This window comes from Acanthopagrus latus, chromosome 13 (genome assembly GCF_904848185.1).
Source record: "Acanthopagrus latus isolate v.2019 chromosome 13, fAcaLat1.1, whole genome shotgun sequence".
Taxonomy (NCBI): domain Eukaryota; kingdom Metazoa; phylum Chordata; class Actinopteri; order Spariformes; family Sparidae; genus Acanthopagrus; species Acanthopagrus latus.
The window spans coordinates 4,703,904-4,764,404 of NC_051051.1; the positions used below are offsets into that span (position 1 = coordinate 4,703,904).

Below are 60,501 nucleotides of genomic sequence, written 5' to 3' on the forward strand. Positions count from 1 at the left end.
GCTTTGCTCATCAGCCTCAGCTGCACTCTTTGTTCAAAGCTAAAAAGCAAATGTGCAACACTGAAAATAATACACTTAAGTAGTGAACATAAAAATATTACATGTACTAAACAACTAGCATGTTATTAAGAGCATGTTGCCTCAAAACCACTCCGTGCTTCTGTTTTTTCATCACCTTTCTACTGAGATTCCTCCCACACTAATCCAACACTAAAAGGCTACTAAACATCAGACCAGTGATTAGTCAGTTGGGGAAACAAAAAGTAATTTGTTGTCTGTTCTCCATTTTCATTAACAAAAAAACTTCAACGGACTCTCTGGAGGCGGAAACAAAATCAGACGGAGCAACACAAAATAACCAAAATCTGTCCAGGACTGGACGCTGAAACTACAAGATTGAGGGAACACACATGGAGTGGCTACATGAGAACTAATTATTTATTCAGACACAGTCAGGAAGTGCAAGAGGCAACAAAACTAAAACCTCCAAAATCATGTCAGAACAAGGCTTTAGTCTTAATGTATTCCACTCCCCGCTTTTAAATCCTCCATGTATTAAGTGTGGACACTGCTTTGCTGATTGTATGATATGTAAATGATGCTCAGCTTAAAAATAATTCTTAAAGACAAAAGAGTACAGAGGACTGACACATCATCTTTACACACAGAGGATCCAAAGTGTCACAGAGAGACAATCAGGGGAACTCACTTCCAGGCTTTGGTCTCATCTGATAAGCTGTCATAAATACCCACTCGCTCTGTGCATGTGTGTGTGTGTGTGTGTGTGTGTGTGTGTGTGTGTGTGTGTGCACAAGGGCACATCTGCAGCCCTGTGTGCACTCACCAAAACATCCACTTGTGTCAGTGTGAGAGGGAGAAGCATCTGTGGGGATATTTCTGCATATCTAATGGCGAGAGTAAAAGGTATCATATTAATATTTTAATTGCGGGCCAGCGCCAGGGCTTCTGTTGAGAGACAGGCTTAATGTGGTGACAGATGAGGGCGAGGGGTAAACAAGGATTTGGCTGTCCTCCACGGGAATTGAGAGGACAGAGTTGGTGGATTAAACCACAGTTTTGGCTAAAAGGCACCTAGCCTGTGGCGGCGGGGATAAAAAAAATTAAAAAAAAATCCGAAAGGCTGATTACCGGGCGCATGAGTATTAGACACCGTACACAAGCTTGCTACATGTCATGATCTCAAATATCCAATGTCACATTTAAGCCTTACAAAAACATAAGTGACATGTGCATAATTCAGGATGACTGGAGGAAAAAAAATCCTCACAGTCGTATCCTCACAAAAGCGCGCTGCATGTTCATCCTCAGCAGACCACACAGCACAGGTGTTAATTAAGCTGCATTTTACACAATTTGGAATGTCATGGTGTGTCAGGGATATGCTCCGTTGCCTCACAGCATGAAGGTGTTGTTCCCCCAGAGGTGAGAATGTGACTGTGATCGCGTTAATCCGTTTTAGCCTCGGAGAGGGACTGCCGACCTGACCAGTGAGTTGCTGGGATAAACTCCAGCCCTTCTGTGAGGTAAAAAAAAAAAAAAAAAAAAAAAAGTAAGAGCAGGCCATTCAGGATGCACCAAATGGAAAATTCATGGCTGATTTTAAAATGATAATTTGTCAGGTAGCCAAGAACAATACAGATATTTTAGACACATTTATGATATGTTGGCAGTCAGTCTGACGTAACATAAATTAATGTAATTCAATGTAATAGCAATTAGAAAAGCAATCAAATATAAAGCAAACCATCAAGTCCTCCTACTTGGCCTTTCTAGTCCATTTTTCCCCCAAAATTTCCTCAAATATGTCATGCAGAGTTAGTTGAACGTGAGGTGAAAAGTTGATATTCGAGCTATTATGGCCTTTTCTAATTGTGTTAGTTAATTTTTTCAACGAAAATGGAGGTCAAAAGCAGGCTGAGTCGTCCTGAGCGGATAGTGATGGCACCAAAACATCTGAGAAGCAGTGTTTTTCACCATGTATGCCAAAGTCACAGACAAAGATGAGGTAGTTTATCAACTTTCAACCGTAGACTCAACTGCTAGCTTAGCACCCAACAAGGAGGCGGAGGGACCACAGACGAGTAGAGCAGTGAACTGACTATATATCGGCACGCTTCGCTTCAGCAGGCCGATTGCAAGAAGCTCATATAAAGGTCTTCACAGAAAAAGTAGAGGGTAAGGCGTGTGAGAAACAATAAATTAACAATAAATTAACATAACTAAAACATTTGAATGCTGGACGAATGTGATGTAAGTACTGACGTTGTGTTGTTGCGTCATTTCAAGGTGGACTGCGCCCTCTTGCTCTGTGGCCAGTAAGTTGTGCATCGCTACACGTCAAAGACACATTTTTACACATGCACGGAAAAAAAGCACTAAAATCATTGACTTGTTTCATGAAAGTGATTGTTGCTTCTCTTCCTCAGCCTGAGAGTTTGTTTTTTTTTTTTCCCTCGGCTCCTTTGCAGGCCCACCGCTGATTCATCCATAATGTATTTCCCTTAGTTCAACTTGAATTACATGACAGGAATTGGCCTCCAACCAAACACACACATACAGTCAGGTTCAATCTGCGCAATGCCATGTACCTCAATGTACCTTAAAGCCGGATTTAGAGTTGGCTCACGTGAGATAAACAGCCTACACCGGCCGCTAAATTAAACTCAACCGACACTACTCCTCCGTGCCGTGCAAATCTCTGAGCACAGCGCTCACGGATTCTGAACTATATAAAAACCTGGCACTTACAGTATTTTGTGATCAAAAATACGTCTAACTAATCTCAAACCATGCAGGCTTAAAGATGCACAAAGAAAAAAGCCCTCAGCAACGCAACCAAACACAACTATAATGTTCTCCAGAGATCTGCCACTCACACATTTCAGGCTGAGCTCTCCTGATTACTTGCGGCAATTATTAGGTTTCCTCTTGCATGTCATTTAATTGGGCTTCGCAGGTGGGACGGTGCTCGTTCAGTGACCTGCTAGGTTGGATCTGATGGAGCAAACAGGAAACTATTTTTACCGTTGTCTGGATCTATGTGCATGCGTGACAGTGCGTGTGCGTGTGTTTTCACATCACAGCAGGTAATGGATTATCATATGCCAGCCGACTTGTGTGTTTTTTCGGCCTGTGCCTTGCATGCAGAGTCAGTGTTTGAAGTTCCTAGGAGATAGGTTGGGTCTAAAATAGATCTTCAACGATTATTCATGAATTGATTATTAGATCGGAAGAAAATTGCCAGCTTTTCCAAGCAAAAAATGTTTACATTTGGTGGTTCCAGGTTTTTAAATGTAAGGATTCACTGCTTGTCTTTGTCGAAGAAGAACTGAAGAGTCTTTAGCTTCTGGACTGTCGGTTGGACAGAAGATTTGATTTGGAGATGATCACTTTCATTTCTGGGAAATTGCAATGACCATTTAAAACATTTTTAAAATATATATATATACTTTTTTCACTGTTGAAGCAATTAATAGATTATTCTTGAATGTAACTGGTAGATTAAATTGATAGCAGATCTTAGTTGCAGCCCTGGTCTAGGACGGCAAAAATCTGTTCCTGTCAAGCAAAGGGACAGCTGACAACCTACAACTGCTGTTACAGTCCTTGTTACAAATCCATTGCCCACATGGATTCTGGCAGTACACACTGTCATGGAGCTAGAAACATGGATGAAAACGTCCTGCTGTTTTTCCGTTGCCCTGAGCGTGGCCCTGTCACAACAACAGCTCTTTTACATCTGAAAAACAAACAGAAGAGCCCGTGGCTTTGCCTCCGACTGGGCCGTACGCGGGGCAAAGACTCGCGGTAAGTTGATAATAACGAAGATCTGCACGGTCACAATAGCACGAGCGAGCCCCCAGCAAGAGACTCGACTGCAATATCCATTAATCCACCGCAGTTTCCCACTGGTTCAAAGGCTGTCTTGCAGCGGAGCTCTACAACATCAAAGAGCACTCTCTTATGAAGTGTAGCAGTGAAATGTGGAGCTCTCAGCTCAGCTATCTGCCACGCTGCAGAGGAGTCTCTGGGATCCACCAAGAGATGCAATTAAGACCGGTTTGAGTGGAATGACCTCCGCGTTGACGACCTGCTGAAGGTGAAGAGAGACAGAGAGTTAGCTGCTCCGGCTTCGAGCCCTCACATGACATCGCCGGTCCTTTAAGAGGGGCAGCTGTTTGGCTTCAGATATGATGAACATCTTACAGTCTGTGCTGTTCCCCAACTAAGTCGTGTTTTCTACGTACAAGACAAAAGGACTGAAAATGCGAAGGGAAAACCAGTAACTTTTATTTTAAGTTGTATGAAAGCATTAACGTCACACAGCAGAGACTTCAGACATTAATGGTATCCAAGATGTTACTAGATTAATGGCATTTTTCCCAGATAACAAACCTATAGCTATAGCTGTCTGCCTTGCCCCACTAGTTTGAACCATTCCAGCTTACTTTCTCAGAAATCATGTTTCATCTGTTAAATTTGGCATTATTGGTCTAAGTGCCATATATGATTGTTAGCAGTTGTTGCTATGGAGAAGAAGAAAGTCAAAGTCTGAATCATCAAATCATTCAAAAGGCTTTGTTACTTCAGTTGGGATCAAAATATTGAGCCTTAGCGACGGAATTCACCCAAAACTGACTAAGAAGAGTCAACTTGCACTGACTGAAATTTGTTTTTTTTTCCATTTGGGGGCAATGAAAACAAGCTGTCGAGGTAACAATGGCATATCAGCAGTGGCATTTATGATTTCAGCCAACAGTCGCTTCATTCAACATCTTTTTTAGCGCTTCTTTCTTAGCTCTACCAACTATTACCATGTCCACCAACTAGTCACCGCCTGTGTCTGTCAGCCCTCAGGTGCTGAGCAGGTGGTGTACTGTGGCTTTTTTAGGGCTTTGTTTCTGAAATGCTCAGTCTAATAATCTTGATTATAGCCACTTTAATCTGCATGTTCGACTGTTAGTTTATCCACAAGAATAATCTTTAGCTTCCACCAGCTGTTAGCCACGCATGGATGTTAATATACAGTTGTGCATCATCCAAAACAGCAGTTGTTCCTGATGACTGATCCGAGGGGAGTTTAATGTGTATGTAAGCCGTAGATGTGCTCCAACTGTGAGTCAGAGTGTGTCGTCTATGGAGAAAATGAATGGGACCAAAACAAACATGTACTTTATGATCTCATGTGGGTTTTGACATGATTTTTGACACAGTTTACTGTTGCTGCTGCCACCAGCAAAAAAAAAAAAAATCACACATCAGTGATCCTCCCTAATGAGCCTCACTCATGCACCTCTGGAGAAATGATTCTACAACAGTGTTGACTTCTGGATACTTTACAAGTTATAATGTGGAGCATATGTTGCTGTCTGGGTTCTGATGCTTGGACACCTAATAAACAACAAGTCAGTGTCTATGGACATCGCTCTCCGATGGTCTATGACAGATTTGGGGTATTGAGCACCGCAGAGGGAGACAAGATAAAGACATGCTTCCTTGGACGTGTCTAAATCCTGAGGATGAAAAGAAACATAATTTTGACGCTTAGTTAAGTAAATCTGTATACATCTTGATAATTAAACCAAATAAGAAGTGTATTACGAGGCACCTGAGAATTGGTTGTGCTGTCAGCTTAACTGAATAGATTGCTCATGCCATTCATTCTTCCAGATGATTTTCTAGTCTCCCAAAGGTCAGCTAAACCTGTTTCCCTCTTAGCTTTATCTCCTCTCATTGACTCACGCTCGCAGCTCTCCACATCTGTAAAGGTCATGTTTGTTTCACGGAGGTTCACGAGCTTTAGAGCACTCTGGCCGGCGGTAATCCCGCATGTGCCGTCTCATTGTGAACACATCATGTTGCTGACTTTAATCTGACTAAAAAATGCACATTGCACTAAGCCTCGCAACCGCTAATGCTTTTATATAAAACTCTCAATATATATTTAATTAAAATAAATATTTTTAATGCACACTTTGGGACTGTGGTGGCCATGTTGCCAAAACACAAAAAAGGAAGGCACAGATATCACTCCCATACTTAATATCGATGGTGTAGATTAATCAGTGTTACTGAAATGAAAAAACTGCGCTCGCCTCTCCCACATTAAACCATTAGGGTGCTGCTCCAATAATGCTGCTCAGAGGCCAGTTACTCAGACTGGTTACACTGGGCAGCCTCCAAGTGTGAATGTGTGAGTGTGCGCAGGGTGAAACCACCCCTGTGTACATAAAGGTTAAAAACGAAATAATGACACAACCCGCATTGACCTCCAGCTCAACACCCAGGGTCATTAAAAGTAGCGCTAGAAATAATTACATGAGTATGGAGGGCTTTAAGTGGATTTGTTCAGTGGCTGCTGTGACAGTCTGATACGTGTGACAGATGAGAAAGACAGCTGGAAATGACCATAAACAGAAGCCCATGCCAGCGGTATCAGTGACACAGATGAGCTGTACACCTCCCACAGAGAACAGGGCTGGAAAAGGAGCCCCACAACGAAATAACACTGCAGTGGAATGGTTACAATAATGTGTTTAAAGCAGGTTAGCAGGTGAACTTTCACCAAGTCGTACCAAAAAGGAGCTAAACCGAAGTCTTTTTAGAAAGGGAGGTCACACCCAGACATTTCACCTGCCAAGGTGCTGTTTTCCAATGCATATCTCTCTTGCGATGCATTACTCGGCTACGCATGAATTATACAACAGCCCAACGCTTTGCATTTTGAAGTCAAGTAACGTAAGCATCAAAGCACAGTTATGAGTCTGAAGCCACACTAGCAGCTCCGTGAGACTCTGAGTGCTAAATGCTAACATCAGAATGCTAACGTTCTCACGATATAAATGCCAACATGCAGATAAACAGTATTGTCAGACAATTTTCTACATTTTAAGTTGACAGTGTTTTCATGCTAACATTTGAATCCCAAAGTCACCTTGTCATTCGTTTTTTTAGGTATAACAAAAACAACAAAGAGCTACCACGACCATCAGGACCAAAATTGGGGTTACGTGTCCGTGATTGAAATGCCAATGATGTGTCCAACGGATGACTCACTCTGCCTCCTCCAGTGTTCGAACAAATGTACGATGACAACGTCTTGGATTTTGGATACTGTTATATGGTCATATGGTGTTGGCTTTTCCTGGTTTCAAAAGTTTCATCAGCAGGTCACCATGGGCCAAAGTGCACCAAATATTATGGCAATGCATCCAGTGGCTATTGACATATTTCAGCCTGGACCAGAGTGTTGGAGCAGACCAGAGCCATACTGCTAGCACGGCTGAAAAAAATATTTATTTTGGCTCTAAAGAGCGAAACACCCTTTAAAGTGCTTCCCCTGTCTGATCTTTAATATGAGAAGGTGGAGCTGGTTTGTCATCTTCAAGTCCGCCTGCTTGCTCTTTCACTGACTCACTAAGCCACAGAACCTTGTCATGGATTTGGCATGTACACGTTGTTTATAAACTGTTAATGCCAGGTTAATGGGCTCAAAGCGCGAAGTTGTCGGCACCCGAGAATGCATCTTCGAACGGAATGAAGGACATGGGAAAGGCAAAAATATGAGATTGTCCAACTCAAGATTGGTTGACAAATTGGTAAAAAACAACATTAAAAACACAGAGAACTGCTTGGTGTAGGGAGCAGGTGGGGTTGTTTGAGCCTTCTAGAGGTGTTGTGATCATATTCGGCAGAACATCTGTGAGGGGAGGTGCCAATCTGGTAACCCAAAGGACATGCCAGCTTTTTACCTAACACTTCTCTCCTCCACCGTCCAAATCTGCATTTCCACATCAGACTCTCACCTCAAAATGGAGTCACACCCAACGTGTAAAGAAACTACCAGAAGCACACGAACGATCGTAGTTGTTTACATGTTGGTTCATTTCAACAACGTTAGGCGTCTCAGCTGAAAACCATCGTGATGATATTCATTCATGTGTTCTGAATCCTAAATGAGCTATTCAGAGTGAGTTATTCTTATAATCTGCAGTACGTGTCAAGTAGAGAAACGCCAAAAAAAGACTGATGGAACACTTGAGAGACCTCCAGAAACAGAAAATCAATATTTATATTGAATACAGAGCCAATCTCAAAAACCCACTTTTATGTGACCTCATTTTGTTGGCATGGAGCTATCTGGTTTCTGCAATTCTGCTTAGCTTTGATTCTCTGCGGATCCTTTTCATATATGCATGAATACATCACAATAAGAAGGAAACATTTGCATCACCATACATTTGTGCACACTCGAGACACACACACTTTGATTTTCTACAGTTGTGTACATTGTTTGTGTTTACCAAGACCACTTCTGCAGAGGGATGATGAGATTCGGGCTCTATAGCTAGATTAGTTCATGAATCAGGAGTCATTTCTGAAGCCAAAACATTTCAATTTCATCCCTAATCCATGCCATTAAAGGTCATCCTAATCTGACATGGGCCTAGTTCTGTTTTCATTCATTTTATAGAATATGAGGGATGAAGATCGTGGAGCTGGGGGGAAAAAGAGATTGAGGATTGAACAGCAGTGATCATCCCCATGGCTTGCATTAGTCAGACTGAACATTACTGTTGCGTCTGACTGTATAATTAAACTTGTCTGCTGCATGAATTCAGTGACTTGAAACAAAATGGATGAAACATTCGGAAGTTTCGGGGGCAGTTCTGCATGTGACATAGTTAAACGCTTTGAACGTGGTTATCATTAGACTGAATTAATGCTAAGTGACAGACAATTATTTTTAGAGGATAAATAATTCACCAATTTACTCCATGGTGCTGGGTCCAGGGTGGGGGGCCTGAAACTAGGCACAGCTGAGAGAACGGCTCCATCAAGATGTTCCTTCCCTCAAAGGCACTTTCAACTGAAGTGCAATATTTGTATTGAAAATGATTCTAATATTCCAAGCTTATTTTAAAGGGACAATGTATGAGACATGGCAATTTGTTATATTAAAATATAAGATACAGATATTAAATCTTTTTAGCCCACCTGTAAATCACCACCTGTAAATCGCCTCTGTACCTTACCCCTTGTCTTCAAACTGCCATCTCTTAGTCTCAGAGGCCAAGTTCAGTCCCAGTTTGTTGTCCATGCATGTTCACTGGAGGGCCAGTTGACTGTAAATTGCAGTGGGGGCAGTCTCTCATCAACTAATAAAGCTAATTAGCTCTACAGCTAACGTAGCTATATTCATTGCAGCTAGTCTCTACAGCCATAGATAGTATAGTGAATGAGCAGTTTTACCATTTCTTACAAATTACACCTTTAAACCATAAGCTGTTTGCAATGATACTGTATGTGTACCATGAATTGTGTTTTAACTTGTGATAATGACAGTACAGCTTTTGCATGTGACGGTCAGAAAAAAGTTAAAGGATATTTAGAACACTTGTAAAAACACAAGCAAAATACAATGTATTAAGAAACCCTCCCTTGTCCTGCACCACATGAGCAGGTCCATCAGTAGGCAGTAGAAGAGGATCACACTGAAGGGAGTGGAGCAGGTTAGGGTGGTGACGGTTGAACCAGCTGGGGTGACAGCCGGCTTTAACACAGAAGCCTTCGAGAAATTTGAATTCATCAAGCAACCTTTACTCAACTCTGAGGATGGCAGGTTTAATCTTACAGATTTACCTCAGGCAGTGGTGAAGATGAGAACAGATAACGCCCTGCTTACAAAAAGAACCAGGAAGAGCAGAGCTCATTTTCCTGTTGATACTGAATAACTTCAGGAAAGGTGGTTCAAAGGTGCAGAGTAAAAGTATCTCTTTTGTTTAAAATATTGAAGAAGTATTATTTTGTGTATGATTGTGTGAGAATTCTGACAGTTGGTTCCAGCTTCTGACAAGGTCTGTGAGCAGATAGTTTGATGACGTACTGTACTGCCCTAACTTTAGCTAGCAAGCGTTTCCAACATTAGCGCTACCTAGCGTTAGTAACGTTAATGTTGCATGTGCAACAAACATGGCAACCTCTTGAGGGGGCAGATGTTTCGCACAACAGTGGTGTAGTGACATGAGTGCAATGGAAAGGGTTGATGGAAAAACGGTAAAATACTCATTAACTGATTGCAGGTGCTGTGCTCAAGAATGGAAATTGGGAATTAGAATATTCATCTAAAGACATGATAGTGAAGCCAAAACTTTGAGATCGCCTCACGAACGGATGTAGCCTAGAGATCATGGTGCCTTCTGTGTCATTAAAAAAAAAGGACCTACAGCAAAATCTGGAATGAAAAAAATAGCAGAAATGTGCACGTCTTCCTGTGTTTAACATTGTGAAAGGATATATTCCTAAACCTAACCAAGAATTTCAGTGCCCTAAACCAAACAGCGACAAAAAACTGTAATAACATTAAAGAAAAAAAATAAAAAGATCATAACAGTACAGCATAATAACATTTTCCGGGCAGGATTCTATCTCTGGTCTCCTGACAGCGTTCTATATGTGGCCAACTCAACCACAACGGATTACTCCAGATGTGGCTTCCAGCAGCACAGATGCTGCCTAATGATGAATGAAATATTACCGAAATATTTTAGGCAACAACGTGTCACTATGATCCTCTCTCTCCTCGCGATTATAAATTTGTCTGCTACCTCAGCACCATGGACAGTGCTGTGTATTTATTAAACTACAGCACAGTTAGGGTGATATTTCAGAGCCATGATAGGTGGCCGCAGATTCCAACGTGCACAAACCTCCGTCAGTTAGAGGAGCGATCATCAGGCAGACTAGACTAACATGTCAACCAAACAAGCCCTGCAGTCTCTCTGCTTCTCGGGGGATGGAGAGGGAGGATGGCAAGCTAACAAGAGAGATGCATTTATGGTCATTTTTGCATTGCATCGCATTGCGTAGGCATCTCCCCTCAAATCTCCCACTGTATGGAAACATAAAAACACAAAGACGACTTGTTTTCCGGCTGACAAAAAAGATGACAAGCATTGTTGTGCTTATGTGATGCATGTAAGTGGGGGAAAAAATGTACAAAAATAGTATAAAATAAAGAACTTACTGGTTCAGATTTACTGTCTCGACACAGCTGGACAATGCAAAATGTAAAACCAATGACAACTGAGGAACCGCATTCATTAGGAAAATCAGCACAACTGGCATGACTTAAAAGCACAGTGTTTCAGACATGCATTGTGGGGGAGCCCGACTCGAGGCGAGTTGGAGCAGTTGTATACAAGAGGGGCGAAAAAAAAGGAATCTGCATCTCTCTCACACACTGAGTAATTCTCACGATTAAAGCCTAATTACCAGGGACTGATCTGAATAGGGCTAAATAAAGAATGAAACCGAGAATGATACGTGCTGCTCAAAGTTAATGAGCAGCTCACCCCATGGGTCATGGACATTGGAAATATTATTTCTGTATGCAAGAGGCAGGCCCTCGGATTCCACATGGTCGCATAATGGAGGGGGATTAACGAAGAATACCTCCTGTCATCTGTGGACGGCGCGATGAGCTGAAGGAGAGGCAGAGTGATAAAGGGAGGAGGGAGAACGAGACAGAACTAGGCCAATTGTTTTGATGTGCTTAACTCTTTCTGGCTTTGTGTGTATGTGTGTGTTTGTGAGAATCAGTGTGTTTGCATAAACATCAATTTTGGGGGGAACATTTGTTTTTTGTCTGCGGAGCTGAATACTAATCATTATTTTCAAGAATGATTGATCCATCCATCGTTTTTTCTTTTTTTTTCTTTTTCGGATTAATCAAGCAATTGTGTACTTGATTAATTATGTTCATCCATTGTTTGCTTGATTGTTTAATGGATAAAAAAAAAAAAGAAAACACAGACAGTAGTGAGAAGAGTCCCTCACAGCTTTTGCACATCCCAAGGTGACTTCTTGGAATTGCTTGTTCTTGTATGCACAAAAGTCTAAAAATCCAATAATATTCAATTAGTTGTCACAAAAGCAGTAAATCTTTACATTTTAGAGGGCTTGTGGGATTGTACAGAAGTACTCATTCTGCAGAAAAAGTGACTGATTATCATATAAATGAATTTGCGTGTTCCGCCATGCAGCATCATCGCTGCATCATCATTGCTGTGGTTGCAACTCTTGTCTGCTTGTATCTGATATATAGAATATTAGACATTGGTTACGACAATATCTTCAAATAGATAACAAAGACATATAACTTGACCACCCGCCACATTTTCACTGATGAAATACTGTGTAATACGTACTAATCTTACTGTACTAACTAAAGAGAATTGCGTTGAACCATTACAGACCGTTCCACTTCTTCGGACAGCTAGCGTTTAAATGCTTGCATGTTGTCGGGAGTGATTGCGACTCGTCCACTTGTGGTACTTAAACAGTGTATTTGTGTCAGGTGTTGATACTGGCGTTATTCACTCACTGATATTGGACTAATGTCCCCAATCCACATCTAATGTTTGAATGAGTTATGAACATAATCTAAGGTTAAACCCAGAGCCAAAATGTTGGATAATGAATGAATTACTCAGTGATGGAACCATATTCCCATATTGTTTTTCCCAGAATTCTGGGAGTTGGACATACATTGGACCATGGAACCGCCGTAATGCAACTAACAGCAGTGTGTCAGACAGAACTGGCAAATATCCAAATTCAGGAATCTGAATCCAATTGAACCTGAAGATAAGTGGATCAGTCAGTCTCTGGTTTTATGTTCTTTGTGTATTATTTGGAGTAGAGCTGCCTCCAAAGGGTCAGAAGATAAATTCAGACGGGTCGTGACATGATTAATGGAGAAGAGTTTGCTTCGCAGATCTGTATTCATCTTTTGGATGTTTTTCTAATTCTTGCTCTTTTGTTGAAATGTCAGATTGTTTTTTCCATGTTGGGGCCTGAAACAGTAAATGAAACCACCATGTTTAACGGAGACTCCAAAACATGTGAACCAACGCGAAACTGCTAAAAGGATTTTTGGGAACCACTGGTCTAATCTTTAAAGCACATCTTGGTTTCCAGTCTTTTTTTCCAAAATGTCATATATTCATACTTACATAAACAGCCATTAATGTTTGTTTGAGCATTTTTTATTCAGCATTCGGTCCTCTCAGATAATCTGCTTCATCAGGACTGTGTGGGTGTGTTTTGACCAGAATACATGAGCAAGTTCAAGTTTGTTTTTAAAAAAAATATATTTCTGTCGCTAAATCCGGCATGACAACACCGAAATATAAACCCCCAGAGAAAAGCATTAAAAAACAAACAAGCAACGCATTTTTGTTCACTCACAGTAAGAAGCTGATTAATAGAACATGTACGATATTTTCTTTTCCAATAGTGTCGAAGTGTGGAGAGCAAAAAAAAAAAAAAAAAAAACCCCACATCCTCTAACTCTTACATACAGGCATCTGTCCATCCCGTCTAGTAAACATTACAACTGTTGTTGTTAGGTAACATGGAATTGCAAACCAAAGCCTATGAACCATTATACCGGGAGAAAAAAACAAAAAACAAAAAAAAACAACATAAAGCACTTAATACCCTGGGCTTCCATGCAGATGTATACGCTCACGGGGGGATTGCAGCTTGATTTATTTTTTCTCTTTCTTTCGACAAACATCTGCATTTAATCCCCTTTTGTGCATCATTCGGATGATGAGAAACATGCGACAGATTGTTTATACACTATATATGCATATATATGTATACATTTTTTTTTGTAACTTTCATTTCAATCAATGCAGATTTTCTTTATCTCCGCTTAACAATGATGACAGCAGGCGTGGGGGTGATCCTGGATGTGATTAGATGTGTTTGAGGACCCTCGTTGAAGAGTGTTCTCGGTGTGCACATATTAGATCTGAGCGAGACAAAAGGCTAACACTGATATGATAATGAATCGGAGGCTAACTAATGGCCGTAACACAGAGTCCTGACACGGTGGGTGTTTAGTCGTGAGTCGGGGTGTGTTCTCTCTGGAGAAAGACATGAAAAGTGGTTTCACTCTTAATGAGTCCACTTAGTTTTTTGGCATGAAATTTCATTATAATGATGGAGACACTTCTTAACCTTGAGTCTGTCTAATGTCCCGAGAATCCCCCCCACTTAGCTGTCTTTTGGTGTAACTTGGCATGTACTTGTGATTGGACAAGGCCAAAAAAAAAAAGAAGGAGAACAACCTTTGGCAGTGGCTGTGATGTGACGTCCATTAGGAGATTGATTCAGAACACACAGTAAGACGACGGGCGCGTGGATGAAGAGAGCGCCCGGAGAAAGAAATATATATTTTCTGTTTCCTTGTCGATACAAACTGCATTATCTCATTTGTGTTTTCCCTGTCCTCCGCCCCCGCCATCCACCCCCCCCCCCCTCCCCCATCCCTCCATGGAGACCAAACATTTGCTGTCACCTGTCAATCAAGCCCTGACAGACAGTGACCTTGCTCGGCATTGTTAGGAACGATTTGAATCGACCTTGCGTTTTTCAAGTTGCTTCCGCTGCTGGTTTTCTCCCCGCCGATTGGCTTGTAAAAGAGGTGCCATGCCAAATAAAAAAATTGGACGGACTGGCTTTTTTTCACGATGAGTTCAGTTTATTGGCGCTTGAATCAGAGGGAGCCCCCGACCAGAACTGTGATAGTGTTTTTATATTCAGCTGTGCAGCTGCAGCTTCACACTGCACATTAATGACATTTCTGACAGCGAGTGAGCTTTTTTCCACATTATGGCGGTGATTTATTAGGCTGATGTATGCATCGGTGACCTTTTACACTGAAGGTGAACACATTGCCTGCAAAACATCCAACAATTTAGACAATTATCCCCCTAACTTGCATATTATGTATACGAAGCAGTCAGGGCAGATGAAAAAGTGCCTGATGATGAACATTGTGCTGATCCACAGTCCTCTCTTTCCAGCCAGACTTGATAGAACCAGTGAATGTTTCCATTTCTCCACAATGTTGCTTTAAAGATTGTTCTTTAAGATGCATTGTCACCACGTGAAGTAATCCAGTCGATCATCATCGTCATCTAGTCGGCTGTGTCACATTTTTTTGGTTTCTTCACACAAACGTGCTCGTCAACAAGGTTATGAAGTTTGTAAAGGACATTAAATATCTCCGATTCGCCTAAAAAAGTGCAGATCTATCACCATCTAAAAAGTGTCAGATCCTCCACCCGCCAGCACAACTTTTACAGAAATCAGTGCAAATGTTTGAAAAGAGAATCCCAATACTCCAAAGCGCACCGTTTGTCTTCAATCCCGCTTGTCTTTGTTTTGCAGGATGAAGTCGGTGAGCATAAATCTTTCTTTTTTTCCTTCTTTTTGTTGCAACTCAACAAGATGAGAAACGCTCGACTGCAGGGCCTTGTCATTCACCACAACCCGCTCTTTTGTGTAGAAAGTATGTCAGCGTGATTCGTGTTCTCCACTGATAACTTGTGGAAGTCTTGTTTTGTCCTGAATTGGGGGAGCGGGGTAGATTTCTTACGTCTCATGCCCTCGAATTTGGAACCTAAAAGGGGGAGCAGAGACAAACGAGGGGAGCTGCATGAAAAACCGTCCACGACAAAATGTTTGTTGCTTTTGGATGAGCATTTTTTTGCAGGTGGAGGAGGAGCAGGAGCTGAGGGCATGCAAGGGTGATACGAGCTTGTGTATGTGGCTGTCCGACTCAATCTGTCCGAGCTCAGGTTTCTCTAGCGTAAGCCAGCAGTCAGATATGTCAGACAACTGAATGCCAAAGTGACTTTATGTTTTTTTTTTTTCTTTTTGCATCTATTTCTTTTATTTTCTTCCGTGTGGAGAGCTGGAAAAGGAGAGACCGGTGGAGGGTTCATACCACAGTGTGAGTCAGGTGTCAGGGGAGAGGAAGACACGCAATTATAGAGCGAGCGAGGGGAAGACTCCACTACAAAATATGCTGATGTGTGTGTGGATGTGTGTGTGGATGCATGTGACAGGGAGGTAACACATGGTGATGCTATTCCCCTCCTGAGGAGGACAGAGAGCTGTCAGTGTCTGCACCTCCAGCACTCTCTCCTCCTCGTCCCTCTCCGCCGAGCAGTCAGGATGATTTTTCCCTCTAAAATGAAATAAAATAAAATAAAAATTGTAGCCTCTCTGTGTGCAGTGATTTTTGTCAAGTGGCTGTTGCCCTCTCTCTCTCTCTCTCTCTCTCTCTCTCTCTCCCATCTACATTTTCCCTCCCTTTCTCCCCAGTCGAGCTCATTCTCACACATCTCCATCCCTCCCTCCCTCCTGTCTCTCTGTTTTCCCTCTCCCTCTCTCCTCTCATGAATGTCACCTCTACTGATGGTGGCTGCTGGAATCCACGCACACATACTCTCACAGCCACTCGCTGACTTTGGATGGGAGGAGGAGGAAGAGGAGGAGGAGGGGGAGGAAGAGGAGGAGGTGGTGGTGGTGGAGGAGGAGGAGGAGGAGGGAGGGTGAGGACTGTGGGAAAGGAGCGTGCCATCGGAGGCAGAGAGGAGGAATCTCTGTCTGTCTGTGTCCATGTCTCTGCTCTGCTCCCGGCTCCACACGCGCAAACACCGTCCGCGTCCCGCCCGCTGCTCCACCTCTGGATCTAAGTCGGCTGGATTACCGCTCGGACTCCTCTCGGCTCGTCGTTCCGCGCCGCCGTGTTTATTAAATGGGAGGCAAAGTTGGACCTCCGTGGACCGCAACAATGGTGACGGACAGTTTGGTCTCTCTGGCGCTTTTAAGAGCTTCCTAGCATTCAAGATGATTCCACTTTTCCTCAGTAAAAGAGTTTTTTTTATATGTAAAACAAACTGAGCTCGTTCTCTTTGGTATTGTCTAGGTTATAGTTCTTTTTTTTTCATATATATATATATATATGATCTTTGTGAACTTTGCCCTCGAGGCTGTGACAGATGAGTAGTTGAGGAGGAGGAGGGGTAGAAATATGTCTCCATCTTCACCTCTTTAGAAGTCACCCAGTCTAACCTTGGTCTTTCTGTTGGTTTTCGTTTAAATGAAAATGTGACTGTGGCACTTTTTTCATGTGTGTCAGTGTCAGATCTCTATTTTCTGGTTAGAGTGGAGGCTTTACACTGGACTGCAGGTGAACTTGGATCCCTTCCCTGTTCGTCTCCTCTCCAAAGGGAACCCTCAAACTAAACTCTTCCCTGTTAACCCACTTAGACGCTCCGATCTCCCCTGTGGGGGCTTCTCTGAAGCGTCCGTCCTACTCTAGTTTTTTTTATTTATTAATTATTTATTTTTTGGGGGAGAGGAAAGCGAAAAAAAAAAGAGAGAGAGAGAAAAAGCCGAACCAAGCAAAAAGGGGGGTTACTGGGAAGGAAGACACCCCCCTCCCAAAGGTGAGAGGGGGGGAAGATGGCAGCTCTCGCCAGCTCTCTCATCAGACAGAAACGGGCGGTCAAGGACGACCAAGCCAACCGACCGGTAGCCAACAAGCGCAAGCCCTGTCCAAAGAGCAACAAGTCCCTGTGCCAGAAACAGATCCTGGTCTTGATCTCCAAAGTGCGACTATGCGGGGGTCGAAAAGGTCGAAACGAGAAGAGACCGGGTGAGTGACAGCTATCAGATTCCATCTTCCTCCACCGGCACCTCTTTTTCTCGCTCAGATGTTGAAATGAAAGCTGAACAAATGTGTGCTTTTACTTTTTATGAAAATGGAGTTTTTACATTTCACAATTAATCAAACACACAAAAAACAAACCTTTATTATAAAATCAGTTGAGTCTGTTGTCATGCTGTCAAGATTGCTAATTGTATGTGTTTTATATCAGTATAGATACATTTCTCGACTCAAATCAGGTTTAAGAAGAGTATATTTAGGTTGCCAGGTTGTTTTATTTCACACAGTTCAGGTCTCTTTTATTTCCTGTGCAGCTGAAACTATAGATCAACGTTGTACCTTTCCATCAGGGACAAGGAATCACTGGCATGACATCTAGTTTTTAACGTCTGTTTACCAGAGATTCACAGCTATCAGTGTAACATCTGTTGCCTTCATAGCTCATAAAAGCGTATAGTTTCACATCTGTGTTTTTTAAGGCAGCCAGCTTTTGCAGCTTCAACCAGTGACCAGTGGACGCTGCTGCACTCGGCTCTGCAGAGTAGAAATATTTAAAAAAAAAAAACAAGTTGTTGAATAAATGCATAACTCAGAATGGAACTTTTGCACTCCCAGACATATGATTATGTAGAAACCTGCAGAAACAATACAATTAGCTCAGTGGTTTCATGCACTCGACTCTCTCTTCCTGCAGAATGGGGGGAATTCAGTGCAACACACACAATTGCATACGATTGCACTGGAGACGTCTCCTGCAGCGAGGACAATCGTCAAAATGTAAATTCACAAACCTGCTGACTGCTTTGTGCAGAATATAGATTTCTATTTTGGCATTCACTAATTGAATCTGTGCAGAATCCAGTGAGTTTTGTACAGTTGATGTTTTGAAGAAAATTGAGAAATGAGCAGATAAAAAAATCAATTCTAATGTCACATCTAATTGAACTGATGCGGTTTGGATGAATCGACTGGATGTCATTTAAGATAATAACATTTCTTGCATTTTTTAATCACAAACAAACAAAAAGAGTGTGAGCTGTGGTCCAGCGTCACATCAGCATCACACATTTAAACATTTCACTGTTTGATCACAAAGGAAATGAGGTCTTGACACCCACAAGTGCAACACAGCCAGATCCTGTGTAAAAAAAACGTTCCTGTGCCTGAGAACTCTGTCAGGTTCTCTTCATGTACTTTCCCTTTGAAACTTCCAACACCGAGGCTCTGAATGGATAAATTATGTGATGTGGTGCCAACACCACCTTCTCTCTCAGCAACGTGCAAGAAAAATGTGCTACAACACAAATTAGTACACAACCTCCTTGATGTTGTGCATGTGGGTGAGGTGTGTGTGTGTGTGTGTATGTGTTGTCATATCCTTGTAACACTTTCCTATTCATAAATTATACAGAATCTTTGCTGTGTTCAACATTTAGTGGAATGTAAGCTTTATCGTTTTAATTTTTCTGATATGTAAACCTCTGTATATATTCTCATAATTGCTTTCTCTTTTTTTTTTCTAAATCGCACCATCGCATTAATTCAGGAGGGAGAATAATGTAACATCTTCATTTATCTGTGCGGGATTCTTTCTCTCCTGACTCGTAGAGCCCTGAATTATTTAATTCATGACTTAGAAGCTGTTTTGCCTTATTCATGCACAATTAGAGAGCGTAGTATGCTTAAGTTAAATTATGCATATTACAGAAAAATGTCGCTGAACAAACATCCTTCATAAAAGAGGCCACATGCTTTCATGGCTGATTGGGGAAGAAACCGTGAATTTAGAGTGTCCCCCCGTCCCCTCCCGTCTCTCCCCTCCTCTCCTCCCCCCTCCGGAGCTAAAGACTGCATCTAAGCTAGACTGAACGTGAGAATGATGAGCGATGAGCAGAGCTTTGTGCTTGATGAGGACTTTCATTTTCATTCTGCACCGGTCTGCTCACATGTGTCTGCCGCGCTTCAGACAGCATTGTGATTCAGAAACTTTTGAAGTCCGCCGCATGGCCCCCGAAAAGACCGATGTGCTGAGGATAAGAAACTGTTCGGCGTTTATTGTAAAAGAAAGCCTTAAATTGAAATCGCATGAAGTTTGTCTGGAGATAAAAATGCGTTGTGAGCATTCAGAGAGCTCTGTTGGTTTTATTAGGTGATGAACTTGTAAAGAGCTGCTGGCTCAACACGCTGTTGTCAAAGAGGTCAATACTCGAATCATATGCATTTCTGTAGTACTGAAACCTCCAGAGGCCAAATGTGACATAACAATAATAATAACAGTGTGGTCGCAAAGCTTTAATTCTGGGAATAAAAGTCAACACAACTGTAACTATATTTGCATCTGTTCTGTGTAGCCCGGACGAGCTCCCTTCTTTCATGAAACCGCCTGTAAGTTGTTTACATAACGATACCAGATGTTTGTCTGATGTCGCTGCGCCAAAAGGGATTCATAGTGTACATAAATGAAAGTGCTCCACACTCACATATCATTACAGTTATTGCCATTATGGCTTCGTGAGAAAATGAGTCCTTTGGTTTGTTCTGAGATAATCAGATCCAGGAGATATGTGATGCTTTTGGGTTCGAACACCTGGGTTCTACTGTTTGTGCTTGTTTGTGCACGTATCTGTGTGTACAAGGGTGGAGAAGGAAATAACACTTGAAAGCATTTCCTTGTTGTTCTTTATTAATTGCATTTATAATGGTCTTAAAGTGAAACTCTCGCCAAAATGCAACCTTGGATTTTTCTGAGTTAAACCTTCATGTGAAAGCGTAACTATGACGAAAAAGGCACTTTTAAGATTGACCATATTTTTGTTTTTGGCTCAAACTCATTTTCAGTAGGAGTGCTACGGGCACTTACATGCTAGCATCAAAATCGTCATTTTTAAACCACTAAGAAGGCTCCACACAACATGAAACTTTACTCGTAGTATCACCACGGGGGGCTACACATAGCTCCACTGGACCACATGCACTCTACCCAGACGTGTCGATCCCAGAGTGAGTTGTTCAAAAACGTTCTTTTTAGTAAACCCTGTGTACACAAACAATGTTCTCAATGCTGGTGTTCATGAAGTGGACGGTGTGCAGGACTCTTTATCCTGACAAATTAAAGTATAATCCAAGAGTCTACAGCTGTGCTTGTAGCTTCATTAGGCTTTATCAAATGCCAAATGCTAATGCTAGCAGGACAATGGAAAAATGTTGATGTTTAACCGCTAAGATACATTAATCTCCTATTTAGATCTGGTTACGACATTGGCCATTCAACCTTGCTTTCAGTTTTGCCCAGTGGCATCTCATGGTATTGCATAAAAAAACTCCCCATCAACCACCATTAAAAAAGACACCTTTGTATAAGTGTTAACAGCACATAACATCAATTATGACTCTTTCTATTATGAATTTTGATTAATGGAGGGTTTATATTTAAAGCCCTTGAGCCCAGAGAAGCAATTTGATAAGCTTAGACGCTATCACAATGTACACAATGTAAACTAAGCTGGAATTTACAGGTGGACTTACTGGGAGAAAGTAATCCCTTAAGTCAGAAGCTGAATGATATCTTTACCTTCACTATCTCACTATCTATTATCAAAATCTGTGGTATAATGTGCACGATGTTTATCATCTCAGTTTAGCATAATGCAGAGCCTAGGTTGATTGGAGCGTCATTAGTTTGGCGGGTATCCAGTCAGCAACCAAAGTATAGAACGAATAGTAAATCTGAGCTGATGATGGCACCAGAAAAGTCAGAGGAACATCAGTTTATTTGTCATATTTCCCCTGGCAGAATTAATTTATTTGACGGTGCTAGTGAGGATGTCAGGAGAGAGAGAGAACGTCAGTGGGACTCATTCTCTGTGGAACCAGGAATGTTTGTACATTTCGTGGCAATTCATCCGGTAGTTGTTCAGGTATTTCAGTCGTTGTAGAGACTATGATTAACTAAAGTCTTTGTGACCACTGATAAAGAAAACAATCCATGAAAATGGACTTTGGGAAAGTAGATTTCTTACCCTGAAATATAAATAACCTTGAACCCTGTACAGGCAAAAGAAAAGCAATGCCTGCTAGACTTTAACGTTTAAGTGTAAACCAGCTATGAAGTTACCCACTGTTTTTTTTTTTTTTTGGGGCCTCGAGTTTGGCAAAACAAACCGTCATCATCTTGGAATCTCTGGATGACCACATTTGGACGAGACAGTGGAGCTGGGGAGGAAATCCTGATTAGATCTGACTGAGAACCCTGAAGAAACGCTGCGGTGGTGAGCTGTCAATCACAAGGTAGCCACGTCAGGCAGCATACCCTGCTTTATCGTCTAATTCGCTCTGTTTACAAAACGAACATCAAGGTGCGTTGAAGAAGACTCGAAACTTCACTTCACCTGTAAATATTTTTTTTTTATTTGAGAGAAAGGAAAGAAACATTTCAGATGCTGACCTTTGACCATATATATACTGTATGTATGAACTAGGATTAGAGATGAGAGATTAAGTTTCCACATTAATGCAACACAAGAGCATATCTTCAGTAACAGGTTAATATCTTATTACCAGGAAATACATTTCTACAATTTCCTCACACAGCAGCGCCGTCACAGGGATTCTGTAGATTCTCCAACAGCTCTGTTTTTTTTTTTTTTTGAGAGGAGAGTTTTTGTCAGCTGTCATATTAGCATCACGCCAGCACACATAAGCTATATTTACTACTGCCATAAAGCAAACGGGGCTACTGGAATGATAGTGACGGACATAAACCCTGCTGCTTATACATGCGGTCGGTACAAAAGCTCACACTGGATGATGAGATCCATGACTAACGGCAGAATCTGCCTGTTTTTTTTTCCCCCGTTCTCGTCTCACGTCCTGTACATTCAAGTATGCTGGTCCGCCCGAAGGAAAAGAAGAAAACTCTCCCACCGCTGCCCTCGTTTCCAGATCGATTCGGCTCATTAATGTATAGCCGTTAATCAATAATCGCCCCCTTCGTTTGTTCAAGGTGGAATCTGACTTGGGAAAGGCAGGGATATCGAGCCACTTGCCCATGTGTGTCACTTTTAGTGCCTTTTCTCTAAAGTTAGATCAAATGAGCACAGGGTCCTAACACAAACACATGTGTGAGGGGAATACCAAAACAACCCCAAAAATCCAGAATTAGAAAAAGGAAAAATGTAGCTTTGTAAGATGACAAATGTCTCTCGACCTGCGGCAATAACGCTGTAAAAACACAAATATGCATTAAAAATAGCACCATCGTTAGCTGAGTCATTAGAAACTAATGCATGCAAATATAATTCAGACACCTCGTAGCAGTGAGTGGGCTGTTTGGCATGGAGGTTGCACTGTAGTATGTTGTAGGAGTAAGGCATCCGAGGAGGCGGCGGGGGGGCTACACGACGGTCGGGAACGCAAATGTAGGGCCCCAACGGCTGGCAAGAGGCAGACCAGGTTACAAGGAGACATCCAGCAGAGGATAGCATTAAGCTGACCCCAAGAGATCAGGGCCCCGCAAACTCGCTTACTCAACAACACCTGATCAGACAATGCAGTGTTAGGTAGCTTCTCATCAGAACTTTACTGACTGTGACAGGGGTCAGAGAGAGAGACAAAGAGGAAAGCAGGGGAAGGGAGGGAGAGTCGGCGCAGGTAAACAGAGAGTTTAAAGGGAAAATGAAAGGATATTACCGGTGTCAGAGGGGAAAAAAAACTGTAGCATGGGTGGCGTTTATGAGGGGGGGCGAACACGGATAAAGAAGCAATCAGAATATACAGGAAGGGAAGCAGCAGTGGAGATTAAAGGGAAGGTGGGTGGGTGCTGGAAAGCGCTGTGAATCAGTCTGTCATAGAGGCGGCGTGAGGAGAAGAACATGAGATGGGAAACCATGGGGCTGGATATTAACCGCCACAGCTTCCTCCCAACATGAAGTTCCCTCTCTTGTTTAACAATCTGTCTCAGAAAGTAGGTTGTTTTTAATTGAGAGCCGAGCATTTTTTTGCTCCTGTTTTAATGAATGTTGCAGGTGTTTTTTAGTTAAAGTCGCGTGTGTGTGTGTGGGTCGCGTTGATGACAGTGTGTGCCGGTTTGAAAATAGAAGCCTGTCACCTGGAAATAATGTGTGTATGCTACTTTTTTTAATGAAGCCATATGAGGGGGTTCGACACGTGTCATGGGTTAAAGGGCCTGAAAACACATTTTCTCTTACTGTTAGCAATGGGCTTCTGCCAAAATGTGGACGTTTTGATTATTTCTTCTAAGAGTTTGTGGGGTTTTTTTTTCATTTATTTGAGCACTACTGACTCATTTGAAGTGGGCAGAGCTTAGCTGGAAGATCGTGATGTCACATACATTCCATGCACCAATCACAATCAAAAAACATTCATATTAGATCCGATTACAGTCAGCGGGTCGCTAATGTTGCCAGATCTGACCCAGTGAAGCAGATAAGCTGAGTTTTTAGATATTTAATATTAATTATAAGAAATGTCCAAGCATGTATTATTACTACAGGTGCTCCGATTGATTGGGCACTGATCGTTATCGGCCGATATAGGTAGTCAAAAGTTTAATCAATCGTCTCTATATAACCCGATCAGAACACAGGAGCCACTTCCTCTATATGAATCACACGATTCTGCTGCTCGCCGGCTGCTAACAGCTAACTAGCTTATATCAATATGGATCTCCAGTGCCCTCTTGATTTAACCAGTGCAATATATTAGCAAGATCCCGCCAGCAAGCCGTTTTTTGGGACTGAGGGGATAGATGGACTGGTGAAGCGGAGCAATTCTCGCAATGTCAGATCTCGCACTGAGTCGCCAGTCAGTGATTATAACCGGCGCTGACGCGGCGCTGTGGAGGGAGATAACTACGGTAACAGCAGGGGAAGATGCACTCCACTGGCGTCAGAAGTAATCCGTTCAATTAATCGTTTAGGATTTGTATGTTTGTGATAAGTATCTTTTCTGTCGTCCTGCGTGGGAGGACGAAGTGGCGCTCTTTGTTTTCTGAGCCGTATAGCATGAAAGCTAACAGTAACCAGAGCTAACAGCTAACTGAGCTAACGACAAGCACAACTGTGCTGTTGTGCCCTCAGAAAACAGCAATAATCAGAGTTATGGTGGTATTAGGTAAAACCACTAAACCAGCACATCACTCTTCTGAATATCATTGCTGTTGTTTGAAGGGGAGGCAGGTTTAGGAATAAATTATATAAGCAATTTACTTTCAAACCTCTGGAATGATAGCGTATAACTTAACTTCAACAGTGTTGAGCACAGTGAGGACATTTTAGGACGATGACAAACTGTCTCTCAGCTGCCCTGAGAGTCGTGTGAAAGCCCTCAATAGGCAAGGTTCTTGGAAATATTTGTGAGAACATTTCTAAATGAAAAACAGGGTCTTTGTAGAAACGTCTTTGTATTTCTCACAGGACGGTTTTGAAGAATTATCTATTTGGCATCGTTATTATCGGAAACTAGGTTATCGTAACAGCACCCATCTTTAAAATGTTCAAACGACATCAAACCCCAATTGAAAGTTGAGAAACTTCCAACAGCGACAGCTTCCTGTTTGTCTGCGTCTCGATAAGACAAACAAAAGATTAGCGGTTGATTGCTTTTGAGGTCATGCAATTTCTGGGGATTTTCAGCTTTGAACAACCCTCGTTTCATCAGTTGGGATCTTAAATATCGGGTTACCAATTGGTATCAAACGACGAGGATGGGGGATGCAGATGCAGAGTAAGTAGGTGATCTAGTTTCTCGCTTCGACTTTTGTCCAAGATGTCCACATCCGATTAATCCACTTTGAAGCAAGAAAGTTTTGAGCTCCAATCTTTTTTGTCTTGTATAAAGTAAAAACCCGTTGGAGATTAAGGGGATTTATTTATGTATTTATTTTAATTTTGGAGGTTTATCTAACTTTGTGTCTCTGGGTTTCCCGGCACTCTTTAGACACTCTGCAAATAACGTCAATGGACATGAGGGGATCAGGGCGGATCAGGGACTTTTTTTTCCATGAGTATTACTGCAGTCTGAGTTTAGGGTTGGCTCGTGAAGAGATGTTGAGCTGTAGAGAGGCTGTTGACAATGGCCTTAAGTCTTATTCAAAGTGAGGGGCGGCGGGCGGGATGTGTGCACTCAGAAACCCCCTTTTGGTTTGCCGTCGTCCTGAAGATACCACCTTAGCCTCCCACACGTACCTGCTAAATTAAATCTGTGGGTGCTTTGATTAAAGCCGACTAGGACAGATTGAATTTTTTCCTCTAACAAGGGAAAGACAGCGAGGATGGAGGACACCTATCGAAGTAATGATGGGAAGACGAGGAGTGGGAGAGGGAGAGAAAATGGGGCCTGAACGAGAGACGTACTGCGAGAGAACGAGGAAGTGCTCTGATAAAGATGTGTCTCTGTGTACATGTGTACAGACAGTACGCAGTAAGACGGGACCAAATCAATAAAATCCAACTGTTTCATTTTACTCAAACGCCACTTCACATGGCAGGGCTTAAATCAGATTACATGTCAATACAGGCTTGCTAAAAACCCTGTAAAGGTTTATAGGCTCCTGGTTCTGTGTCACACCGGACACTTGGACATAGTCATTGTTATGCACTGTTTGGTAACTAGGGTGGTTGTCTGACACACAACTAGCGTTGCAGCCGTACACCTTGATATCAAAGTTGATTCTTATTGTACCATTTGCTTATTTAAGATATTGAAATCCAATTCTTTGTGACCGGAGGACTAAACACAGGAGGAAGTTGTCATTCCTTTATTGAACATTTGCAAGCGAGCGCTTCAACCATCAGCATGTAATAGCGTCCCGCTGAAGGCATCCTCTTGTGGGTTTTTTTTTCATATATATGCACACAACCCAACTTACGCCCACATCTGGAGTCTATACATCAACACACTTAACTATTATTGTTACCTTTTGGGACTCAAAGCCAAAGGATGAGCTACATCATAAAAGCCACCGACAGCTGAAGTGTTTACATTGATTATCTCCTTGGGGTCCTGGTATTCATAAGGACGCCACTTCATACACACCACCCACCTAAAATACTGATGTAGACTGCATGAACACACTCCAACAGGCGGCAGCACTCCCCAGTGGCAGATTCACAGCTGAATCAGAACTTAATCGAAGGTGATTTATGTGATGGAGGACAGATTAAGTGTCATGATTGCTGAAAAATTAATTGAAATGGGCCTTCAGTTTCAATTGAACTCCCCCAGTATTCTGTTCTACCCACCCTTGCCTATTGGAAACATCTGGGGCATTGCAGATGGCTCTGAAAATATGGCGGTTATATGACCTGTGTTGTCGTGTAGTCTGAAAGACGTCAGAAAACAAGACTTGATAGTCCAACAATGGTAAAGCCCTCAGTGCAGAGAAATTTGGAGAATCATGGCTAATTCTGCCTTATTATTATTTTGAAAATACAGATGTGAACCAAATATGAGTGGGAAATGGAATCAAACTATCAACGTATTCACAAACCATATGAACACAATCTACATATATTGATTCAGAATATCATCTGCGTATAAAAATAACGTCCTTGCAGCGCTTATCCAAACATCTGGTTTGTGCTTTGCTCACTGCCATGCTTGTTTGCGTGCTCTACATTCATTTCTCCAAGCATAGTACTTCTTTGTATGTCTGCACCTTTCAAAACTGTGTCAGCTGAACTTATTCTCAAACATTTTATTGCTGAAAATCTACAATGGATTCCCCCCTACCATGCCAAGCTGCTCCGAAGAGTCTATATTCATGGTTTTCTTCGTCTGTGTGGGAAAAGCGTAGCACTGAAGTGTTTCAGCACACAAATTGATGCAAGTTCAAATCCAGAGTCCTTCGGTCGTCCATCCCTGTGCTGTTTAGCTCGGTTGTTTGTTTACTTGTGTGATCATCACACGATCTGACAGAGGTCCGGACCCCTGTGGGAGTGCAGAGGAATGTTTGTGTTTGTTCTGCATATATTAAAGCGCCTATTTGTGTCCTTGCTGGAGGGTCCCTGGGGGAAAAAAAAGGGAAAGGTGAGGTGTGTTAGGGAGCTGTTTGAGCTCAGTGGTCTCGCTCTCGGTGTTTTTCTATGGAGCTCATGTAAAAAGCAGAGTCGAGTAATTGGAAAAAAAGAGGGGGTCGGCGATCTGGCAATTAGGGGTTGCATGCTACGGTCAAAAGAATTTCATTTCCTCTGAAAAAAGCTATTAAAATCAGGACGACGTGACATTTGCCGGGGTCTGTGCAAAAGAAAAGCATGTTTTCTTACATCTGGAGAACAAGATCTGAAGTCCAGGGCGTCTCACCAACATGCTGTTTTGACACATTTTACAATTGGATATTGCACTTGTGTGGCATGTTGCAATTCTGATCATGTTTTGATTAACTGTGCTGCCCTAATCACAATCTAATTAACGGCTATCACAATCTAATCTAAATTGAGATCTTGTTTTCTCAAATTTGAAATTCCCTGTAGATGTCAGAAAGACTCGGCCTGCTGAAAAGTCATTAGCGTGTGAACTAACCCAAAAGTTAGCATTGCCCTGGTTCCCTTGACAAGAAGCCTGTAAGGTTTTTTTTTCAATTGGATTATCTCATTTAAATACACTTAAGTTTATTATACTAACACATTTCGTTCAGCCAGCTATTCTTCACCAATGAACACCACTTTGATGACTTTTGGTAATGTGCTTAACCGTAAGCACTTTACCAAACTATACTATACACACTACAGTAAAATGTTCAGTCTGAGTCTTCATGTTTGGCGTTTAATGCAAATATTAATAATCTTATGTAGTCTTTTAAACTGGCTATTAAACAAGTAGAACAAAACTAAACAAATCTTTTAAGCTTGTGTTAAACCACAGAGCTTATTTCATGCATTTAACCAAAGAACATTACTTATTCCAGGCTCATTCCTGTGGCACATTTGTCCAGATCTGTGTAGCTGGAAACAAATGTAACAGGAAGTTTTTGCCTGAGAAGGAGATCGTCGACGCCATCGAGATCACTCATGATCGGGCTGCCCACACCAACTGAAGATTTCACCCTGAAGAAATGAAATTGTGTGCTATAATGCTATTAATGAAGCTGTGAGGCTGCAGGAGGCCGCCGCACCACTCCTGTGCCGGACGTGTTGTTAGCTGTCACTGATATGTTCCTGTCGAAATGCTAATGAAGCACATATGTGGATATTGAACGTGTGTCGGGGAAGCAGTGCGAGTCCTATTTGCCTCTGCTCGTGTTTGACATGCTCTTGTCAGCACCATTAATAAGCAGCAATAACTCCGCCGCACTCATGTGAGCTGCCGCCCTTGTCACGTGGGGGGATGATTTATGAAGCCTTGAATCTTGAATTAAGAGGCCATTGTTGGAGCTGCAGGTGATGTGATACACCTCATTCGTTGCTATTCCATCTTTAACCTCGCCCCCCCCATCCACCCCCCCGCCCTGTTCCGCTGTCCCTCCTCTCCATCCTTTGCAACATCCTTTTTCAACCTGTCTTCCCCTATCTCCTCTCCCTCCCTCTCAGGCTTGTCACACTCTGTATCTTTGTATTGCTCTATCGCTCCATCACTGCCTTTTTCTCCTGCTCTTGCTATCCTTACCTCTTATTATTTCTGGACAAACGTAGAGCGTTCCCTCAGTAGTGCCTCCACGCCGTTAACCAGTTTCCATGACTTGATTCCTCGCTTGCTCCTCTCCTACTCTCCCCCTCTGTATCTTCCCAGAAGGTTGATAATTACTAGCAGCACTGTAGAGCTCATGGCCCAGTTTAGAAAAGAAAAAAAAAAGGAGGAACCATGTTCTCCTTTTATTAGAAGCAGAATCAAACGCCGACACAGGAGACAGACTTTCCCTCTTTCTTGCATATGTGCAGTACACATGCACATAAGTGCACGCATGCATACAGGAAGAGTGAGCGCTAGAGGTATGTAGAGTGCAGGTGAGAGTGAAAGAGAGAGCACGATGAGGAGGGAGGGGAGAGTCAGGGAGTCCTGAAAATATAAGCCGAGGAAAACCCCTGTTGTTTGGTTCAGTCAGAGCGGCACCAGAAGAAGAAATGCCCTTGGCGGCTCAGTCATGCAGGCCCCCAGTAATTACCTCCAACCTTATCAAGAGGAGCTCGGCTGGAGGGAGATCAGCGGGCGACATACTGAGCTCAAATCAAGCCAGATAAATACATTAGTGTAATGATAACCAACACCGAGCCATACACTACACTGATTAGCGATAAACCTCAACCACTGCTTATTTTTCAGGGCAATCACATCGCGGAGACGGGGTTTAAGTGTCCTTGATGGCAGCCGTGATGCATGAAGTGATTACCTCGGGTTCTTATGTGCATTGACCTCATTTATACAGACACACACATAATTGCGGTGTGAATGGCTGTACTATAACATGAGGCTCCGGTCTCCCCCAGGTGATTTTCAGAATCATTATCGGTGCTATATGTAAATTGATGAGGGGCATCCCGGTGTAAAGCGTGCAGAGAGTACTGCTTGCAAACCCGGCGGCGTTCGGAGGCTATGATCTCTGCTGCTTTTTACAAAACTTGCACTAAATCATCTGTTTACCTCTGTCTGAAGATTTGCAACCTAAATATTTCACCACAAAAGAACAGAACCAGACGATACTGGACACCCTTCAAACTTATACATCAACCATGCTGAAAGTCAATTTTAGAAATCCTGCAGCGTTTATTTTTTAAATTGCTCACTTAATCCAGCTGTAGGGATCCTTTCTTTTTAAAGGTTGGCATATTGGACCTCCACAAAGTGGTCCACAGCACCGACAGCATCATCATCATTACTGCCCACCTCATCTTGGGAAAGAGGTAGTAGTCTGAAGGTGCTAAATCAGGTTAATATTGCAGGTGTTTGACAGGTTCGACAAAATCCACATTCCCTGGATGGCAGCCATCGACACTGTCCTTCAGCCCTCCCTGTCCTGGTGGAAGAGCACTCCTCTTCCAGCTCTCTACATCGGATCTTCCTGATTTTTGTCTCAGGAGACTGGCGATCGGCAAAAGTTTTTGTAATAGTGTGACACTTTTCCAGGTAGTCCACCAGCAACTTTGCTTCCCAGAAAACATAAGTCGTTACTTTACATGCAGACCTCACAGATTTGTCTTTCTTGGGAGTGTTTCCATCATTCTGATTGTTCTGTCCTCTCTGGTTGGAAGCGGTGGACCAAGGTCTCACCCATGCTTCTGAATTACTGGAGATAATCTCTCAGGATCTGCCTCAAAAAAAAGCAAGACTGTTCATTAACATGCTGTGATGAATCTGCTTTAGGTCGTAGTTCAGTGTGTATAACTGTGCACACATGTTCCTGAGAGATACCCTGCACTAATCTACCATTAGCTTATATGTTGATCTGTCAAGATCAAGCTGTGAATCTCGTCAATGGTCTCCACTGTTGATTTTCTCAGAAGGTGCTGACTTGCAGTGTTCAGTTACTCTAGACCGAAACCTCAAATGTTATCAAGCTCAAACTTTCTGCATAATCACTCAAAGAGCCGAACTGCACATGCATGAAACAAAAGCTCTATTAACCAGTTACACACAGTGTCTGCAAGAAGAAGTGAAAATGTGACTTACAGTGTATATACTGTATCTGTTAAGAAGCTCCATCCCTTCAGGCACTCTCTCTACACACTCGCTTTTCCCGCTTGTCAACTGCAAGTCATGTTTCCCTTCACGTGTGGGGGAGGTCACTTGGAAGCGGGCCTGCTGATGAGTCAACATGTTGTCGGGTGCGCTGACAACCCCTGAGCGCTGATGTACATAAACAGACAGGGAGCCCTCTCTGACCCACACTCCACTGACCTGGATCGGCGAATGTTTCCTGTCACTCAATCCCACACGTGTCCCGGGAGTGATGAATGCAGTTGCACACCCCTTCTGTCTGCAGGGAAATACCCAGGACAGTCGAGGCTGCAGGTTTTGCGTTTCTGGCATGAGTTAGTGAACGTTTTTCCGCAAAGCAGCTGTGGGTGTGCTCACCCTGAAAGATAACGGGCTCTTTTAACATCAGAGCCCAGATGCACCTCACAGTAGATGCCTCACACCTGATAGGAAAGATGTTGTTGGGTTAATCATGATTACCAGTCCCAATTGGCTCAAGAGAGGAGAAATGGAATATTTTGCTTTAAGCCTGCTCGTTTCCCCCCCTTTTTTTTACTTTAATTGGGAAAAATATATGTCTTGAACTGGAGCTTCATTTTCAATTCTAAAAGCGAACTTTATTCTCATGTCATCGCACGCTAGTCAAATCGCCAGGGCTCTCCTGAACAGTCAGTTCTTCTGTACAGCACTTGGGTAAATAAACTCAGATGATGCTTCGCTTCAAACGTTCGGGCCATAATTCTTTTGGGTTATGGTCTTATAAGACAACAAACGCTTTCAGCTCCCTGCCATATAAAATACGCTCTTACTGTTTGAATACACGCATGCCCTAACATTCCCCAAATCACTAAACATGACCTTTGAGTCAGGAGCTTTTTCCGAGTTATCGTCTCCTCTGTTTACCCCTGTGGAGCCGTAGAGAGACTACATGTGCACACTACGCATCCTCGTGAAACAAACACAGGCTTTTTTTTTTTTGCTCATGCAAACAACTCTGTGTGCTTTGCTAATCCGACCAGAGGTAGACTGCTGTCAGAGTGTGTCACGATCCGTCAGTGTGCTTCTCCGGGGCTTATGAAGGGGGGAGAAAGAAAAGTTGGCTTGGCACAAACTGTTAAGTTTAAAAGGGCCACGTGTGGTCTGTGCATCTGGAGGGAGCATTGTGAGGAGAGAAATAATCCTGATTACGTCGTCAGAGTCGCCGAAAATATTGATTTTCATACATTCTATGCTGCAGTTTGTAGTGTATCATTCACCAGCACTAGCTTTCTCACTCTCTCTCTGCCCAACATGGCCGTGCTGTCTCTCACACACACTTGTGTGGTATTTTCATCAGTCCTGAGTAATCTGATCACAAGGAGACAAGTTCATGTGGATGCCCCCAAGATGCATTGTAAACACTTTTGAGATATGATCACGAAGGCCACAATCAGAGGCGGTGTGGTCCACGCCGACATGTGTTCTCACGTCTTTAACTCAGTTTACACTAACTGTATTTTTAAAAAGACACCATTTAATTGATGGCAAATGTGACATTTTTACAAATACAGTAATAAGTAATCAGTGAAGGTAACATCTTTGTCACCCGCAGAAAGAAATCATGCAATTTTGTGAGTTGTTGTTGTTGTTGTTAATTTTTTGACCGTAAATTATGTGAAATTATACGCTGAGTTTTTTGTCTTTTTGTCCGAGTGATCAACGTGTTTATTTGCGTATAGAACCGATAAGTGAGATCCGATCGCAAGCAGTTACTCGAGATGCAGGTCGCGACTTGTGTCAAAACCCAGGTGTAAAGCTGTCCACTTGTGATCGGATCACTCGGGACGGATGGTAATACCACGTCTGAGCGGCCTCTCTGTGCTGTCACTCGCCTCATTCACTCCTTTTTGTCATGGTGTTATAGGATATTCAAGATGGCGATGCAAAGCCTCCGTGGTCGGGTTTGTTGACAAAGAAAACAGCAGGAGTTCTGCTCAGAAATACTTTAAATTTGAGGAATATAAGGAAGGGAAGGACACAGGCATTCTTACCAGTCAGTGCACACAAAAGTATCTATAACATTAAGCAACACACCTTTAGGAAACGTAAGGCTGACCACTTTACAGAGTTTTGCAAGGTTTCTGACGGCGCCGATTTCCCCATCACTGAGGCAATAGACAAAATGGCCCCGTAAACTGTTGTTGGTAAGTATGTTGTCCTCTTGTTGGCCCAACAGCCATCTGTAATTCTCAAATCTGAGCTAATCCCCCCCCCAGAGCTATCAAGCCTGAGGAATCTCAGACAGCAGGGTCTCAGCTGACGGGAAAATGCTTTGACTTAGATGCTGCTATGTACGTATACACAGTGTACAAGCCTTGTTATGTTTATCTCCAATGATACCAGACATGGCGATATATATATATATCGATATTTTTCAAGGCAGAAATTGCAGTGCTGTGACAACACTACGCTCTCTGATGTTATCTCATCACTTGGGTTTGCAGACTGAAGTTGTGGGAACGTGGACAGGGAAGGTCTAATGAAAGTCGCCATCCAGTTGCATTATAGGAAAATTAGGTATCCGCTTGTTTTTGTGGATTCTGAGCCAGCGCTAAGGACAAACGTCAGGATTGTTTTTGACCATTCCTTTTTTAAAGCCGTCTCCTGCAATTTGCTCGATTAAGCTGCAAAACACAATCTTGCAAGAGCCCCTTTGTTTTAACTCATGCAGCAGATTTGAAGGTAAAAACAATAGGAAGGCATCCAGTGTGAAACACTCTACATATAAAATGGAAAGCAGCATTAAAAGATTTTACATTAATTACTGTCAGAGTGCCACAAAAGCCTGTAAAGTCAGTGAAGGACGAGACGATATCAAGGCACAAACGGATCCTCAGTGTGGGGACGTTCTGTGTGATGCACTCCCTTCTACCCATTTTTGATGAAAGGTTACTCAGGAAACAATGTGATGCGTTTGTTGAAACTTTGACGCATGCACCGCTGAAATCAACACACAGCGACATTAACAACGAGAACAGAGTGTGTGTGTGTGTGTGTTATGCAGCTACAGATGCTGTCAAGACTGCGAGAGGGGAGCAGTGGGCAGAATAAGCACGGGGACGTAGCGCATCTCTTGCTATTTGATTACAGCGAGTCGAGGCAGTGTTGTGATTATGCACAGTTTTGTTCATTTGCATGTTGTTAAAAAGCCTCGTAGCGCTGAACTATTAGAGCCCCCCCCAAAAAAAAACAAAGCTTCAGAAGTTCACAGCAGATAAACACACACGTAGAAAAAAAAAGTGTAACTCATTCATCATTTTGAATTAATGAGTCAGTTCATCACTATACAGTATATTGATCTTGGACCCGTATTACAGTGTTCATTGCAACAGAAGCTGTTACGCCTGGGCGCCTGCAGTAGCCGTGGTCAGAGGACTCATTCTTAAGATTTGGTCCTCGAGGATGAACTGATTAGAACTTGGTCGTAACACAAGAATTTATTCACCGATCAGAAAAGATTTGTTGTGTTTTGTGCAGCAACATCCAGATCTGAAGCACCGTCTGCTGCTTTAACTTGGTCTTCTATCAGAATCAGCTTTTATTGGCCAAACATGGAAACACCTACAAGGCATTTGACTCTTTTTTTCCCATTTCCCTGAATGAACTTTCACCACAATCAACATACAGCGTAAACTCCTGCACAAGCTCATCGGTTTTTAACTGATACCGAGCGTCACTTTGCTATTATACCACGTACACCAAGCTCCTCATCAGTCCTACGTACACCATTAAGATTAGTCTCTAAGTGAGGACAGTATATTAGTTCAAAGTCTGCACTATATATGTTATATCAGTCTGGACGGACTTGCATGAGAACTGCAAACTGACTGGCTAATGGTGTCAGACAGCGGGCGGTAATTAGTTTCCTTTTTTCACCAAAATGACGAGGCAATGTCACATTCATATAACTGCATAAATTCATGATCCTGTTAGACCATTCTCAGTTAAGTCACCATCAACCTCCTTCAGCAAATTTGGAATATGTTCAAGTCAAGAACATTCTGATTAGATGCACGTTGGAAATAAAGTTGTAATAATTACAGGGGAAACAAGGTGAGGACTCAAATGCAGACAAGACACGGGAGGCAGGATCGAGGAAACAAAAGCTGAACGATACAAAAACCAAAGACAAAGAAGCAGTAAAAGCAGAGTACAAATCAATGAAAACACACAAGGAACAAAAACCAGAAAGATACCAACAGGGAGACACTGGTGGGAAACGTCACGGGAACAAACTGACAAACACATGAGGGAGAACAACGACTATATACAGACACTAATGAGGGGATGAGGAACAGGTGGAGTGAGGAGGGAGAAGGATAGGTGAGGGAATGGAATGGGAAAACACTGGAAGGAGGGAAAAACACACAAAGGGAGGAAGTGAAAAGGAAGATGAGAGCACAATTTCGCAATAAAACAGGAAATACAAGAACACAAAAACCGGGATCATGACGATAAGACTGTAAAAACCTTATTCTGAACACTGACTAACATGTACCCCACATTCCACAAGACCACAACTTCTTTAACAACTTTATAATTCAGTCTCAAGGGAAAAAAAAAAGAGTGCATTTGCTGTGCGCCCACATTACCATAAAAATAAAGGCGTGCTGACTTCTAGAGACAAAATATGACATTGGGCCTAAAATGGTACAAAGTTGCAATATGGTAATAAGGTGGCAAGAGTCCACCAGAGCTGTTTTTTTGTTTCATCATCTCTGAATCTGTGAATACAACTGTTGTTGTTTTAGCTGGGAGCATCGCTTCATTACCATGGATACAGTGGATGGCGCTGCGACGGGGATTCAGAAGACGAGAGCCGGCCCCTCTAAGTGAAACATTAGTTTTAGTGCCCCTGACACCGAGCATGGGAGTTCTGATTGCAGCCATATTGCGCAAGCCGTCTATTGAATTCCTGCCTAAATGTGCTCTTTTTTTCCCGAGCACATACAGCCGTCACTCTTAATGAAATGACAGTGTCATCTCATTTCGCTCTGTTCCCTGACTGTCCCACCGCTCGCCACTCTTCTCCCTGATCCTCCCACTTTCCCTTTCTTTCTCTCTCTCTCTTCCTCATCTCTCTGTTTTGCGTCTGCGGGGACGAGTAACGAACACCCCCCCACCCCCACTCCCGACTCTGATTGGACGATGTATGAAGTTATTAGGTGGGATGAAAGTGTACACAACTCAAAGGGGTATGAAAATGGAATAGGGGAGAAAAAGAAGAAGAAGAAGAAAGTGCTGGAGCGGAGATGCTGAAATGTTTTGACAAGCGGCTTTGAAAGCCAGAGAGGATAGGGAGCGCTGCAGATGGAACAATGGGAGTAGGTCACAGTTTCACTGATGCCTGCACCCTGGCACACTTCCTTTGGGAAATTGTCCTACAGATCTCATCCCCCTGCATCTTCTGCCACTCTCTCCCTGCGCTAGTCCGAGGAAGACAGGCAGATTGCGCAGTGCCCTAGGTCCTTCCTCCAGGGAGAGCGTGCGAGGGCATTGTGCGCGAGTTTAGCAGAGGGGGGAACTCCCGGATGGCCCTCGTTCCTCCAGAGGTGTCGTCATAAACTGCCTCTTCATCTATGTTTCATCTCCCTTATTAAAGCTGCAGCAAAGGAGCCTGGTCACTTCCTTTAAAACACTCAGCTTTAAGCTATAAGCGAGGGGGGACCTACAGTACAAGGTTCTCCTCATAGCCGGGCGGAGGCAGCGACTCATCGAGGCTCGGGAGACAATTTAGACTTCCACAACACACGGAGTGTTTCTAGTAATTGGGGGGGGGGGGGCGGGACTACCGGTGACGTCTGAGAGCTGCTGCAAAGGTTCTGTCGGTTGCTTAAATGAACGCAAAGTAGGCTGCAGGGACTCCGCTCATGAAACATTCAGCCTCTCCATTCGCCCTCCGTCTTCTCCTGCACCACCCGGCCCCGCTTGATTATTTATCTTTTATTTAGCGGGAGACAGACCAACTCTCTCACTTGACTTCACCCTGTGATGGACCCGGCTCCTGCTAAAAATACCACTGGCAGCAGCAGAGAGGACTGACGGGTTAGCTCAAGTTACTCAGGCGTTTTATTTACTGGTTAGCCGATGTTACACATCCCCAGCGTTAGGTGGATTAGTCCGAGACTGTAGCTTTGGCAACTCACTCATTAACTAAGAAATGTCTTCTCTCCTCAAGAGAGTAAAAATCTCTTACTCTTAACAAGACGTATACAACAGAAATAGCTGCGTTCTCTTGTTTTACTCTGAAGCGTTCGTCTATTATGGTAATGATGTCAGAGATCAATCATCCTGTGTTCTGTCCCTCATGGGGAAACTCCCTAAAGTCATCACAACAATGCCAAATAAGCCTTTCAGGTGACTTTGATATGTCTAACTTTGATATTTCTCATATATATCCCTGATGCAGTTGATAAAAGACAGTTTGCGCTTTTGTTATTTGAATTCTGGAAATTAACGAGCAGAATCTTAAGTAAGGTATTACATACCATTACATCAGTATGTAAGGTATATCAGATATCATCAGCCGACATTTTCTTGCCACAGATTCGTCAGTATCGTCCTACATGTTGCTTAATATTTCCCGATATAAAAATGTTCTTTTTATGGATTATAATGCAGAAAAAGATGCTCGGATTAAAGTTAGGGAAGGCGATTCTGGAGAAAGACAGTTGATTGTTGAAGCTTATTCCCATGTCGTTGAATACGTTGGATCAGTATTCGGACAATGACAATCGTAACATGCTCATGATCAGCAGATATAATGATAAATGTTTAACACCATCACCATCTCTTAGTGTAGCATGATGGCACGCTCTCACTTTCTGACGGTAAGTTGTTTGATGGCACGAGACAAACGCTAGTGGATAACCCGAATTCCTTACAAATAAACCAGCCAGGATTTGTCCTCTGGGACCTTGAATGTTTGTGCGAACTGCAGTGCGATCCATCCAACAGACATCAACTATTCCAGGGTTTTAGATATTACAAATAAACCACGTTCCAACGATAAATATTACCCGCAGGAAGACTGACTGAGAAACGTACGTGACTAACCCTTTCTCTTTCAGGACCTACACATCAGCGAGTGTCGTTTCTGCTCTCGACCTCTGTCTAACACGATGTTGTTTCCCTGTGCTCTCTTGCAGAGCCGCAGCTGAAGGGCATTGTTACCCGGCTATACAGCCAACATGGATACTACCTGCAGATGCAGCCTGACGGCACCATGGACAGCACAAGGGATGAAAGCAGCTCATTTTGTGAGTGTGTTTGTTTGTGTGTGTGTGTGTGTGTGTCTCTGTCTACTGCCTACACGTCTGCTTGTGGTGGCGTCGTGCAATTCTAATCAAATTATCCACAGTCTAGTCTCCAGCTCCCCAATAGGGGAACAAGGCAGAAAAACCATACTGTACTTGAACGCATGAAACATCATTATATAGCCCAAGTATGGAAACAGCTTATACGCTCACTGAGGAGCTGTAATCCAACTCTGCAAAGTTAATGCTGCACTGAACGCAGTGAGCTATACAGAACCACAGCAGGTGTCACGCTGTGCTATAGGGGGCTGAAGAGTCAAAGTCAGGAGTTTTTTCAGCTCATCTGTCTAATTAGTTCCAAGTCGCACTGTTATATATTTCACTTCTGCATGTCAAGCAATTAAGCAAATCTTTTTTGCCCTTGGCACGGCAGATGTGTTTATCCTTAAAGAGCCATCTGCGCTTTTGTTTTCAAATCGCCAGTATCGATTCGCAATGTTTGAAGTTTCACAAAATCCCCCCAAAAGCAAAGGGTGCTGTCTGAATTTAAGTCACGCTGAGTACAGCGTCACAGATGAGAGGGGGAGGAGGCGACACGCAGCCCCAGGCCGGGACTCCAACCCGGGGCCGCTGCAGCAAGGACAGAGCCTCTGTACATGGGACGCCCACTCTACTGCACACTGGGCTACTGAGCGCCCTAAAACCCAAAACTCTTGACATTATGATCACCTGTAACACAGGGTTGTGTGTTTCCTTGCGTTACCATCTAAGCTAGGCTACTTTCTGAGTCTTAAAGTAAATGTATTTGTTTATTTTGATTACGGATCATTAGACACAGGCTCATGTTTCAGAGGCAGTCAGTTGTTGGACAGTGAGGAAAAAGAATTCATGCATAGAAATCAAAATTTTGGAAGCATAAAGAAGTCTAGAGGTCACCACCTGCACTGTTGAGATCACACTCAGACTTCAGGATGTAATTAAAATTTGTTTGAATCTTTCACTGTCAACAGGCTCAATGTAACAAACCCAGTCGCTGTATCTGTCCGTCCACTTTTCCACCTTCTCTCCTCTGAGCCCTCTTTGCAGCAGGACATCTCCGTTATGTTCCAGGTTTAGAGGCGATGTGTGGCATAGTGAAGGTGACATGGCGTTGTGTTTACATCAACATAAACTCTGAGAGGTCACTGTATTTTTGGGCTTATGGAAAGATATAGCACGCAGCAGCAGTGACACTGCGTTGTGACATTCAGCCTTAATAATGAAAAAAAAAAAACACACTCTGCTGCAAAAACACAGCACTGTGGTTTTGTTTTCACAGTCTTCTCTAACTTCTTCTTTTCATTGCTCTCACTGTCTCTTTCCAACTTTATTTCCCCAATCTAGCACAGTTCAACTTAATTCCAGTGGGACTGCGGATTGTGGCAATCCAGGGGGCAAAGACAGGCCTGTACCTTGCCATGAATAGCGAAGGATACCTCTATACCTCGGTATGTATACCCTGCAGATCGGTCACATGGTGAACATAGAATTGAGGATGAGAATAAGATGGATGGTTTACGGATCTGTGGCCGTAAATTCCACAGTGAAGAAGGATTTCCAAGAGACCAGTGGACAAAGGCAGTTGTGTGTTGTGCTTTTTTTAAGTTTAAGTGTGTATGAATGTTTGAGGGAGAAAGGTGAGACCCAGAGAGGCGGAGTGTCGAGAGACAGGGTGACAACCTGTGAGACGACCTGCATGAGTATTCCAATTAGTTTCGGAGAGCCTGTCGGAGGATCCGGGGTCTCGAGTGCAGGAACCGCTGACGGATTTTGAGTCCGGGGCAGGTGGGAAACATGGCAAGTGGGCACCTTATGTTTCTTTCTGTTTTAAATTTCATATCAGTACTTTTTTTTTTCACCTTTTGTTTTGTCAAGTTCACACGCTCACATAATGACCGTGAACAAGATTTCGAATCAGTTTTTAGATGCGGGTAAAATAAAAAAGGACGGTCCAACTGATTTGTCGCATTAACGTACATTAAACTAGATGGATTACATTCCAAAGATAGGGAAGCAGAAATGTGTGAGCAGTTAGAGGGAGGCGTGAAAGAGAGATGGGGAACACTTACAAGCACAGTACTCACGACAGTGTTACTATAACGACTTGTTTTGTTTCATATAGTCGAGCTGCAAACATCTGCTCTTAAACACAGTATCAGAGAAGATCAACCAGTTATTCTTAAGAACTTCATTTAGTGCAAATTTAGTGCATGTATTAGCAGGAGGCGTTGTCTTCATCGAACTGAGCGTCGACTGGACGTTCTAGTGAGAGCGTTCCCCTGTGACAATGTTAGTTCGGGTGCGCACTCTGATCGGCTCCTCGCACAGTGCTGTAAAACTGCTTTAGCGTCATGAAAACCCACATTTTTTTGCAAGGAAGCTCAACGAGCGAGGGGTCGTCTAATCAAACTCTCATGAAACTGTCTAAACCAGGCATTACTGCTTCATGACAGACCAAGACTCTGTTGCTATATCGCCTATTTATAGCCCTAAAATCATATTTTAGTGTTCTATTACGCCACAAAAGAGTAAGATTGTTGTGTGTATTTAAATAGTACATAGTAACAATACATTATAGTACAGTACAGCAGTATATATATCTATATATAATGTAACAAATGGGATGTTCTCACTCCATCGTGTACTGTGATGGTTTCAGCCTGGATGTGTGGGGAAATGATATGCACAAAGTGGTTTTATGCATATGAGATGTAAAGGAGAAAGCATCATCCGCCTCTGCGAGAGTTAAATCTTGAATTATGGCAAATGCGCCACCTCCTATTATCTCCTGAGCCCCTGATTAGCATGCAGCAGACTTTGGTGCCTTCGCCTCTGCGAACAGAGAGGAAGAAAAGGGATTTCCTCGGCACCCAGTCGATAGCTGCGCTGCATCCCACACTGACCTCCTTCAGAGAATCTCCTCTCGCGTCAACCACGTACAGTTACAGGACCGCGTTGATACGGGCACACCGCAATGTAACAGCTGCCTCCTCGCGTAACATCATGCATGTCTGATTTTATGACTCCCATTGCGTTCTCTATAATGTATCTCATGTGCTAATTTGCCGGTGTAGGAGGGAGTGCAGGTGGCGTGATGTGGCCCATTCACACGTATCATTGTGCTGTAAAGAGCATGTTTTTTACACTTAGAAGGCGCCAAGAGAGCGCAAGCAATGTCTCCATTTACGATGAAATAAGCTCGTCACTGTCATCCTCAGGAGAGTCGGGGTGACTGACAGAGTGACTAGTTGCTTCCCTTCCAGCTATTTTCCTCATCCCCCCTGTGATACCGCCTCTTCTGCTGCTAGCTGATAGTAATTATGCTGTTTTCTCCCGAACAACTCGTAGTTTTTTTCCTCGCATTCCTGACACGCGCATGTTGCGGTCAGGTTGTGGGGCCGAGGCTCTGTAACAAGCACAGAAAAATCCACTGCTTCCTTCTCAGCCTCGCTACCTGTAGGTGACAACAGGAAATGGCTGATCCTGATTTAAAAATAGAGCTTGGCTCATTCGTGCCCCATTTTATAATCTATGTGCTCTGGAAAACTCCTCGTAGACAGATGGAAAGAGAAAGAGGGAAAATGGCTTGTGCTGAAGGAAGCTGAGGTGACTGTTGACGGGCAAGTTCTCACAGAGAGAAGTTTTTGTCGCAATCAGGATTTCAGACGTGGGTCCTGCCTGTTATTCTAAAAAATGTGATGCTTTTAATGCAGGCAGTTTTTAAAGCACGTCACCATCGGTCAATGAATGCAAAGAATAAGAGGAGTCCATCTGGACATATTATACAGGATTGGTATCAAAAATGAAACCTATCAAATTGCAATCCCCCCCTTTTTTTTTTTTACTGCACAGCACTGTTTTTTTTTTTGTTCACCTCAGCCAGCTTGTGTTGCAGCGCTGCTCTCCTCTATCACCACCGGCTCTACAGTCTGAGCATTTCACTGCATGTCTGAGAGAAAATTAACGTCTTTTTTGACCCACGTGAAAGTCATTAAGTATCTTTCCACAACCTCTCACCTCCGCCTGTGACCCCCACACCACTCACACAACCCTACTTTGAAATGCTACACTTTACTACTGAACAATAATCATAATAATAACTTAGTAAAGAGGGGAAACATTGCACTACTGTATCACTGCTGGGCTCATTTTGGACAGGTTAAAAACAAATGATCACACATTACCCACAATGCAACTTAACCACCGGAGTTTATCAGATTACATGCAGCTACCTCTGGGATCAAAATGTTTTATACTCACCAATGAAGAACTATACAATGCAGGAATGTAGTTAGTCTGCAGTTAACTAAGTTTTCAATAATCATAATCATTTATGCAAAATGATGAGTTCAATATTTTTAAAGTTTAGTAGCATGCAACCTTTTGTTTACTGTCCCACCCCTCCACGCTGACTTTACTATCCGGTCTCATTTCAGCAGTTTCATTCAGGATTACATCCAGTGGACTGGTTGTTTACTACTTCACAAAGTAATCTTTCAGGCACATGGCAAGTACAATAAGTTCAAGCAGCGGATTCACGATTTTTTAATCAGTGCGTTTGTTGCTTTCACCACTTAAAAATGACAAATGAGGTCGGCGGCGGGTCGTTGTAGCTGTTGCCGACTCTGTAAACATGTTAATTCAGTAACTTGATATCAGGCCAAACGTAATCACGTCTGTTGTCTGCTTTAAACGCTCTCTGCAGCTGGTGTCTGCGCTCGACCGAAGGTTGTTTGTGACGGATGATCACTGTGTTACAGAAGAGTGCAGACCAGAAGTGGACCGAGGTCTAGTGATGCATCGTTAATCTAGAAATCGGACAGGATCAGGGCGGAGAAAACGTGACCGGGACATCCTATTCTGTTTTTTTCTGTAACATGTATTACGACTTAAATATACTGTTATGTAAGAATACATATTGTTCATTGTTTTTATCGGCACCTGGAAACAATGCGATACCACCAGGTAGGGGCGACGACCTTTGAATAACATCCAAACCGTGTGAATATCAAATAGCATTTTTGCTTGAAAGGCCCATCGCTGATTGCAGTATGAAAAAAAAAAACAAAACAGACATTTTCACCAGATAAATTGAACAGGCTTCGCATGTGATGTCACGGTGGGTGGAGGTCACCATGGTTACAACCACTGAATGGCAGAAAGACGACTGAGGGGCACCTTTATTTACCATGTTTATCAAGTGCTAAAACACAAAATATATATATATATATATATATCTGAAATGTCAAATAACTGAATGCTTGACCTCACACATACTGTGATGTGGTTATTGCTGATGCAAATTTTGCGATATCGTTGCTGAAACAACATCTGAAAATTTTATAAAAATATGTAATTGTAATCCTTATATATATCAACGCATGCCATCCATCTGCACTGCTCTCCAGTACAAAACACCATTTTTACCTGCGCTGAAATGCGCCATTCACAGTGGATGACTTTAAGCCAAAAGTCACATTGTGAGAATTTGGTTACTGGCTGTCTTTGGTCCCCAAACCTCTAAATCTGCCGCTGTGGACGTGTCTCACACAGTCACAGAGCGATGCATTTAAGAAAACACTCAAAGGACAGCAACACAATAAAAATCACTATTGTTTGTGATCTGTGTCGGCCTGGGAAACTTGTGTTTGTGTGTCTGTGTGTGTGATAGAGAAAAGACAGACAGAAGGACACAGGATGGGGGATAAAGAAAAGAGACAGAGCGCGAGACCTATTGACGAAAAGCTGTGTCCTTTCCATTCTTCTCATGGAAGGATCCGCATTGAGATGCAGGACAACACCGGCGGCGAGATAGCATCGCTTTTATCGCGGGACAGGATAAAATGTGGACATTTAGAAAAAAAAAAAAAAAAAAAGTAGCGGAGAGAATAATTGGCCCGGGCGGGAGGAGACGAGATGAAGTGCGGAAATGCAATGAGAAAGACGGACACTTTGCCAGGCGACCAATTATGAGCACTTAGGGAAGGCAAAACCTATCCTTTCTGATTGACTGGTGATGGACCTTGTGACGTTGCTCTCCTTCCAAAAACTGCCTGCGGGATATTTTAGAACATAGTCCTACGGCGATGATGATACACAATCAACCACTGCTTTCTGTGTCCTGGAAAATTAAAAGCAGTGTGTCTGCGTGCGTGCATGTGTGTGTGTCACCTCTGTCATTGAGGGTCAAACAGGGAATGTCAGCCGCCACTCTTCTCAGATTCATTTTATTGACAAGGGCCTTCCAGCTGTCAGTCAACGCGGCACAGTCCCTGCACATTACTATCCACTCTGCTCTTGTCGTGCAAGCGCTACGCCTCCCCGAGCTATCATAAAGCATTAGAGATGGGCCATGCTAGACGGTATTAACTGCCAGTCTCATCCTCCTCGTAAAGCCCCCTCTTAATAAGCACGTCTATGCCCTATTGACTTACGTAACGTGGCGTGTCGCGGTGCATCTACATCTGGCCCTCGTCAACAACATCGGCGGCGTGGCCTGCAGACCGCGGCGTCCTGCGTCGCATGCACACGGTGCGCGTGCGTGCGAGTGGGGTCGGCTCAGCGGCACTGTGTGGAAATATGGCGGGATTACTGCAGCTGGGCAGATTTCCCAGCTTCCCATAGATTACACTGGGAGCCTGATGGGACAGTCAATAGATGCAAGGGGGAGCCCCGGTGTGACACTGGGACCCCTGCTGTCTGAACAGGGGACTGCAAATAATTGCACGTCACTTATGCTGGAACGTGTTTCGAATCCAAGAAGTGGAGCTGCATGTTTTTTTTCAGGGGCGCTTGGTTCTGATTTCACGCCTGTGCACGCATGATGAAACCAAAGTAAACAAGAGATTAAATATTATTCACGGCCTCACTTCATCTTTTTTCGTCATAACACTCATTCCCAGCCGTCGTATCCTCATTAAACACGGGGAGAAGACAGTAGATTTGAGGGGGAACTCTGCCCCTGTGAGCGAGTATTACGAGTACTTCGCCATCTTTATTTGGTTGGAAAGTCCAAATCCTGGTGTATGGTGGCATGGAGAGTTAAGCTTTAACTGAAGCAGGTAGAATCGATGTAATCAGAGATGAGGAAGGAGGCTGGTGTGTGTGGGCGGGTTTGGGTGGGAGGGGTGGGGGTGCTGCTCTGCATCATAAAGAGGTTCTTCCCATCTTGGGGATTCTCAGCACGGACGCTACGTATTACGTTTCTCCTCGTCTGCTTTCGTTTCGTCTCTGCTTTCGTTTCATTTCTTTTTTGGCTTGAGACACATGGAAGGGGAAGCTACCCAAGTCTCTCAATAAGTCACAGTTGAAGATGAAGGTTTTTTTTGTTATTTAATTTCTAACCCAGGCAGCCACACGGTTAAAAAAAAATGCACAACCCCCTCAAAGATTAGTCATCTGCGCAGGTAAATCTGGTGGTTTGACTGATACCTTAAGTCAGCACACCCCTCAGCTCTCTGTGGTTTCGGCTGAGGTTACCTCAAGGTCAGCTTCAGGGAATCACAGCAACATATTTGCGTCAGTTAGGAAACAGACGTATCTGCCATCGTGGTAGGTTATCATGAAAAATCACTCCGGGGGCCTGTCTTTGAAATCTTCTCCAGGACATTTATTCCATGGTCTTGTCTGCGCTCTCTCTGGGTCATCGTTCCTCCTCCAGACCTTTTGAGACTTCTTGAATGAAACGCAGCAGAAGATGTGGGTTCTATCATTAGGCTAATTTCAGGGGACTGATTATGATGGGTAATTATAGGATGACTTGGGAGAGGGGTTATCAGGGGTGTCATTTCAGAGGTTGAGCTGAAGGGTATGTTGCCGGAGGAAGATGTGAGTGTTGGATCGAGGGGTGCTGCTTGGTGCTGGTTCCTGCTCCGGTCCTGGGGGAGATGCAAAGAAAGCAGGCCTCTCCCTTTTCTGTCTCTCTCTCTCTCTCTCTCTCTCTCATCATAATCTCCTTCATTACCCAGCAACCTCCTCTGTCCTCTCCGAGCGATCCTCTCCTCCCCTGCCTTTCCCCTTCTGTCTCCCGCACTTCCCACCCCTCTTGCTCCTCTGGCCTGATTAATAATGAATGAAGCAGATCATCTATCGATCCCATCCTCTTTGTGTTAGCGCAGCAGAAGATATCAAACCTGTCAGAGGATCTTAAAATAGCCCTGCGACGCGGTGGTCATGGTGGTGGGCGAGTTGGTCGAGTTAAGGGGGTTGGTAGGGGCTTGTTTTTTTTTTTCTATGATGGGAAGTCAAAATGTCAGGAAAAAAAAAAATAATAAAACAGAAAATGTGGTGGAGCAGCAGGACGGGAGTGGACGGATAAAGGGCACAAAGTCCTGAATTGCCCTCTCAGCTAAAGGATGACGACTCACTGTGAAGGAGAAAGGTGATGATCTGTGATAAGTGTGAAACTGGAGGTCTCTTATACCTTCTCAATCTACTTTTGGCTCTTTATTAAAGCTCGTCTATGCCAAGTTGTGATCCTCTGGCCCTTTCCGTCGTCCCCTAGTCTTGAGAGAAATTCTCCACTCAGCCATTTCTGCCCTGCTGCTCTCACTTAATCAATCCAGCAGATTGGCTCTGCTCTCTGACAGGGGAAGGACCCTGTCAAGACCCTGATGGAGACTAAAAGAGATGTATATCTGTCGCTATTGGTTAATATCAGCAGTCAACATTATGCAGGGTTCAGTAGTCCTTATGTTGAGGACAGAGACGGAGGGGAAGTGCTGCCGGAGCGCGATCATTTACAACGACCGGCTACACGGTTTGGAATTCATCCAAGTTCAGCTAATTTCATTTTGAAATGTCCATTCAGATTTAGCCAGTCAGGAAACAACTGACAGTACGTGAGAGAAGCCTGTAGTAAAGACGTACTGCTAACTCTCCTTTGGGGGAGTGAAGGGCGAATGAATGAATGGTGGTCATATGTTGTGCTCCCTAATTGTACAAAGCAATGCCTATTTACAACCATTAATCACAAGTCTTAATCAATTACTCCGTGTTTTTGTTTTTGTACTTTTTCCTATCCTTTGTTGTGACTCATATGTAACTAAATGAAGCAAAATAATCCGTTGGCATATCTAAATAAAGCACTGAAACATTCACGATCAATTGATTCATCAAGTAAATTGGCAACAACTTATTATTATGATATTAGACTAATCATTCAAGCATTTGTTGAGCAAGTTTGAGTTACAGCCTTACGTCTAATGTCTAGATGCTGTAGCGTAGGCAAGTGTACTTGTCTCAGTTTCTTGAAGATGTTTCACCTCTCATCCAAGAGGCTTCTTCAGTTCTAACTAACTGGAGGGGAGCTCCTGGTTTTTAAACTGTGTGGGAGTGTCCTTACAGTTAAGGACACCTGTGAGTTCAGAGTCGTTAGGGCCTTACCATCTAATAAAACATTACCCTGTATCACTGAGAGTCCAAAAAAATGCTTTGTTGATCTGTATTATTTTCTGCTGGTTACTGTGCATCTGTACAGTTGTGCCATTGATATTTGTGCTGTTGTTTTCAGTCTAGTTTCGACAGAATAGCTAGTCGACTGAGGTCGTTTCAATCAACTCAAATAAGTTTGCAGTGCAGAACCCAGAAGGGGTTGCATGTTGGATTCCTATGATTTTGGCTTTTCTGCAGCCTCCCTTCAACAATGTCATTGTTCATGTTGATGTTTCACTAAGGATATTGTTGTATGCCATCTCCTAACCCTATTCCAAATACTATTATGTTTGAGTGATGGAAACTTGGTCTTCTAATCTTAGGATTCCTCTGGACTAGTCTCTGCAGTTTGATGTCATAAATAACATACAATATATATACAATATATACAGTACGCACTGTATGTTTTTAGATTGAATGTGTTTTTGTCTTGGTGTAAGTGCTTTTTTTGCTTTTCATCTTCTTTGCTCTTTACCGTTGGGAACGTGTTATGTTTAGCAAAGATGTTAATCCTATTTTTTCCATGTAGGACTATAGCATGCATGCTTTACTTTGTTGGTCCCAAGGGAACGTGATGTTCACGCTTTCAAAGAAAACACAAGTCCAGATATATAATGCTCTCCATCCTTTCCCTGAGGAGACAGTCACCTAATTAATGTACGTCAGTGCTCGTGTCCGTGTATTTCCTCTTCAAGTGTTTGCTGCTGACGTGTGCTGGAGCTCATGTTCAAAGACTCAGTTTATTTCTCATGACACTTGCACATTATTTTTTTCTTCTCCTGCTTTGTTTGCTAACAACGCACCTCCCCCCCCTTTATGCATTTCTTTCTTTCCAGGAGCACTTCACTCCGGAGTGTAAGTTCAAGGAGAGTGTGTTTGAGAACTACTACGTTACGTACTCCTCCATGCTCTATCGCCAGACCCAGTCTGGCCGCTCCTGGTATATCGGTATCAACCGTGACGGCCAGATCATGAAGGGCAACCGGGTGAAGAAGACCAAAGGAGCTGCACACTTCCTGCCCAAAGTTATAGAGGGTTTGTGTCCTTTGTGTCACTTTGGCACAATTCAAAACAGCTCATCTTAGCTAATAATCAGACAGATAGATGGATTACTTTATTAATCCAGAGGGAAGTGTCACTGTTGCAGTAGAAAATCACAATAACACACAGTAAGTCACCTCCTTAATTATTAACTAAGCTTCTATCTCTGTCACACAGTTGCGATGTATAAGGAGCCGTCGCTACACGAGCTCGCCAGCGAACCGGTGAGTCCTCCCCGGAAGACGGTGAAGACGTCGGACTCGCCGTCCCTGAAGAACGGACGGAAAGAAACTCCCAAGGCCGATGCGTCATAGCACAGGAGACTGAGGGTGGGACAGAAAAGGGCAGCAGTGACACTGGGAACACAGCCGCCCACTATGCACTGAGGGTGGCTGAGGGGAACGGGCCCCTCACTGGCCCGCCACATTCCCAAAGTGCACTATAAGATGCTGAGGGATAAAAAGGGTCGGCAGTCCATCAGCAGCCAAGACGCCCTGAGAGAGAAGTCCCCCCCTCACCTGTCCCCACAGAAAGAGAAACCCAGGGCCTGAGCCAGAACTGCTACCGACTCCCTGCCCCCACTGTTTGTCTCTGACTCCCTTCATTTCTCTGTTATGCTCAAGCTTTTCTGTCCAACAGACAATTCTGTCTTTTCCGTCCTTTTTCTCACATGCCTACCCACCGTCTGGCTCTATTGTACTGTATATTCACCACTCACGCATTTCCAGCACTGACTCGGCATCATAATCCTCAACCCCGTGGTCCCCCCTCTCTCTTGAGCCCTAAAGTTGGTGACAGTGTGGCTCAGCCAGCTTTCCACCCACCATCTGCCGAGCAGCTCAGCTAATCACCGAGGTCAACTAAAGCTCAAAGCGAGATGAAACAGCTCAGAGAGGAAACGATATCAGCAGGAATCCTGGGTCAGGGCAGGTCAGCTGAGCGATGGAAGGTGTGTGTGGACAAAATAACAGCTGCATTTAAAAGGGGAGTTTACTCCACTGAAACTTCTCGTGTTTTTTTTTTTTTTTCTTGTTTTGTTCTTGTGAATATTTATAAACAATCCTGTGATAAGAATTGGGGATGATGATAATGAAGATCTCAGATTTCCAGATGAAGGAGGGAACATCTAGAGTGAAGCGTCACGCAATAAAAGAAAACAACTACTCTTCCTGGGAAGACGAGCCATAAAATAGAGCGATATACACTGAGCAATATCTGTATCAACAAGCCAGAAAACGATTCTCAGCGAAGATTTAAAAAAAAAAAAAAAAAAGTGTGCATGAACGATTGAGAGAGCGAGCGTCACCCTGGATCCACTCCAGCCTCTCCTCTCCACCAGGTGACCAGGCTTCTTATATTGCACTAGCTCGTTAGAAGGCTACGAACGAACAAGTGGGTCAATTTTTTTTTTATGCTTTTTTTTCATTTTTTAATTTTAAATCCGAGGTGGATCTGAACTCAGTCACCTGGAAAAGGGGAGCTGTAGTGTGTACTTCACTCGGCATCTGCTGTCAGCATAAAGCCGCGTTTTGAAGCCAAACATCAAAGCCAGAGGAGCCTCTGAGCTGGAGCACTTGTTATTCTGAGGATGTCTGGCAGCTTATCCACTCGCTAGCTTTATCAAATCACCTTGGAAGAGTCGCCCTCGAAAAATGTAGTTGTCTGAGCGAGTGTCTTGATTTGATTGTGTGCCGACATCTTCCGTGGTATGGATGCGCTGTGTGAATGAGTCCCCCCCCTCCCAACAAAGGATAGACGGGCAAAATGTGGGTAACCTCTGCAGTGTCCTTCAGACAAGACGCGACATTGTGTCTGTGAAGAGGTGATGTGTGGGGGAACATCTGGAGCAGGATCTTTGGGCTGAACCCACAGAAGGGACCACATTCACTGAGTGTGTTTATGATGAATTAAATAATGTCTTTTTTAGAAGAATTATGCAATGACTTTGCATCCCAGTCATCAAGATACGTTTCGGCAATGTATGTTTTTGCAAACCACTGATATGAAGAAACTTTTCTACCTTCGTCTTGTAACAATGATGTGCTTGTGATCCGGTTAGGTTAAGGCACAAAACTAATTTGGTTAGGGTTAGGAAAAGATCATGTTTAGGATGTTTAATTCAAAAAACATCCGATATTAGCAATAACACATCGGTTTTGTCGCCATTAAAAAGGCTGCAGAATGTTCAGTGATTTCACCTGGAAAGTGTCCGCCCCATATGCGAAAGGTTGAGTTCTTATCGATTTCAACCCGAAGGCTGTTGCTGCATGTTTTCCTCCTTTCCTTCCCGTCTTGTCTGTCAAAAATCTTAAGCTGTTCTGTCCAATATAGCTACAAAAAGAGGAAAACATGGAGTGAGTTTTATGCCTACAGTACAGTGGTGTCCTACTCCAACAGCTGTAACTCCACCACCACCTCACCGTCAGGATCTCCAACTCCTGACATGAAAGTCAGCTCGTATACATTTGAGACATTCTGTAAAATTATCGATTTGGTAGGTTTGACGTGTACAAACATATCAGCGGTTTGCAAAATGTAAAACACCAACGTTTTTATTCTCGCCGCTGGGCCGGGAGTCTAATCGGGAGCCGTCAGGGTATCGGCTGTGGTCGTGTTGATGATCGCTGCCACGGAGAGCTGTCCGCTCCGCTAACGCGCCGAGTGGAAAAATGTCACCACAAAGCGAATGAGCACCAACAAAAACAGACAGCGGTAACGTCCCGTCGCTGTGCCAGGAAAAGTAACGCTGAGAAGGGCGGAAGGCAAACTGTATTAAAAAAAATAAATAAAAAATGCTCATTATACGGTCGCTAGAAAATCACAGATAATCTCTGAGAGGGTTCAAAGCGCCGGGATGGCGTCTAATTTTAATGGTAGCATAATGTGCAGGAGGGTAACAGAATGTGAAGCGGAGGCTGTGTGTGAATGTGCTGCATTGAGTGGTGAGAGCAAGTCTGGAATAGGGTGATGAATTGTAAAGAGGTCAGCGCGCGGAGGCGGTTATTTAGAAAAGAGTGAAGGATTAGCAGGTGTATTCTTGAGGAATGTTGATAAGGAATTTCCGCAGCAAACTAAGCAGAATTCTTGGCAGGGTTTTCTGCGGCGTGTGGATATGATAATTAACGTAAGACAAAGAGGCACGTAAGGAACTGTGTGCTATTTATGACGGGGGGTCTATGGAGGAAATTACTTGGAGGGGCTTTGCATTTTTTTTTTTCATTAAGTCTTTAATTTTCTGGGTTTTTCCAGGGGGAGTATCACTCAGTTCAAATTGGGATATTTCGTCCTTGTAGCAGATTTTATTCGCACACAAATGTCTATTTTTTACTTTTCTCCCTGGTGAATTTTTCTTGCAGCCTCGTATGGTTTCTAACTGTGAGCTGCCATCTTCTACTGTATATCAAAGTGTGTGCGCAGCAGGTAGAAACACAGCGCTGTGGGCTTATTTTAGCTGTAATACAGCGCTCGATATTTGTGCATTCCATCTGGGAGCGTTGTTGGTGCCAGTACACATTTCAAAAAGTTGATCCGAAGTCCGTTCTTTTTTTTACAGGAAAAGCACTCGGAGGTGCTAAACAGTCGGTGACTGACAGCAGGGAAACCCCTGCATGCCAAGTCGAGAAATAATGGCATTTCTTTTTCTTACTTTTTCTTACTTTCCTTATCTATTAATCTGCCAAATATTATTGTTTACCACAGCTCGAACGGACACCTTCAGATGTCTTGTTTTGTCCGATTGTCAGTCCAAAGTCGTTAGATACTCCACAGATACACATGCCTGATGCTGAAACCAACAATTTTGGGGGCATTCTGCTTAAAAAAAAATACAAAAACAACTAATCAGGTTGCCTAATTCTTGCAAAGCTACTTTAAAGTTTCACTTAAGCAAACACAAAAGTAACAAAACTTCCAGAATCAACCCTCACCTCAGCTTAAATGTGACTTTATAGTGTTAAACATCGTAGAGACCCACATCCTCCATAGATTTCTCTCTCAAAAAAAGCACCCGGTCCTTAACACTGAAATGCTGAAGAACGCCACAGCAAGTTGTCCGACAGTGATGCTGTAAGTAGACAGACGAGACCAGCGAATGTTAAGTTGTCTGATGTTGAATGTGAAAGTGAAGAACGAAGCCGAATGTAAGCCGGAAAGAGATCTGTACGATGAATGTAAGAAAAAAGCGCAGCGGTGTCGACGGGCTCGGAGACGTGTAAGTGCAATGAAAGCGACGGAAGGTTGGAGTCTGGTTGGTCGTGCAGCTGGTACGTGTAACTAGTTCTGTTCTTGAATGTAAAAAAAAAAGTTGTGGACGAAAAAAGGTTGATTAAAAAACAGAAAGGAAAAGATAGCTAACCATAGAGTGGTAGAGGTATTAAGAGGATCGTTGTCATTGTAGATTTGTCTGTTTTTGTCCGTTGATGTTACATTTATAGTGCGACGTGAACAGCGAGGTGGGAACATGGGGAAGGAAAACACCGATACAGTTTGTGGGCCCACGCATGAGAGATTTAAAGTGGTAATCCCTCTCCTACACACATCTCCTGCACCACCAGCCCCTCAGTATCTACAGCCTATTAACTTTCTTTTCAACACTATATTGCCTGTGTAGGTGTGTACTTACAGAGTGTTTGCCTTTCTGTGTATGTGTGTGTGTGTGTGTGTGTGTGTGTGTGTGTGTGTGTGAGCATCTCTGATTAAGAGTGAGGTAAGACAAGAGACAGAGAGGCAAGGAGAAAAAGGAAAAAGGGGCATGAGATTGAAACACTGATCGATAGACTCAATAAAACACAAACGGCGAGAACATCCAACCCTGCGACGGGCGCAGAGAAACTCCCCCCAAGGTCTCGCCAGAGACGGCCAAATCCATTTGTTCATAATGAACTCAGAGGGCTGCTGTTTGATTTTCTACCTGTAACCTATCTGGAGGAAGTCGTTTTATTTATTTTTTTCCTTCCCTCTTGTTTCAAATAGCGTGAGCATCAGCAGCCACACTATCCTTTGCTAAAGGCGAGAGCAGGTACAGAACATAAACCACATCCCTAAACTCGGCCTGCAAAAAAAAAAAAAAAGTCACTGGAGAATTGGAAGCACCTTAACAACCGCTGGGCAGAGCTCAAAACATTTCAAAGCTTTGAAAATACAGCAAACAGGGAATCCCTCGACTTTTATCAGAGTCGCGGGGGAATAACAGGCAATAATGATATTAAAGTGCCGCTGAAACATCCCCAGTGTTTGAGAAGGGCAGCAGAGGTTTAATGCTTCCAACCAAGAAAAGCTCTTGGAAAAAAAACAACATATCAACATTTGATTGATTCGAGGTGTATTATTAAGAGCCGATGAGGAATTTTAATCACATTAATACTGAGTGCAACATCTGTTAGCCTGAATCAATGTGTGCAACATGAGACCACTCATGACTCTGCACCTTTTGATTTTAAGATCTGCCTGTAAATCTGTACCAAGGTTTTGTTTTAGTATTGTTTGGGACTGATCTGTGGATTATTTTCTCGATTATTCAATTTGTTGTTTTGTCTAGCCCACCATGACTTCCTCAAATGTCTCCTGTTTCGTCCAGAACCCAAAGATCACAGATGGAGTGAAGAAACTAGAAGCGATGCTGTGGTCCTTTTGTGAATAACCCAAAAATCAAGAAAGTCATCCAACTTGGTATCAGATCAAACAAAAAGCTCATCGCTGTCCAAACTCACACCTCGCCCCAGTGATATAACATCACTCGCAGCTCTTCTTTGCAGGCCCGTGTCGGTACATTTGCTCCGAGCGCTGCTGTGCCGACGTGTTGCATGTCGGCCGGCTGCAGCGTGCTGCGCCGATCGACCGACATGCGTGCTGCTGAACTGTGCGGCGTGCAGTTTGTCTATTTGTGGGGGGAAATCTGTGTATAACTGGCTCCCTCTAATGGAAGCATGTGGTCGCTAAAAGGTAACGTTGCTGAATGAGGGAAAAAAACAAAAACAAAACGCTGTCCAGTTGTTGTGCAGAAATTTGAATCATCAGTCCAAAGCTGATTTGCTGTGCTGAGATGTTACGCCCACACTTTAACTTCTCTCATGTACTAAACATTGAAAAGGATGACGCTTCAGGAAGGTTGAGTCTCGCCTGCAACTCTGTGTTTGATTATTCCAAATACCAATATGAAGCGTCACAACCCGGAAGCCATTTATTTTGTAGTTTATAGAGTATTTTTTTTTTTTTTTTTGCTGCTGCAGCGTCGTTTCTTCTCTGTTCAGGTTGAACGGCCTCTTTGAGGAATGCAAAAAATGTGAAGGATGTGAAATGTCACCTGTGTGGACTGCCGACATGTTCAGAATACCGCTTGTTTACATGTACGTTACTGTCAATACTACAAATAGTGTATCTGATGTGCTGTGTCAGGTCGATTTTGTTCCTTCAGATATGTACTTAAATAGTCAGTGTTGATGATTTTTGGTTATTGTCTTTCAGTTGTTTCTTTCTCGTCATGTTTTCCTTTTTTAATGCAAACTCCTCGTGCGGAGGGAAGAATCGATGTTGCTCTCCAAATGTTCCTCCTTTATTCGATGTGGGTTTTTTTGTCTTTTTCGGTCTGCACTGCTGTATCCACACTGACGTGCCCCCCCCCCCCAAGAGTGAACACAAACTGAATCCCAGTGTGCGACTGAGTTGTGTGTTTGTGAAGGATGCAGTGAATTCAAGTGAAAAAAAAACAGCAGGACAACATGTGTCGTGTCACACACAGCAACAACCTCGCTGGTCTCAGAGTTACGGTCACGCAAGTCTTCCAGAAAGTTTCCACAACCCCTCTCTCTCTCTCTCTCTCTCTCTCTCTCTCTCTCTCTCTCTCTCTCTCTCTCTCTCACTCTCCTAACTCCAATCTTCTTGTCTTCCGAAAAAAAAAAAACACTGACAACAAAAAAGAAAAAAGCCATAAATTAAAAAAAAAAAAATTAAAAAAAAGGCCTTGGCACTGATGAGCCACGGAGAAGAAGACCTGAATCCTCAAAGTCACCTTCCCGAGTTGTTAGCAGGGATTTGGACTCAAAAAACAATAAGAGCCAAACCAAAGTGGCGGCGGGGTTTACCGGCTTTTTTTTTTTTACCACTTCAGGAAGCAGCAAACAGGGAAAGACCAGCAATATGCAACGAGAAACTACCAGCCTGCATGCAAAAGAGAGGAGACGGAAGTCAACGGACTACAATCAGGATTAGCAGGACTACGCAGGAAAACCAGTGGTCTGCAATAATAACTGCTACTCGTCTCGACTGACGTGGGAATTTTTCCTTTTTTTTTTTGTTTTTTGCAAAAGCATGCATACATCACCGTTGTTCGGCTCATGAAGGGACGACTCTCTCCCTCTCAGTATCCAGAGACACAAGCCCTCGATTCACCCTCTCTCCATGTGTGTCATCAGACCTGTGTACATTTCTACAATAACTCCTACATGGATTGAAAGGAGATGTCTTATTCTGGAATATTATTCAATAAAATAACATATATTTGTATGATTGTAAGCAAGTGCCCCTTTGGTGTGTTGTCTTCTTTTTACCCCCTCATTTCCTTTAAAGTCTATGATTTGTTGATTTGCAATCAAGACGACTGATAACCTTTGTTTGGAGCTGACCTATATTTTCACACGTTCTCATTGTAAATGTTTTACTCCACTACGTTTATTTGATAACTGTAGTTACTAGGTACTTTCTGAACAATCACACCTACCTTTAACAGCGGCAACATTCAACTGATGAACACATTGCATCTAACTGGCAATTGACTTAAACAAAATCAATTCTGAAACAGGCTGAATATCAGATCCAGGTTGATAATCAGTGGATCCCTCATATTAGTTTCTTCTTTAATCATGGTGCTGCAGGTTATTTGTACGTTTGCCTTCCTTCTTTGAGGGGTAGGATTTAATAAAGGAGTAGTCTCGACAACTAATATATATTTAAATTAGTATATATACAAATATTTTTTTTGTTAGGTTCTTTCACTAAAGTGAGTTATGATTACTTCTAGAAAGTTAGTCAGTGTTTTTTGAAATAAGTGGAGGCCCCTGCTGAGACAGGTGACAGGTGGTGGCTCCACAGGTCCCAGCGGGGCAGGCTGAACCAGCCGACCTCACCTTGCCCTGATGCTCCTTCTTTTTCTTTTTTTTTCTGGGTGTGAGGAAGCGTACTCAGATAAGCCGTGCCTTTTTTTCATGTGAGCAGTTTTAAGTTTCAAGATGTTTCGACTGCAGCAGCGAGCAGAAAGGTTGGATACCTGAGAGAGAAGCGCGTACGCCCCCATACATTCTTCCGTCGATAATCATGTTCAAACAAAGACAAACTTACTACTTGAATGCTATGTTGCAAAAGTTTAAATCACATTTATTTGAATGATTAACTTATCCATAAACTTCCAGTAAAGATGCTGCTTTTTAAGCTGCTCCTCTCGGCAGATAATGCACTCGATTCAAATTGGAGTTTTGGTTTAAGGGTTAGGGTTGCAAGTCAAACACGTACAAATACATGTACTCAAACCGGCAAACACTTTGGCAGCATCAGGATTGAAAAAAGAAACTGGGCAAGCTTTTCCTACCTGTCAAGTGTTCACATTCCCACCTTGTAATTATAAATATACAGTATACACGACAAAGTCAGCAGCGGCACTCCAAACAGCGGCAAAATATACAATCTTGACTTTCACAGCTGCAGTTTCCCTCTGCTTCCAGTCTTTAAGCCAAGTTAGACTAAACACATCCTTATCTCTGTACTGAAGGCCATCATTTGTAATGATTATCATTATGTCACATCATGTCCAATTAATATGGGCTGATGGGCTTTTTAGTCATGCTGCCTTCTGGCAGTTATCAGCCCCAGAGGGGGGTCCCCCTCCTGTGAGGCATCATCCATTTTTTCCCCCCATTAACATGCTAAAAACCGCTGAGATGATGGAAGACAGCCGCATCGTCATACTCAGCAGCACCGTGTGGAGTCATAAAGGTGTCTGGGGGTCTGTGATTGGACGGGGGCCCATCACAGTCTGATTTGGCCAACAAACTGGAAAAAGAACAGACTATAAGAGACGATCTGCAGAGGAGGTTATTGGTGTCGGCCTGCCCACCTGGAAGTGTTCTGCAGTTACCCTGTTACACATTATTGTGTAATAAAAGTGCAATAAAATTAATGTTTGAACAGATTATTGTTTTTTTTACCACCTCCTCGCTGGAGTATTTATGTGTAGTGAGTGTAGTATTTGTGAGGGCTTTTATTGTGGAGGCTTTTCAAGTGTCGTGCAGAGACATGAGACTAATCTCACCATCACATCCTGTTGTTAGCCACAACAGCTTCGGCACCATCTTGTTCAGTTCCTCTCAGTAATCGCTGTAATCTTACCTTTAATTTTGCCATCGTTTATTAAAACTAGACTCCAATGCCTCTGATGACCTTTCACGAAAGCCCACGCTGTCACTCCTCCTCACCGTCTCCCCACCGGCCATCAGCCGTGACAGTGAGGCTTTATAGTCGTAATAAAACCCTCTGAACACAAACACAGATAGGTCAGCTGTCACATATTTGCATGTTGAGCATGACGGAGTAACAGCGACGGCTCGGGTTCACATTTGCGGCACATCCCAACCGAATGTGCCATGACGTATGCAAAAGTTCATGTAAATCTGCAGGACTGATTATAAGCAGCCCAGACACATCATCTGGTTTTCAGATGAACAAGCTAACATCTGTCTGATCTACTGCAGACTCATCTTGTAATTTTTTTTTTATTCTTTCAAAAGAAACCGGGCTTATTTAACCAAAAATGTATCAGATGGATGAATAGCGGCAATTACTTCTAGTTCACTACCCAGAAGTCAATTAGACATTACAATCTCTCCGTGATAGCCGTGGTAAATGGATGATGGCTCGCGTCCCACAGACCGGGATAATTAAGCTACAAGTCATCCTCCAGAACAAGCTGAAGTTGAGCAGCATCTGATTTGAGCAGATTATTGCGTGGCCCCGGGGCTGTCGCTGACTTTCACAATGAGTTCCTCCTGCTTTTGAGACGTGACCTCAGCCGGGGTCGCTCTTTTCCTTCCCTCTGATCCTCCCCGAGCTTTACAGGGCTACCATCTGAAATCTCATGGAAGCATGACTTGTGCATTTATATAAGATTATTCTCAGTAAAAAAAAAAACCCACACAGAGATGAGCTGTCTGCGCTCAGACTGAATGGAGCTTTATATTTCTTAATGCAGCAAATAAGGATTAAGGCATTAAACCAAATATAGTTCTCACGATAGCTGGAGGAACCAATTACCCTCAGCCTGCGCATGTTGCCATTATGGGCCCGCTACATGCTAAATTTGAACAAACGTGGGAAAATCACAACCTTGGAGGTTTTCGGCGTGCATGTGCTGCATTTGATTATGTTTCTCAAGCGCCGACTGGCAATGTTCCTCAGACTGCACACGCTTCAACCGTTTTTTTCATGTTTAATTACATATTCATTACAATCAGATGATAATACCACGTGTTACATAACCATTTAATGTCAATGCGGCGGGATGAGATGGATGCAGAACCAAACGATTAAATGATTAACAGAGGTCACCAGAAGTTCACGGAGAGGGTAATAAATGTGGAAACGATGTCTATGTAAGAAAACAAAGAGGAGGCAGCAAATCACCAGAGCAACCGCTAACTGCTGTTGGCTAGTTAGCTCAGTTAGCCGTGCACCGAGGGATCCAGACTGGATGCTTTGGATCGGGGCTAGCATGTTAGCATGCTAACCGACGCTCCACCATATTGTCCCTTTAAGTGCATCATTTTCAAGCGTTCAACAGCTGCGGCTTTAATCATGCCGCTCTATACAAAAACAATGAATCTGCAAGGAATTAAATGTTTGTCAGTTTGGATACAATTCAAACGCCTCTACGTGGGAGATCATCGTCGATTATGTCACAGCTGACAGTTTACATTCATGGTTTCTGACATGTGACAACAGTTTTATCCACCGCTGTCTCTCAGACCGGCTGAAGGAAAGTACGTGTTCACTCTTTTCATGTGTCCATTTGCAAATTGCATTTATTACATTTGCAATTGTGATAAAAATGGGTGGAAAAAAAGAACAGGAAAGCACAATTGAATTAAAAGGAAAAAAAAATCTTATATGGGTTAGGCTCTACTTCTTGTGGCCTGAAAAAGCTTTTGTTGTTATTTTTGTTACTCATGAATTGATTTCTTTCTCATATTGCTCCTACACAAAAAAAACAACAACCAGAGAACCATTATATATCAATTTTACTGAATTGATGGCGTGTTGTCTTTATTCCATCCTATTCTATTTAAAGTAATTTGATATATTTAACTTTCCTGAAAACATAAAGTTGCCACATGATGTTAAAGTTAAATCTTTGTTCTTGAAAATCATAACAGTACAACACTGTTGGTATAAGAGAATACTGAGAATATGTCCAGGTAAGTAAAGCTTGCAAACACTTTATATATAAAC

The 60,501-nt window shown here is 43.1% G+C and overlaps 1 protein-coding gene across 1 annotated transcript; it reads left to right on the top strand.

Annotated features, from left to right (window-relative positions):
* Positions 1 to 17,003: 17,003 nt before the first annotated feature.
* On the top strand, positions 17,004 to 49,969 carry fgf11b (fibroblast growth factor 11b). Its single transcript, XM_037118453.1, has 5 exons — positions 17,004 to 17,545; positions 38,392 to 38,502; positions 39,883 to 39,986; positions 48,807 to 49,005; positions 49,189 to 49,969. The coding sequence occupies exons 1-5, from the start codon at positions 17,353 to 17,355 to the stop codon at positions 49,323 to 49,325; spliced, it is 744 nt and encodes a 247-aa protein (XP_036974348.1). The 5' UTR covers positions 17,004 to 17,352; the 3' UTR covers positions 49,326 to 49,969.
* Positions 49,970 to 60,501: the final 10,532 nt, after the last annotated feature.

What these genes read in the sequence shown, in the direction of transcription:
- fgf11b (XM_037118453.1), top strand. Translation starts at nt 17,353, where the DNA reads ATGGCAGCTCTCGCCAGCTCTCTCATCAGACAGAAACGGGCGGTCAAG. An exon ending in TCGAAACGAGAAGAGACCGG is followed by an intron (nt 17,546 to 38,391) that starts GTGAGTGACAGC and finishes GCTCTCTTGCAG; the next exon opens with AGCCGCAGCTGAAGGGCATT. An exon ending in GGATGAAAGCAGCTCATTTT is followed by an intron (nt 38,503 to 39,882) that starts GTGAGTGTGTTT and finishes TCCCCAATCTAG; the next exon opens with CACAGTTCAACTTAATTCCA.